The 64,190-nt window shown below is 38.5% G+C and overlaps 2 protein-coding genes across 2 annotated transcripts; one reads left to right on the top strand and one right to left on the bottom strand.

Annotated features, from left to right (window-relative positions):
• The first annotated feature begins 21,659 nt into the window (after positions 1 to 21,659).
• ZNF292 (zinc finger protein 292) lies at positions 21,660 to 47,425 on the top strand. Its single transcript, XM_010000519.1, has 7 exons — positions 21,660 to 21,808; positions 22,336 to 22,414; positions 23,757 to 23,892; positions 33,650 to 33,852; positions 36,588 to 36,724; positions 37,984 to 38,125; positions 39,836 to 47,425. The coding sequence occupies exons 3-7, from the start codon at positions 23,775 to 23,777 to the stop codon at positions 47,006 to 47,008; spliced, it is 7,773 nt and encodes a 2,590-aa protein (XP_009998821.1). The 5' UTR covers positions 21,660 to 21,808; positions 22,336 to 22,414; positions 23,757 to 23,774; the 3' UTR covers positions 47,009 to 47,425.
• A 685-nt stretch (positions 47,426 to 48,110) lies between these two features.
• Positions 48,111 to 54,215, bottom strand: GJB7 (gap junction protein, beta 7, 25kDa). Its single transcript, XM_010000544.1, has 2 exons — positions 53,516 to 54,215; positions 48,111 to 48,259 (listed from the first exon to the last, which is right to left on the bottom strand). The coding sequence occupies exons 1-2, from the start codon at positions 54,213 to 54,215 to the stop codon at positions 48,111 to 48,113; spliced, it is 849 nt and encodes a 282-aa protein (XP_009998846.1).
• Positions 54,216 to 64,190: the final 9,975 nt, after the last annotated feature.

Here is a 64,190-nt window from a genome sequence, read left to right as displayed (position 1 = left end):
GGGCTCCTGAGAGGGCTCCTGACTCCGTGGTGTGTGTGGCTGTTCCCGCGTCCCCAGGGATCGGGCTGGTCCTGGAGCGGGGGTGTTTGCAGGTGTTTCTTCTGGACTGGTGGCCCGACTGCGTATCCCCTTCCTAAGCAAACTTCGTGGGGCTGGCTCTGCAGTTAAACCGCCCCGTTTTAGTCACGTACGTGTCCATACCCAGCCCTGATGTCCCTTCGACGTCCTTGCTCAGCTAGCATTAGGTGTGAGGCAAGGTATAAAAACAAGTTCTTAAACATTTTAGGCCACAGAAATTCGCAGAAGGTGCTACTTCTGCAGCTTTACTATGGGTTTAATGGCCTATCTGATAAAAGCCACGGTGTTTGTTTACACATGTCACCCATTCACAGAACGTAGGCAAATAAGGTGGAACGGATAAGAGTGAATTTACATGATGGCTCTGTGTTGTATTTTATTTGTGATTTTCTATCCGTTTCCTTAAAGAGTTGATTCTTGGTGGTAGCTACTGTAGCATGTTACTTTGCACGTCTGTCACTTCTGGCTTAAACTGGGCTCCACGTTTTGCTAGCCAGGGAGATTGGCTATCAAATATTTAAAGCATATTTCTTTTTCCTATTTTATATCCTGTATCTGTAGGAGTCGTATTTCAGGTTCTTTTTCTCTGGTCAAAATGTGTAGGTTGTGTTTGGGTAGAATGTATGTGTAGATGCACAGAAACAAGACTGGTTTCTGTTGGTTCAGATCACTGTGTTCTCAGCCTGTTTTATCTTTGTATCTGCTTGCTTAAATTCATACACTGGGAGGTGGAAATCTGGCTTTCCTGGCTCCGGCTCGACTTCTAACTTGTGAATGAGCTGTTCATTGAACTGAAGTAGTTGGGTAGGTGGGAATGAAGACACCATCCCTGGTATGTTCAGAGTAGGTCACTGGTGTCTAAAGCAGATTTTTCACTGAAGTTATGGATGTGTGTGCCGAACCAGTGGCATCGTTAGTTGGTTGCTGAATTTAAAGTTTAACAGAGATCAGTAAGGCCCAAGTTTACTAGTTTTCTTATACATACACCTTGTAAAAACAAGTCTCACTGAACAAAACAGTTGTGTAGAAACTGACTTAGATAAAAATCTATGGTGTTTTGAAATGATTTACTGTTCCTTCTGTACCAAGATTTGTAGGAAAGCTGTATCTGTTTTTGCAGGCTGAAGACTGGTGTGGAATACTGAGAGTTGAGACATGTCATTCAATATTGAAAGATCCTACTTCTCAAATTTTAAACTGAGGTCTAAATAGATGCTTAATGTATTAACTACTGTTGATAGGTCAATATTTTTTATTGGTTCAGCAGACATTTTAAAAATGTGTGCACCTGTGCTGTTGGTACCAAAATACCTATTCAGCCTTTAATCCTTTATTTGGCCTAACACAAAATAGTATTAATTATGAAAATAGTAGACTTAGCTACATTGCTTGCCCTGCATGACAGAGACTATAGAAAATTCATGTCACAGCAAAAGCTATCTTTGAAACCTCTTTTAAATAACAGCTTAAAGGTATCTACCATGATTTCTAGAATAAAGTCTTTGAATATACAGGCATGAAATAATAATTTGACTGGGCATATGTACAAAACTCAGAGTCTTTATTTATATCTTAAGTCTGGAAATGTATTGCTGAATAAATATTTTTTACCATTTATCTCTGTGTTATTTGTTAGAATGTTAGAATCTCAGAACTTGGTTAGAATCTCAGAACTCAACTGGAATCTTGGGTGCAGAATCTCAAGGGGTAGGAAGTGACCTCTGGAGATTGAGTCTAAGTCCTCTTCCAGAACAAGATTACTTAGGGTATGTCATATAGAAATGCATTCAGACGTGTCTTGAAAGTCTCCAGAGAAGGAGACTCCACAGCCTCTCTGAGCAGCCTGTTCTGGTGCTCCATCACCCTTACAGTAAAGAAATTTTTCCTCGTGTTGAGGTGGAACTTCCCGTGTTCTGTTTTTTGACTGTTGCCCCTCATCCTATCACAGGGCACCACTGAAAAGAGGCAAAAAAGTAGAAGACATTCCCTCCTTTTCCTAAGACCATGCCTGGTCTCTTGCTCCAGACAACATTCATCAAACTCTTCATTGGGTGTGTAGGTAAACATCCACCCTTGATTTTGTGTGGCTCAACAGCCAATAATGTTTTTACATAATACAGTCACAAATTTTTGATGTGTGGATGTTAGTAAGATAACTATTTTTCAAGCTTTCAGTTTAATGATTTCCTGTGTAACCAGGTCTCTGTCTCTTCTTTTGAGTATGCATGAATCTCACAACTTCCACTTCTTCAAGCAAAAAGTGTTTTGTTTTCTTTTGAGTCCAGTAAGTGATTTCTGCATTGATCTAGCCCTTAAAAGCTGCTGTTCTGAGGTTTCTGTCTTTGCCTCTACCACACTGTTTCTTCCTGCTCCCACAGTTGCTATTATATTTTCTAAATGTTACCACGAGTGTAAAATTTTCATCATATCTTCTACTACTTTTCCATCTCTCTTTTGTACCCGTGACCTCCAGATGATCTGCAATTGAGGGAGAGAAGTACAGCTGCCAGAAATCACAAGGAATTCACTAAACTACAGTACACCATGCAGATTCCCAACTGCATGAAGCGAAACAACTGTCATCCCTGTGTCATCTCATGCAAACTTTGAGCTGCCTCAGGCATTTTTGTGTTCCTTCATTACTGTGAGACCTGCCATGTCAGTCATATTATCTTATTGACCTGGGGGGCAGGGCAGAAATTATGCCACATGACTTCTTAAGTTAGACTCCAGAGAATCAGGGAATTGGTCCTGCCTTCAAATAAATATTGTATGTGTGTATATCTGGATATAGTGCATATATGTTCAGAGGAAAACACTCTGTTTAGGGTAATTCTAACCAATGATAATTGTTCTGGATCATGTTCTCAGTAATGGCATCAAGCCTCAGAATCATGCCAAATAGGAACTGGTCATCATTAGAACTTTTGAGCTCAGTACCGTACATTTTTATTAATGCAAATCTTCCTATATCAAAGCACATGGATGTGAATAAAATAGTATTTTTTTTTCTACTTGTCTCTGGAAATCAGAATCTCACTGATTTGTTTTTCTGATTATACTAGTATCTAAGCTTTCTGCTACGGTGTTAGTCCTATTTTTTTGGTGATAATTTTAGTTAAATATGTTTGAGCATGAAATGTTTTTTGTTTTTTTGTTTTTTTTTTAGAGATAGCTAACATTTTCAGGCAACAAGTTTAATTCAGCATGTGGTTTAGTTCATGTCTTACCAAGTGTAATAATCTTGTAAAATGTGGCTTTCTGTAGTTTATTTGAATTGTTTCTCTATTACTTTCTGGATTACTTGGACAACAAAAACTACTGCAGTTAGTTTTAAATGTGTATTTCTTTATAATCTGCTTATGCAAAAAGCCAAATCTTTACTAACACCTTTTTTAATATTATGGTTGGGCAGATGAGGAAATCATTTTGGTAACAGTGTTGTGTTAAAGATCTGCTGTAACACAGATCAAGTCTTTTTCATTTCTGTAAATTGCCACTAATTGTAAAGGAATATTTATTTATTTATTTTTTTTCCCAATACATTCTACTATATTAGAAATATGCCTTAAATATAGGTAAATGGTTAGGAAAGAGCAGTCATAACAATGTTGTGATTTACTTTTGAAAACTTCCCTTTTGAGCTAGCTGGGTTTGTCAGTGATTTCCCCATATAATACGTGTATCTGGAAGAGATCTTAGCTAGATCATGACTACTGTGATTTATCCTATCCCATGTAGACTTGGAAAGAAGTATATTCCTTTTCTGTTAGAAGCACCTCCTAGGTTTTCAAGGCTATTTTAATTTTTTCTTCAATTTTTGCATTTGAGAACAGAGATTTTGCAGGTGTGTTTGTTTGGTTTGCTTAGTTTGTTTTTTTCTTTGTTACTGTATCTTTGGAATCTCTGTGGGTTTGAATTGCTGGATGGAAGGTAACAATTTAGTAAGAACTTAGTAAGAAAGTGACAATCCATGTAACAGGATATAAATACTTTTCCTGTAAAACAGTGTTTACCCTTCGGAGTACAGCTAGTCTGGAGAAGAGGGATAGTTCTCAAAAGCGTAATGAATTAGGGTCATTAAGATGAAAAAATATAAATGGAGGGATTAAAATTAACAAAACTTCAGGATCTTTACAAAAGCCTACCTTTCTAGGTAAGATGTTGCAAAGGGTGGTAACATCAAGCGTTGAACTTAGTTACTGCGGGAAGGAAAAAAGCTTTGACAAATAGATGCTTAGTTTCATAGTTACATTGATGCACAGTGGTTGCTGCCTTAAAGTTTCTTGATGCTCTTCCTGAGGTTTTTCTGAAAACTTTCACTTCTCTAAGAAATACTTCTAGACGAAAGTTAATAATTAAAGGCTATGAAATGTGATTACAGTTAGTTTCCCTGCATAAGATCCTTGATTCTTACTGCCCTTTTGAAGACCAAGAGGCATTCTGCTTTACCCAGTCCTTCAGCCATTACAACAAAATAAATACTTACTTGTAGACTTGAGTTTCCCCATAGTAGTTGGCTGTAAATGGCAGCTGCACAACTGTGCTAACCTGCCTAAACATAATAGATACTTTCTGTACTGGCATGTGTATTCATTCCTGCCTTGACTGTTTTCTACAAATCCAAACCTTTTTCCTCACTTTTGAATAATGTCTATCAAGTGCCTTAAGTTCTAAAATGACAATTAATGAAGATTCAATGTTTAAAAATATTTGCTATGAAAAGCATCTTCCCTACTGTGCAGGACTATAAATGGAATATATATTAATGTTCAGTAAAGCATTTTATTTTATCAAAATATACAGATTATGTGTCTCAATCTGTTGAGATTGATCTACTTGAATGTCCAGTCCATTTTCTAGATCCCTGTTAATTTTTTTAAAGTTATTAGTTAGAGAGTGAATACCCCAAAGCATAGATCTTGAGGAAAGGCAGCAAAAAAAAATAAATGCATCTCTAGGGAATATTTGCTTCTGTTGTCACTAAGATTCAGGGAATTTGGTCTTTTCCATTTACTCTGCCATTTAAATGTCAATTTAAAATTATTTTTTTTTATTCTAGGCTTTATGCAAATGTACTATATATTGTAGGTGGTTTCTACATGAGACTTCCCTAAACTAGGGATCAGACTGGAACTGTTATGAGATATCAGCATAGTTTCCTCAGTGTGATATATTGCCTAAGCTGCCACAGAAGTCAAGGTAACTATTTCAAATTAATGTAAGTATGGAGCCTATCTTCAAGAAACAGTGCTCCAGGCACTGATTTATATCTATCAAAATATTTCTGTTAGTGTGGTTTTTAAAGGCTTTTGTGTAAATCCTTGAGCAGTTACAGCAAAGTGCGTGTGGTTCTTTAGTTTTCATGAGGGAAACTAGCATGACATTCTTATACCATCAGCTTGTCTAAAATTATGTACAACAGCTTGCAAATCCAAGTTTAAATAACAGGTAAACAATGTGACTTGAAACTGTATTTTAAATAGCATTCCCCATTTTAGTAGGTCTGAGCTTTGGCATGTGAGCGTTTAATGTCTTTTGTTTTAAGAAGTATACAGGTGTGTTTTTAATGTGTGGAGTATTTTTTTTTTTCTACTTATCTTTCTAAATATGCATTAAAGAGAACTCTATGATGTTGTTTCTGGGATCTTTCATCTCTACAGATGAACTGCACAGCTTTCATTTGGGAAGAGTTAATCTAATAACACCTAGTACCTGGCAGAACAGAGACATTCAGAAAGAAGATAAATGTAACATCAAAAAGGCAATGGAGCTTTATAAAATTCTTCTCTGAAAATAAATCTGATCCAATAGGAAATTGGACTAAATTTACAAAAATGTGTGCCTGTAGTTTTTTGTAAGAACAGTTTTATCAAATCTCTTCTGTAACTTTTCAACAGTCTCTGGTATGTAATATTTCTGGCTTCATGATTCCCTGTATAAGGCTGAAGTAAATTAATCTTTCATTAGAGAATCAGGAAGATCTTATGCAAACTAATGTAGTTCTCACAGGATTATTTTGTTAATTATTCTGAGCTGGTCATACAATTATTTATCCTTATAGGGGCTGATGTAACTTGAGCAACTTCTACCAAAGCTCCATCCAGCTTCAGATGCTGACTCCTAGTGCTCAGGCTCTCTCGACTGCTGGACAGATGTGTTTGTTGCTTTGAGAAACTTAACTCCCAGGAATAAAATTCTGAAGCATTTCTTTAGGGTAAAGACCAGTGTTTATTTTGTAACTCTCTGTTGTCTTTTGGGTTGAATGTAGCAGTTACCTTGAGAGGTTTGTTATGAGCTGATGGCAAATAGGGTGTTGCTTTCTTAATCTCCTGTGTATTGTGAAGAACAGAATTTGGTAGTATTCCTTTTATCTTCTCTTATTAAAAATGATGGAGATAAATTCTGGTGACTAGATAAATCCTGTTTGATATTTGTGTGTCTAATACAGCAAATATTGTTTTGATTAATTCAGTGATCAGACATTAAATCAAATTACCAGTAAGGAGTTCCTTCGTCTTGTGATTCCTGCTTTTCTCAGAAGCTTTTTGTAATATACTTTACGTTTATACTTTTATAACAGAATGAACACAAGGATGAGGACAAGAAGAGATTAAATATTCAGAATGGCGACATAATCAGAGCTTCATTTTTGCTTTAATCATGGGAGGGTAGCTCTTATGAAGAGAATATGTGAGATAAAAAGTAACTTCTGATTATGAATCCATAATAGTGAAGATAGTAAAACTTAAGCATCCCTATTCTACAGACCTGAGAACTTGCATAATGTTCTGGTTGAAGCTGGCATGGAAACTGAACCCTGCTTTTGGATACCCAGCCAGACTTAATGAACCACATCAGTGTGATGGCAGGAGCTCCAAGTTCTGCTCAGGTTTGCTAACATATCCAGGAGAAAGTATAATCTTGGCTCTCCTTCCACACCTATGGACACAAGAACAGTACCTTGACCCTGGTAAAAGGACACATTTGGTGTCTGATGAGGTAGGCATTGCCTTGTTCTTTTACAGGAAATGTGGATCAGGTGGAAAGCATCCTTTGGGATGCCTGTTTCTGCTGAATAGACAAGCTTAAAATGGCAATTAAGTAAATTTGTACTGAGGAAGAAGTTTATCAATTAAGTTCTCATGAGAATCAAGTAGCAGTGGGAGAAGTTGCATTCAGCTGATGAAGACAACTAATACAAAAATTTTAATGAGGTGAACTGCAAAAATACTTGTAGTGTCTCATTTCACTTGACTGAGAGGGCAGGTTCAAATCACCTGTATTGCAAGAAATGCACATTTTCAGATTCAGCACAGTTATTTCTGGCTATCTTCCTGTTTTTAATTTGCCCATATGCCAGTCTGATAATTAAAAGAATAGGTAAATTAGATTTCCTGGCAGTGGATAAAAGTTTACAGTAATGAACATCCCACCACATTCCTGAAATGCCTGTTTAATAGCCAACTGCTGAATATTGTTTTTAACTAAACAGACTAAACTATGAAGGTTGGGATGACAACCCAACTTGCTTAAGGATGCAAGAGAGAAATCAGATACTACTGACAAGATCAGAAAGATTTGAGTACAAAATGTTGAAAGATTAAAGACAAGCCTAAAGAAGGATATATGGAAAAAGGTATATGAAAAAGCATGAGGCTTAACTAAGTAATTTCCTGGTATCTTAGGTAATTTATTTGCTTTAAAACGTTTCATGGATGTAAGTAGAGACTGTCCATTCATTTTCTAGGTTTTTCTAGTTTTTCTAAAGCTAGATGGGGTTTAAATCTTAAGCAAAATAGTAACTTAAAGAATGAGAGGCATAGCACTAAGGTAATTTCTCTTTTGTTTTGCCTCTTTCAATTTAGTAATTAGTAATTTGAGCTCCTGTGGTATGTTCAGTTTGCCCAGGTGATAACACACACATTGCTTGTGCCTTGACTGAGAGAGAAACATCTGTCTAACAGTTAACCAGAGGTTCTGTGCTTGGTAATTAACTTTCTAGAGTCAGTCATCTCTCTTCCTTACTGTGTTTTTAGTCAAATTTTCTTGACACAATTTGAGAGTTGTGGCAGAGCCCCACAAGCTGTTCTTCTGCTTCTGTATCTGCAGAGCTGCTTTTATTCAAACCTCCCTCTAACATAGATTCTGCTTTAGAAATGTAAATATACGTACTTAGATCTGTCTTGGTTTTGTATTTGTAAATTGGGGATAGTATTTCCCTGTTATGCAAAGTTGCATGCATTGGAAGACAAACCTGGATTTTTTTTATTATTACATTATCTGCCTACTGAAGTAGACATTGCTGGCTGAGTGGCATGGTTAACTTCTTATGCTAAAGACTTAGGGGACTGTAGTCCTTACAAATGAAATTGTAACAGTTCAAGAAGTTAATCTTAAGAGTGAGTTTCTTTATGTTGTCCATCATAATTACATGGATTCTTCCTGCAGTTAGTCTTAACTCTCTTTACCAGAGGTGTGCAACCATGAAAGTGTGAGTTACAGTGATGTAAAGAACCATGAAGGTCATTATCATCTTAGGTGGTGTAAATAAATAAATGAAAGGAGAAGGGGAGTTAAAATAATCAATGCACATTTGCATTTTCAAAAGCACTGAGATCTGTTTAGTTAGTACATATTCATGGTAACTACAGCTGTAGTGAGATTTAGTAAATAAATAAATGAATAAATAAATGAAATTCCCATGAAAGAAACCTAAGTATATTAGTTATTTGTGGAGAATCTTTTTAGCCAAGAGTCAGAAGGTAGCTAACAATTCTTACTAACTTTCATCAACTCTTTTGTTTTGTAATTTTCATGCAATTATATTCAAGAAACTTACTTTGCATAATAAACTACTTTGTATAGTGTATATAGACTATATAAACAATTATATAGATGTATGAATGTGCAGGGTTCGAACAAACTAAGAAAATTAATAATTCATTGCAGGGTAGTTGATCACCTTGACTCTATTTCAAATGTATTCTATTTTTTTCTCTTAAATAAGGATTAATTAGAAGTATCTAGAAGTTTTTTAATAATTACCTTTTTGATGTGTGTACATTTCTCTGAACTTTTTTACTTTGTAAGGATGGTTTACCTTCAGTATTGGTATATGCATAAGTTGCTGCTGCAAGATGAAAGTCTGGTACTTGATTTTGTGCAGTTTCTCTGCATCTCCTTTTTCCTTGCTGGTGAGCCTTGAGCATAAAACTTAGATCTGTATGTTTATATTTTTGCAGTAATGTTGCAGTTACAATTCAGTTGATTCTTTGTATTCTGCATTTTAGAGTTACATGGTGGTTCAGAAAACTCAGACTAAATTAAAAAAATAAAAATAAAAGAAATTAAGATGATGGTGAGAGGAGAATGTTTAATTTTAAAATAGGAGGTTTGTATATGGGTAGAATTTTGCAACACTGTTTTGCAGATTACTTTTAAAACTAGCTCTTGAAACTGTTTGAGCAAGCATTTTTTTGGTTTAGATAACACCTAAACACATTAGTTCCTAACAAGTGATAGTTATCTATCACTTGTGTGCCTATGTATCTGGGTACTGAAGATACCAGTGATAAACATCAGTGCCATTGTGTAGGTGGTACTTCAGTCTGAGTACAGAATAGTGTGGGGTTTTGGTTTTTTTTCTCTTGGAAGGAGAAACATTGTAATGAAGACAGGAGTATAAAAGCATAAATGCTCGTACACTACTGTGTTGGTAGCTCTGAACACATCTTTTGAGTAGATGAACTAGAAAGTGAGTGGTTGAAATAAACTTTCATATAATATAATGTATCTATACAAGATGTGTGTGAACCAAAATAGTGGGTGTCTTTACATTAACACTCCAGGTCAGTTAGGAAGTTCACTTTGAAAATGATCTTCTGATTATTCTGCTTACCACACTGTTTTACATTGTGGAGTGCCTTTCCAGTATGGGAACTCAATGTATTTTTGGGTGAAACTAAACCACAAACTGTGCTTCAGAAACGATTGCCGGCAGGCTGCTCCAGACACTAATAGGCATCCAGTTAACAGAGCCAGCTGAAAGCTAGTCTGAAATAAGATCTGTGGTGGATACGCTGGGGACTTGGGTTCTCAGCACCAGCTTTTCTGCTGTATGGATCTGCTCCTTATGCAGTGTGTTACACTGAAGTGCTATAGTCATTATGAAGTTTTTGTGGACCAATACTTAATTGTAAATTCTAGTCTTGGTTTAGAACTTTCTCTGAATGAGTCTGTCCTGACTTTGTGAGTATTTCTTGGATTCGCTAATTGAATACTCCCTAATCTTGATTTGACTTTCCTTTGCTTTCAACTGCTGGATAGAGAAGATGCATGTGTTAGGATGGGGGTGTAAAGTGTAAAAAGCAGCTGTAGTTTTCTGTTTGAAGGAAAAGGAAAAACAGTGAAGAAGGTTGGAGCTGCAGCCTATCAGTGGAGGAGTAGTAAAGGAAAAAAAATAGATAGCTCTGCACCATGCCTGCAGAAATTGAGAATGAAAGCAATTGCTTAAATACAATTTCGTAGTAACTGCTGGAATTCAGAATCTGGCTTCAGTCCTCTATTCTGGGCACAAGTCAACGTCTCTACTAGAATTAAAGCAACATCAGCTGACTCTTCAGCCAAAGGCATCTTGGCTTTCTACAGCTATACTTTGCTTAACAACTTTATTGTGAAACAATTCAGAAGGCACATTTAAAGTAAGAATAGCAAATGAACAACTTAAAATGTTGAAAGGTTTTAAAAAGTAAAATTGAGTAAAAATTTTGATTGATATTCTTTGACCATAACCATAATTTAAACAGTATTTGTACACTAGAAAATATAATACTTTGTTCTGTCATCCTTAGTTTTGTAAATGCAATCTCATGTTCTGTGCTGGCTGGAGTTTTGCTATTAGATCTTGGATTGTGTTGTATTACAATAAGAAACATGTAAAAGCTAATACTCTTGGCAGCATTTGTCAGTCTACAAAATCAAGGTAATGGTGCTAAGTCTTGGTAAACAAATACTGAATCAGTTAACTAGCACAGTTTTAATTTGCCTAATTGAACTGCTTTGGAAATTAATTAGAAGTACAATGCTGTGTTGACATGTAGTAAAATGACCTCTCCGTGCATAGTTTTAAATAAATAGAAACAGATTTTGTTGACTTACATCGGTGTGACCTGGTTCTTTATTTTAGCATATCAGTAAGGACGGCAGTATTTCAGATGGTGCTGTTCTGTCTGATGCTTGCAGTGCACAGGTTTGAAACATCCTTGTTTTTCTATATAATTCTTGTTCTTGTTCAGAATCAGTTTGCCTGTAGAGCATTCCAACTAAATAACACAAATAGAAGCCAGTTCTTTGGAGGCAAAGGTGAAAGGGAAAGATGGATTATTATTAGGGTGATAGGGAGAAATGCCTTGATCAAAGGGTTGTGATACCACAGAGAAAGGAGTAGATACTCCTTTTTAAAATTATTTTTTTGCTCTGTGCTTTTTAAAATGGGCAGGCGGTGTGATGAAGGTCATAGTTTATGTAAACATTTAGCTTACACTTTTTAAAATGCTTTAAAATCATCTATCTGTCAGAGTGTTTGTTTCTAATGCCTTAGATAGTGAAGTCTCATGGCAAATCCGAGGCAGACTTGGTTTAAATTGGACATTGTATTAATAAGTTTTTTTAAACAGAACTAGTTCAAGAACTGTTTGAGTTTTTACCTGAATATTCTATTTGATAACTTAGTTGGTTAGTCTGTCCGTGTACAATGTGAACATAAATGCTGGTTCCATTTCAGCTATTCTTTAGCTGCTTCTAGCCTTCTTCAACTAAAGCACCTTTCATGGATACCTTAACAACATTTTAAAAAAATATTTCAGCAGGTATCAGGAATCCTGCTTTCTATGTGACATTGATGAAAGGCTTGTTCTCCATATTCTGGTAAAATGCAACAAGGAGGAGAGAAAGCAGATCACAGACACAATAAAAAAGGTGATCTAGGAGCTGTAGATCATCAAGGCTGAGAACAGTAGTATTTCAACACCTATACACTTTTTGTGTGTGTGTTTCTTTAGGAAGTAATTTTGTTGGGAGACTTCACAAAGAGCTAATCCACTACTGGTGCATTAGTACCAGTGCCTGTTGACTCCAGAAATATCTGGACTGGGATATAATGTATTTTTAGTATCCCAACTACTTAATTAAAAAGAAAACATGATATAAATCTATTCTCAACCAATCAGTCCATTTTCTTCATGGAAGAAAGGCATCACAGGCAGTGCTGCTTGCTGTGTTCAGTTAATCAAGTTGTGATGGTCTGGAAATGCTTCTTGAACAAACTCAATTTTAGATGCTATGGGGTTTTGAGGACAGGACTGCCCAGTGTGTCATCTTTTGCTCATCTGTTGTGCCTGATCTGAGGAATTGGTTTATGTATAAGAGCTTTATTTTCATATTGCAGTTAGAAATAGTTTAACCCACTGATCTGTGAAATACTTTTTGTTTATATTTATCTTCTGTAGGGGTTTCGCCAGTGAATCTGTCAGTATGGAAGCTGATGTAGTGATTTTTTTAGAGAAATGTGTTTGTCTCAGATACCTTTAAGCAACCATAAACCTGAATATTTGTGAATCTGTTTTTGAAGCTTCTATATTGGGTGGCCTACCTGCCAAAATTATACTGAGATTTAAAAATACTTTGTTGTCCCTAATATCAAGATATGTCCACACTCTTAGTGTGAATGGATATGTCCACACCCCGTAAGACCTGTGCTTGTCCACAGTTGTCTTGCAAGCTTCTGTATTGGAGTGCTGTACATCTGGGGTGCCTCAACATCTCTCCTTTAAGATGCTGGTCCTGAACACAGGAATTTTCAAGGAGCATATTTACTGTTTAGATGTAACTTTTACTGGTGTAACTTTTCAAGTTTGGGCATAGAGTTGTGTCTGTGTGCATGTACTGATGAACAATACCTCTTGCAGAACCATGGATATTGTAAGAAATTTGCTGGTTTAACATATATTTCTGAGTGTTCTTAACTCCTCTGAGAAAGGAAAATTAATGACAGTTTCAAATGTTCCTTTTTCTTTTCACTAATAGTTAAACAAACAATTACTTGCATCTTATGACTGCCGTGTCTAAAAGGTCAACAGTGTGAAGCATATGCACAGAAAATACTTTTTCAGGGAGAAGCAGATAGGTTTTAGTTTTAGAAGTGAAAACTGACTGAAAATTACAGACCCTTGGAGTTAGTGTTGGGGAGGTTCTTTAATCTTCCTAAATTGGGCTATTTTTGTAACTCTAGAGTAGACAGCTCCTTTGAAGAAGGAATACAGCAAAGGGAAATTAGCCTTAAATCCTTATGTTCAGTTAATGATTATCTGCAAGGTATGGAGATAAGTGAAAAAAGGAACAAAATGAAATACAGATTAATGAAAATATTTTTTTACAAGAGATACGTTAAATCTCACTTGTCGGAGCTTCAGTAAAATGACTTTTGAAGTATAATGATGGCAGTTCAAGAATGAAGAAATGTGTAGGGCATTGGATATTGGGATACAGTGGGCAACATTCCCATTTTAACTTGCATTGAAGTTTTGGTAAGAGACTTAAAACTTTCAGGACTATATTTCAGTTTTGTAATACAAAAGATTATTGTATTGGTAATACAAAGTTGGGAGACATTATCTGCTCTGTTTTCTTCGCAGGTTGGTATGGCTGCATTGTCAGTGTTTTCACATTCAACAGCAGCCAGTTAGCATAGGAGGACTCTGAACAGGAACAATAAGCATTTTCATATCCTTACAGCTGCAGTGTCTGGCTTTGCCTTACTCACCTGGCTCATAGTTGCCTGCTTTAGTACCTTGGACACTGCCAAGCAGGAAGTATCTGAGATGGTTATTGTGCATTATATTCTTAAAATAGAGTTGTGTATATTTGAAAGGTAGTTCTTGCTTGTCTGAGGTATTACACAAAATTTGAGGAAGTGAGGATTGAAATAATTACAAGCAGAGAGTATCATGGAGCTTTTAAAAGACAGACTGTTAAAGTTACCAGTCTCATTTTGTGCTGTTCATTAGCTGACCACAGACAACGTTTCCTAACCTCAAGGAAGTAAACACACATACCCTTGTATTTTCCCAGTTTGAATGGAGGAAACAGAATATGGTACTACAAATTCTACTCCCTTTTACTTTTCTTGTATGTTTTTAAAAGGCAATGCCTTCCTGTTCTTTTTTATTTCTGGTTCCTAGATTATCATCTTGGAGGAAAAAAATTGCCACAGATCAATTTTATGTCTTATCTCACTGCATCGAGAATAACGAGAATTTGTAAGAACTGTTTGAAGATAATAGTATTCATAACAGATTGATTTGAAAATTGAGAAATAAAGCAGGTACAGGCTGTACAAAACCAGAGAAGGGACCTGCCTAGGACAAAAAGAGTAACTCTTCGGGTCTTGTATCTAGTCTTCTTGCTTTGCAAATGATGCCCAAGTGAGCTGCCCTGAATAGGGTGCAGTTTCTGTAAGGGAGTAAGGAACTGGAACTTGTCTTCAGCTGAGCTGGTCAGTAACATACTGAGGTTGCCAAACAACTCTGAATTACAAAATTAACTCTGGAGACACTTGAAAAACCTAAGAGGACAATTTTAGCTTTATGACCTGTGAAATTCATGGTAGTTGGATTACTAGTCATATTCAATTAATAAATCATTAATTGAATATATGGGAAACATCTATAGCCAGTTCTTAATTTTCATATTGTTTTAGTGGAAATTCTGATTGCTTATTTTAAAAAGTGCATTAAACACAGTGGATCTGAGTTGAAAGCTTCAAAGGTATTAGCATATAGGAGATAAAATTGGGGAAAATAAAAGCAGTACATATCCTGCAAGGCAGCTATAATGAAATAATTTCATGCGGTAGTTTGAGTCTTAAGAAAACATTTTCCTGAAAATAAATAATTCTGCTTTTTTTGCTTCACAAGCACTTGAGTCTACACATGGAGTATATGTCAGGAGCCAATAGAAATTAAAAGTTGCTTCTTGCTGCTGGAGGATTACCTCTGGTCATGGATTTTCTCAAGAACCTAATAGCTCTTACTCCATAAATGTTTGTTAAAAGACAATGAAGAACAAACACTAGAAACATGGCCGTGAAGACTACAAGTGAAGCTGCTAGTAAGCACAGAATCAAAACTTCTTTAAACTGTAAGTAGTGTCAGTAATGCTGAAAAAAAGGAAAGAAAACATTGTGCTTTTTATGTGAGTTTGCTCTTTTATTGCTTAAGGTGTAATTCAGTCTTTTGGACTACTGCAACCCGTGGGAGTTGTCATTTTCTTTATTGGAAGCACTGGATAAAATCATTTTAACTTTAAGTCTTCACACTTTAAAGCAAATTTAAAACTTGCACTGCAGAGAGAAACTGAAAGAGCTGTTCCTTCTAAGTTTGTGTAGATCTGTGTAAAACTGTTCTTTCCACCATGGAGTTGCATAAAGAACAATAAAAGAATGAAGATGTTTCCATACTCTTAAATTGGAGGAGACAGAAAGACTAGGGTAGTGAGTTGCCTTACACTTCGAATAAAGTTTGCCCTGTTTTCTCTGGTTGGACCATGATTGTGCATGTCAAAGCAGCTGCTCTTTTGGGTCAGTCAGTTATTGACACGTACTGGAGGAGTGAGTACTGGGGTTGTGCCAACTGAAGGGGAGCCCTGCCTGTGTGAGAGTGTGCTCCAGGTAGATGTGAAGTGGCAGAGTGATAGCACTGAGAAGGGCTGGTGCTCCTGAGCCTGGCTCTGTGTGGAGCTCAGTCACCACTTAGTTACCTCTGCTGCTGCAGAAGCTGAGTTCTTGGAGGGAGTTCTTGCAGCCGGTCCTTGTGTGCAGCTTCTAAAGGCTCATCTCCAGATAGCTTGATTGTATCAAGCTTGTTGATTGGATGCTTCTGGGTTCATGTGCTTCAGGAAAGTCACTGAAATAGAGGTTTTGCTTGTTACTTGGGCAGTTTGAGAGGTGCAGCTTACCCGTGTGACCACTGTGTCTGTCACTTTCCCTGCCTGTTCGTCACTTGGGCTTAGCAGAGAACAGAAATGGCAGTCTCAGGCACGTTCTTATATATTTAAGTGAGCTTGCCCTTATCCTGATACATTCAGGAGTAAGAATCTGACCTTAAGAAATGAAGAAACATGTGGACTGTACATGTAAAACTCTGGTTAATAGTAAACAATGCTTTCTTTTAGTATGAAATGTATTTAGGGCTATTTTTAGCAAAGAAGGTTGCTCAGTATATCTTTTGAAAGTAGAAAAGCATCCTCTGGTGAGTGCATTCTACTGCAATATTCATGTAAGGTTCTGATAAAGATTGAAGAGATTAATGTATTGCATGAATAAATACCCAATGCTAAATATTTCCCAGTTTAAATCACGGATGTAATGCTTTTTATTGTACAATTTGAGATAATTATTTTTTTTTTGAGCATTCTTAACTTTGTAAGCTGCTGCTGAAATAGAATGCAGTTTCAGTCTCACAGAGGAACAAAACTTTGCTGCTCTGGTCTGAATACAGTACTTGGCTTGATTAACAAGCATGTCCTGACTAGGGAGATAAATAACTTAATGAGGCCCAAGGCTGGGGGTAAAATTCTTTCTTTTTATGGTTGCAAGCAGAGCGCAACAATGATTCATTAAGCAAAGCAGAATGAATTTGATTTTCTCTGTACAGTGGTAGTGCTGTATAGTCTAGGGAGATCCAGACAAGGAAATCTGTCATACTTATAAATACTTTTTAAGGGTGTGGTGGGTGTAAGTGCTTAATATAGTTAATGTAATGTCTTGAAAGTGGCTGATCTATATATATGAGATAAAAATAGCACTATTTAATGCTATGTGTCACTGCACAGTGCCACTGTGTTATATTGCAAACTTATCTGCTTGGTTTTTAATGTGTTTGCATCTGTACACAACACTTTGAAGGATGGTATTGGTACTAACAGTTCACCAACCTACCAAATGTTTTTTGTTAGGTGGTGGATTCTGAGAATTTACTGATGTGTTGATTATAGCTACTTTTGCTTAGGTTAACTACTACTAAACCTCATATCTTCAAAACTAAATTTTATTTGATTCAGGTTATTCTTACTAATCTAAATGTGGATTGGAGTAGTTTTGGTGGGACTTTCATAGGTTTTGCACGTGTTTTTGTAGTTCTTTCCCAATCCAATTTTCTGGTATTAATGACTATATAATATTCCTATAAAGTTTCTAATTATCCAGGAAAACTCCAGCTGGGTTCCATCATAATGAACTTGCAGTCTGCAATATCCTCCCTTGTGCAGACTGGATGCCGATGCTGCCTAGCTGGAGGTTTTTCAGCATGCTGACTGCTACTACTACTTGTAAGGTCTCTTTCCTGCCCCATGAAATTTGAAATCTTGTGATCTGGTTGTTAGATTTCTCCATGGTCACTTGCCATGACTTGCTTTATAGATCAGTCTCTCTCTATTAAGACCATTAGTGTCTTCTTTAGATTCTAGGTGTGGCTGTGTTTGCAACAGCTGGTGAGAATCCCCTTGATAATTCTTTAGCTGCACTTCTCAGATGACCAATTGCTTAGTTACCTCTCTCCTCTTCCTTCTCCTTCCTCACCCTCTTCTTCTGCCTGATTCTGCTCAACTTAACACTTTGAGACTTCCAAGATATGTTGTCCTGGCTTGGTAGCTTACTTTCAAATGTCATTCACTTGCCAAAACTTCCATTAATCTTCTTTAATATAAATTTATCTTACTGGCAGAAGCTACTTGGCAGATTTAGGATGGCCAGGCCAGCTCTAGCAAGTTTGGACAATCAGGTGGATAAAACTGAATGGCAGTTTGTGCAACCTCTTACTCCATTGGGTCTGATACGGAAGGTACCACTTGTTTGGTGTTTTTTTAAATTTGTTTGTTTGGGGTTTTTTGAGGGTTTGTTTTGTATTTTTTTAATATATAGTCTAAAATGAGAAATACATTGTTTCAAATTAATTGAAGAAGGGAAGTAATTAATGATGACAACTACTTCAAATTACTCTTCTCTGATTATGAAGCTGAATCCCTCTGACCTAAGTAGCATTTCAAGCTAATGCTAAGAATTTTCCCAGCATATTCAAGAATCCATATGAACAGCAAGCTTTCCTGAATGTTCGTCTCTCTTCTACTCAAGTTACCACCAGCAACTTGTTTTCACATTTCCCCTTTATGGGGGTAATTGTTTCTTTTCAGAAAGTGTAAAATTGGTTAAGCTAATATTCATTTAACAAAAAACAGTTGTATGTTGTTTTCTCCAGAGCAAAAATACAAGTCATACCTGAGCACTTAAAAGAAGGAAAAGCTTATTCCATAAGGAAAAAGGATGGTACAAGTATTCTTTTTATTTTAAATTTTCTATAGTACTACACTGTGAAAGGTTCTGCATTGATTACTGTGCTCTATTCTTATCAAGAAACAACATGAAGTTGAGGAGAAAGGGTTCCAGTGTGGATAATTCTATCAGCAGGATGAGGGGAAGGATGTTTCCATCCAAAACATTGTTTCAAGACCAAAAGGGTGAAGGATGTAAAGTGTACTTTCATAGGCTGTTTTTTCTTCAGCTTTGCTGTCTTAACACTAGCATCCTTAAACATGTAATCTATGACAAATCAGTAACTGAAATCGTAGTACATCTGATTGTTGGAGTATTTGAGCAGCAGGAGACTTTTTACTGGAGTTACTTTCAAGATTCTTTGAGGCTGACTCCTCTGCTCTGATGTGATTATTCTAGTGCATTGATCAAAACTGCCAAATGGTACTGAAATAGGTGTTTGCTAACATTGTTAGCAGCTTGTTTGTCCAGTCCTCCTTTGTTGCTTCTTTCATGCTTCTCCTGTATTTTAATGTTCCTTGATTTCTCTGCTGTGATTTTTGCTGCTGTTAGGAGAACATCATATTGGGTGTTACACTGAAATGGAGAGTATTCCAGTTGGGTTCAAGGTTCCCATAGGGAGCACTAGATGCTGCAGAAGCATCTTTTGCTGCAGCAGGAAGATACAGTATGTAACTTTGTAAAAGGTGAGTATACATTAAGAACTCTCTTTAAATCGAAACAGCTTTTAATGCAGCAATTGGCCAAAACCTGCATATTTCTTACCTGTTATGTCCTTTATTGGGATATCCTTGGTTGGTGTTTTGTCTGTGCTATAACCTGGCTGCAGTATCGTGACTCCAAATAACCACATTGAACAGGTTTCTGATTCAGTTTAATATAGCTGATATTTTTTTACTGAAAGAGTTTATTTTGGACTGTGGCAAACATGAGAATTTTAAGTCTATTCTCTGTAGTACCACTAGCTAACCCAGTACAGATACCTAACACAGGGCAATGCTGAAATTAACTTACAAAACTTAGTAGAGTTAAAGACAGGAAAAAACCTAGTTTTGTTTTATCTTGCCTTTTGATGTGAATGACTTGCTTTTCCTGAAGAATTAACGTTTGTTTTTCTTAGTTTCTAGTACATAAAGCCAGAGACAACTTGTTCAAAGTTCAATTTTATCATTTGAGTTGCAGACATAACAAGTTCATTAAGATTGTTACATTTGCATATTAAAAATTCAACAAGATTTTAGTATTTGCATATTAAAATGAGTTGAGAACTACTTTGTGCTGTTTTTTGTTCAAGTATGTGTGAGATTTTGTAACAGAAGAGCTTTATTATCCAGAGGGCTCTGATTTTTCTTATTGGAACAAACCTTGTCAGAATCAAACCAATATTGTCAAAATTGTTTTAATTACAGCTGATGTTAACGAAAAGGGGAACTGTGACTTGTGCTAAATGGCCTTGACAGTATGAGCTATGTCAACTGTTTTCACACTGAGAAATCTGGTTTTCTTCTATGATGAGATAGCAGGTTCTGCAGATGGGGGCAAAGCAGCAGTTTTTCTGCCTGGTGACAGTGAGGCCTTGGACTTCCATCTCCCATAGTATCCTTATAAACAAATCCATGAAACGGTCTGCTTATCCAGGCAATATAACAAGGTGGCCAAACTGTGGGTCTTGAAGACTTGTGCTTAGTAGTACAAAGTCCAGATGGTTGCTGGTGACATCCTGTCAAGGCTTGAGACTGGGGCAAATACTCTTAACTTCTGTGTTAGGGAACTGAATGAGCATCTGCAGCATGTTTGCAGATGATACTGAATAGGCAGGAGCAGTCAATAAATGGGAGGTCAGGGAGACTATTGAGAAGGGATCTCAACAGCTGGGGGAATGGGCTGGTATGTGGATCAGCTCAGGTGAGCTCAAAGCCCTGCCAGTGGGAGAGAGTAGCCCTGTGCACCAGTAAGAAGCCAGGGGCTAGTGGCTGGGGAGCAGCTGTGTGGACACCAACCCAGCTGTCCTGCTCAACAGCCTGGAGTGTGCCCCTGTGGCAGAGCACCAGCTACACCCTCAGCTTGAGAGAGATTAATCCCTTTATTGAGAAGATGTGGGACTGCATCTAGGTACTGGTGGGGAAAATAAATAAATAAAATTTAAAAAAGGGTAGTCAGACTGAGAAACAGATTGTCCACAAAGGCTGTGGAGTGTTTATCCCTCAGGATACTCACAGCTCCACTGGACATTACTCCAAACAACTTTGTCTAATGGTCCTGCTTTGAGCGGGCTGTCAGACAACATAAATGCCTGTTACTCTGAGCTTTCTGCCTGTTATGCCCCTCAAGAAGCAAACAGCAAAATGGATCATCCTAATATGATGGGCTGCAACCTCCCATAGTGTAGTAATTACCCTGCAATCCATTAAGCTGCCCCAGGCTTGACAGAAGAGATCTAAGAGGAACATGCTTTGAGTGCTGACAACTCTACCTTAATGTGTCTGAGTTCCCCATCACTGGCTGAAATGAACAGGAGCCTTTTGTGCTTTGGGTGGTGTTGTCAATTCCATCACTTTCATGGGTTTTGTTTCTAAATCACTGTTTGTAGGTATTCATGTGGCAAAGCAGGAAAACAACCTTTGACTAAAGAGTTTTGGGTGTATATATGCTGTCTTTAAAATGCATAGTTCATATTCCTTTCGAGATCATGTAAAAAGCAATATCCTGAAAATACCTGTATTGGCAAGGTGGCAAGAGAAAGGAAAGGTAAAACTGTTCCTGAATGAGACAAGTTAATATGAAAGCATCAGACTTTATCTTAACTTGCTGTAGAAACTGAACTGTAGAGCTAAATGTCTAAAAAATGAGTTTTCAGTCCCTGAAGTATGTTATGTTCCCAGATATGCTCTTCAGGCTTTTGTATTTGGAAAATATTAATGTAAACTGAATTTTATGGAGATAACATATGGGGGAAGCATCTGTCAGAACATTTTTATATGATAAGAGAAGTAATGTTGTGTGAAGTTTTACATTCCAGTTGTTCGTAAAACAATAAATTTTAAGGAACAAAGGCATGTTTTGAGAATGTGGAATTCATGTTACGGGAGGTAGAGATAATCAGTAAGAAGGGTAGTGTACTACCCTTAGTATAAAACTAAAAACTTAAATTTGGTCTTGAATTTTGGGCTTATCTGTTCCTCTTAAACAGACTTTGCTGGAATACGCAGAGAAGTGGAAAACATCAGAAGACCCTCTGCCTCTGTTGGAGGTGTATACGGTGGCTATCCGAAGTTATGTTAAAGCACGACCTTATCTTACCTCTGAGTGTGAAAATGTAGCCTTTGTGCTTGAACGTTTAGCACTGTGAGTATGTTTTTCAGTTACTAAAACCAACCTGTGTGGTATTAGCTTTTCACTGCCTAAATGCTTTCCCAATCCAGTTCACAATCTATAGAAATTCTAAATAAGTTGGGAAGCACTTTATTTTCTCATGATAAATGCAGTATTCCTGTTAGTTGGAAATGGAGCAGTCCTGAGAAGGACTGTTCTGATGAAGGACAAGCCAACATCCCTGGCTCGAAACACTTTACTACTATTGATCTGCAGGCATTCTGAAAGTGCATCAATTTACACACAGTGTTACAGAACTGAACTTCAATGACAAATCCTTTATTATTTAGTAGTAGGAGTAGTGGGTTTTAGAGAGTTTGCTTTTACAGGCTCTGCAAGAGTATCCATGACACCTTTCCTTTAGATGTTTAGACAAACCAGATTTTTATGGCTTTGGCATTTCAAACAAATAACTGTTTGAATACTAGAATTAAGCCTTGTAGATTACACATTTAAAAAGAAAAAAATGGTGTCAAATAATATTCCTATTTGCTTTCCAGAAGCTGTATTGAACTTCTACTGTGTCTGCCTCATGACTTACCTGAAAATAAATGGAAAGAATTTCAGGCTTTTATACAGGTGAGTTTGCTTCATAACATGAAGACTTAATATCTTTGAAGAATGGTTTGGAAATGTAGGAATATTAAGTATATAGCATGTATGTAGACTTGTTTCCTGGTGGATGATAAAGATCAAGCCCTTCAGCTGGAAGTTCTGTGTACTCTGCAGTAATTGCTGTCAGCCGTATCACTTATACTATCATAGTTCATGTAGCAGCTTTGGAGAAAAAAAAAAGTTTATATACTTGAAAGGAAGCTCATGTTTTAAAAGGTATTTGTCAATTAACAGTGTTAGAAATGAAATAATATCATGTAAATAACTCTTAACAATTTATGGTTGTACGTTTGAGATTTATTATGAGTGAAAGATCTATGACTACTGCAGGATTATTAGATCTCCCACAGGGCACTAGCAGATTAAGTATTAGAGCTCTGCTTTAAAGGAGGGTGTTGAAACAAGTTCTGCTCCTCAGTATTTATCAGAAATATGTAGTGGGATGTCCTGCCTACAGTTTAGGGTGGGAAGTGGAAGTTAGGGAGGAGGAAGGAACACAGTTATCCCAGGATTCTTAGCCTAAATAACACAGGAAGATGCAAAGTTGATTTTTAGAGTGAATTTTGATTAGCAACTGCCTGATGTAAATCAGTTCTGAAGAAGTCTGTTTTGTGCAAGGAGTTTTCAGAAGCATTCAGAGCAGGTGGAGGAATAAAGGAAAAGTAACAAGAAGAGAGATGAGCCCTTCTTTTGTTTTGTAGAATGAGTCTTAGTTGGACATTGCTATTCAGGTCACAGATTTTTCAAGGTATTTAATTTGCTCCCAAGCATACCTCTGTTTTCATAATCTATCCTAACATCTGTAAGCGGTAGAAACCATTTTAATGGATTTAAAACTCCAGCCTGCCTTCATCATATTTCTACAGAACTGTGCAGTGAGGTGTTACAGCTTAAAGCTTTTACCTTTACAAAAATACTTTTCAGTGTCTCCAGTACATAAAAATTGAGCTGCTGAAGAGTCAGAAATGAGTTCAGGCAGCTGGTTCCAGGCTAATATGTGGACTAGAGAATTTGCTCATCTCTTTGTAGAAGGGAAGCCTATTTCAAAATCTAGTTTCAGAAATTTAAGAAATAACCCTATTCTATCTCAAGGAAATTTTGGAACACTCAAATCTTTTCCATTTCTCTGCCTAAATCTGAGGTGACAGGCAGAAGTAAATCCCATGCAGGCTGAATATTAAGATTGTTTTGTTATACATTTAACACTGTATCTGGTAAAGTTTGGGGTTTTTTGACATAAGTTATAAAGTAGTAAAAAGGACACATTTTCTTAGCAATACTTTGTTTTGTAAAATACATCCTTCAGGTGGCTCATAAAAACTTGATGGAAAATGGCAGCCAGGAACTGCATATTTTAACTACGCTTACACAAGAGAAGGGAGTGTGGAAGAATCCAGTGTTGTGTGGTATTCTTTCCCAGGAACAGTTGGATCCAGATAAAGGTACAATTTAAAACAATGACTGGGATAAAATATGCCTCATTTTTATAATATATTGAAATATTACTAAGATATATGGGAGTGTTTTATTGAATATAGTTTGTAATAATTCATAAGCTCTATAAATAAATACTCTTGTAACATTATCTGAATTATGAAGACACTATGTTCCTAGGAGTATACAAATAATTTAATGTTGGTATTTTGCATGAAATGTGATCATAGCTGCAGATCTTGTGCTGTTTTCTTTATAAGCCATGTGAAGGAAGATTACATACATTACAATGTAGTAGTTTCAGTACTGGTAGGCAAAAATTACTTGGCATAAAACAAAAAATTAAAAATGTATTTTTTTCAAATGAGTATGGCATTTACTCAGTTATGAAATGCAAAGAGGGCCATTACTGAAGATTCATTTAGACCAGAGCTCTGAGAATGGCGAGCAGCAGTTGCATAGGGAAGAGCATTTGATCAGCAAAGGCATACAATGATATTTTCCTGATGTATTATTTCCAGCTAATGGTTTGCAGTTCAGAAATGGTATCCTTGTGTTAAGAAGTTCTAGGTGATTTTTTTTGAGTCTTTGCCTAATTGGTTTTAGCATCTGTATAAACCATCAGAAATAAGCATCTGCAGCAGAGTTACACAGTTCTCACATCAAGTAAAGTGGTTCCTCTTACTGTCTGCCTCCTTTTAGTCTGATGCCTGTTTGTTTCATGTGGTATTTTCTGTTTATTGAAAAAGTGAACTACTCTTGCATCTTCTAATGAATGTATCATTTCAGCTAGATACAATTTGTTACTCTGCTGTCATACCCCCTCTTCTCTCTTTTGTAGTCTTTATTCTGTAGCATCTTCTAGCTTTACTGTCCCATTCCTCATATGGAAGACCAAAGGTTTATTCAGCAGTCAACTTGTAGATGCACTGATTCTCCAGTTCATTCTGCATTTCTTTAGTAATATTTGCTAGTATTAGTCTTGTTTCTTGTCTGAGCATTGAATCAATGTGGTTTTTTTAAACTGTGTGGTTTATTCCTGATTTCTCTCTTGAGAAGTGTACCTGTTTCAGTGTTAGCATTTTCTCCTAATGCACAGCCTTTTTTTGTATGTAGGAGTGCATTTTTGCCCCATGAAAATCACTTTTATATTTTAATCTGTGTTTTGGAGTACAGTCTGCTTCAGCCTTTTATGGTTGGCATGTTTTTACTATCCTGCTTTTATCAGCATGTTTTGTCTCCTTCTCTATCCCCCTTTTCCAAATATTTGTAAAAATGAGGGACAGCCGTGGGTCCTGGTACAGATCCTCAGGGAACCCACTGGGAGCTTGTTTGTGGTTTTTTTTGTTTAACTGATAATTTATCCATGTAAGAATCTTCTTTTTACTACCAAGGTATCCTCTGGGGTTTTGAGAGACTTATTTAGATGCCTTTAGGAAATTAATAGATCACCTTTATTCATATTTAAACTCTCTCAGACAAGTCCAGTAAATGTATAATGTGATTTTTTTTAAAAATTTTTTTTAACAGAAGGTGTGCTTACTCTTCCATGAGATTTGCATTTTGCCAGTTCTTTTCATAGTTTATAGTGCTTCTGATACAGGCATTAGATTGGTGTGCAGTTCTCAGAGTCCTCCAGAGTACTCTCTTGTTAGCTTTGTATCAATCACCAGCTAGTCCTCTTAACAGCAAGGTACTTGAAGAGAGAGGCTTAATTAACAGTTAACTTGCCTTATTTGAACTTTTATAAGAACTCATGAATCTTGCTTTGACTGTTTGCTTTATCAGTGTTTTCTTGTGAAGTTTTTTACAGACATTTCAGGATTGCTTTTACTCCAGAACGTTGTTTACTCAAGCCTCCGACTGACTCACTTGACTCCTATTACAGTTATTACCTGTCTTGATGGCAGAAAATGCAAATTAACAAAGTAGCGCAAGATTACATGTAACCATGAAACATCATCAAAAGTAGGAGCTACTCCTTTTGCAAAGTGGGGAAGGCAAGCACCAGTGCAGATGATACTAAGGAGTAGGGGAATTCTCAAGCCACCCATCAGCTTCTTGACCGCTGGTCATTGATACGAGTCAGTTCTGTTCATGTCCATTAGGATCAAGGTGTTTGGTACTTACAAGTTTGGTTTACTTTTTTATATTCAGAAGCTTTGTTTGCCTCCCCCTCCAGGTAGCAATGGCAATGTGCAAACCATTTTTTATATCTGCAGTACCAGTGATTTTTGTGATTTTGAGACTCAGTGATCCCAGATACAAGATTAACTCACTTTCAAGGAATTGCTTTCTTGTGAATGTCACTGGGATGGGTGCTAACCCTAAGCTGTAGTTGTCCAGGGCACTTGTGTGGAAGACAAGCAGATGCTGGGCTGCTGAAGAATTTTCTTCGTCTCAAGAAGTATTAAATCTTGCTGGCTTACTTTTCCAAGAGGGCCACACCTTCATCTTTTTAAGTGAAGATGAGCAATCTTTTGAACAAAAGAAGAGTTGTTAGTGGTTTCAAGGTATTTTCTTATTGCAGCCTCATTCTGTTCAGCTGCAGGCTCCAGGCTGGTAGATTAGGTGATGTTTCCAGCCTGGAGATTGTCAGTCAGCCTTTCATAATTTTCAATTTTATATCATCATCTCATCCATTCAGCCAACACAAACTATTTGGTTGGGGGTGGGTTGCCATCCCGTGGATATGTTTGGAGTTTTTTCCCCCTTATATCAGTGGCAAGACTGTCATACCCATATTTTTTTTTACTCAGCTGACAAGCTGTTCTCTCGCTACTGGCAGCTTCTGTAGTACTGCATTGTTTTGTGTAATCTTCGTGATAATTTGAAGGACATTTTAGTAATACCAAAACTCCATTGCCCAGAGAACTGTCTTTCTTGTCTGTAATTCAGCACTCCCACTGGCTACCACTTACCTTTTTTTAGTGGACAGCTGTCTCAGCATTCTTCAATCTTAACTGCAGTATAACAGTCTTAGGAATATTTGTACGCTTTGATTACAGGATTCTGGTTTGTTCTTAATGTTGCCTTTACCATTTGCTATTTCAGAAGTATTTTAAGTAGTCAGCTTGTTACACTGGAGTGTTAATCATTTGGCAGATTTGATCAATTGGGTCTTTGACTAATGTTTAGTATAAACATTTTATCTGTTGGAGATGAAACAACTTGTTGAGACGAGGTGGTTTTTTGTAATAGCATCCTCTTAAGCTTTTGTTGCCTTTATTTTTTAATTTTTTTTCATTGTTTGTTTAATTTTATTTCAGTATTGGTAGTCTCAACTATGACGCATTCAGAATAATTATAACCTATTCAGAATCTTTGACATAATGGGATATCTGCAGAACTTTAGGTCACTGATTATCTATTCCTGAAGGTCAGTTTGTCTCTTTGCGTCTCCTGTAGGAAGCACAACTAGGTTTGTTTCATCTCAGAGACACATCATTTTCAATTGCTCAGTTTTCAGATTGTACAAACTCGGGACACAGTGTAAGGGACAAGTTCATTTTTTCTAACCACACAGTGCAGCTGGTTTGCTCTGATTACAGTCAAGCAAATGCAGGCTTGTCTGTACCAGACTCTATTCTCTTACTCCCCTAGTTTTGAGAATGGATTGTTGCATGGGTTCCACCTAAGCATGATCAGGAAGTACTTACTTCCTGGGATATTAGAGAGACTGTTCTCTAAGTGCCATATCATTAAGTAACTGCCTCACTCCTGACTGCGTTGGCCACAGCTCAGTTTTCTGGTGAATGTGTGTCTGGAAGGATCATGGACTTAGGAGCTCAAAAAAGTAGAGGATGGATACCCAATTGTTTGAAGCACTGATGAGAACAGACTGTCTGTCACTAGTTTCTTTGATGCCGATGTGTATTATTGCATTACTACAAGATGTTCATACAGTACTGTGATTTAAAATAGTAAGATCTGTCTTGAGCTGTGCTGCAGGAAGTGCACATATTCAGTAGATACAGGTTTGTGTGTGTGTGTGCATATGTGAATTTTTTTTCACCTGCTTGAGTGACAAACATTGGCATTGCCCTGGATTTTTAGCCCATCTCTGACCATGAATGTTGGGAAGCCTGGCTTGAGGTGACCAGATTCTGTGCAACAGATGCCACGGAATAAAAGAGACTCTCTTCTTGGGAACTGCAGTAACACTGATAACCTGCAAGTGGAACATAAGCATTATCATTTGGAGCTGTGCATGTTCCCACAATGCTAATCTGCTTTGTATGGGGAACCAACTTGGAAATGGGAATTTGGATTCCTGATGAGCTGAAGGATATATATATATTTTATTTTTTTTTTCTTATTCTTGACTGATGACTCCAAAGATAGTTTATTTGCTGAAACTAAATTATCAGCAAGGTCTTTTGGATGTCATTCATTCATGGGCCTCCTAAGTGGACATCTGGAGTTGATAGCACTACTCTTGGATGCCATCTGAGAGACCTCCTGAGATAAAATCCTTTTGAGTTTCCTGAATCTGTTTGGTATTGTGTCATGAATCAATCTACACTCATTTGAAGAATGCTCAGGCGATCTTCAACTCCCTCTGAGCAGTTCAGTGCTGGAAAGAGAGATCCTTCCTGCAGTTCTGCATATCTTGTTGTTTCTTGCTTCTGTCCCTTGGCTGTGTCTTTACCCAACAGGACACACAATAATTATGCAACTAGGCCAGCAACTTCTTAATTCAAATTCTGTTTCCTCAGTAGTGTTATCTCTTAAAAGTGTACTCAGGAGCTGTAAGCCACTTTTTTGTTAATGTGATTTTCCTTTCTTTTTCCACTTAAACCAGTCTCTTGTATCTTTAAAGAATGTCTGTCGAACTTTGAATTTTGTGCATGTAGCATCAGGGACATTTTAGACTTAAGAAATCACCCAGAATTTATGTGATCGCATTGGGCCATGAGGATAGCAAAGTACCCATCTTCTCAAATAATACTTCAGATATCCCTTATGAGCACATTGGTAGCATTCTTAGCCATGGAGCACAACTCAGGCAGTTTCCATTGATCTCAAACAGTGAAAACAGTCTCAGTACCAAAGTAGAAAAATCTGGAAAGATATCCTAGATGTGGAAAAAACAATTTTAAAATTCTCATCCTTTATGTGGATTAAAGTCAAGATGGCAGTGTCAGCTGTGATCACTGACTAGTTTGAAAGTAAATGGTTCACCTGCTTTAGCACTTGACCACTGTTTTCATATTGCTGTTTAGACCTGCAGCTACTTCAGGTTTCAGCTGCATGGCTAGTTTATTTTCTTGAGATTCCATATGATGAGCAAGAAGCACTTCTATTCGGAGAGAGGAATTTTCCCTGTTTCTCTGCTTCATTGATTCATTAGGGTAGGAGACCTTAGTTCAGATAGTCTTAATTCTTCAAATTTTAGTGGGTCTTTTGTTTTACTGGCTTTCTCCTGAACTACCAGACAGCTGAATTTGAGATCAGGACTGATTTTAGGATTGAAGCTGATCGGGATTCATGACAACCAGAATTTGTTTCTTGAAATTGTGTAGCTAATCTGGTCAGCCTTATTTTTTTGTGTGCCAAAGACTGAAAGTGGAAGTGTGCCTAAGAGGTTTGGTTTATGTGATAGCCTATGCAATGGTAGAACACTCTAGCACTGCACTTTGACCATCGGTTTCTGTCATTGTGACTTGTGCTCTCATGAACATATTTTTCCATCCTTAAGGTTGTCATTTTCTTGTAGTGCTGATGAAGTCCTTCAAAGCTGTCATTGGTGTCTCCTACACTGGCACTGAGGGTGAGTGGAGGAACTGTCTTGAGGAAAAGGATCTGAGATAACTCTACAAAAAGCCAGGCAGCTGCTGCTGCTTTTTTGTCTGGTTCTGATTATCCTTAGAGATTCAAACCTGCATGTCAGTAATTAAGTTACTGAATTTTTCTTAAGTTCAACTGTACCAGACAACTTCTGAAGTATTTCCCACTGAAGAGAGGTTCAAGGATACAGCCATCACTGTTCAGAGATTATCAAGGCAGGTAACAGGCAGGTTAGAATGTAGCCAGCATGGAACTGTTTCCAGTAATCAGGGCATCTGCTGCCAGAAATCGCATGATACCAGCAGCCTCACTTTAAAAAAAAGTGCTTGCATCCTTGCATTCAAAGCAGCCACTTGGAACTTCTTTTACCCTTTCACCAGACAATATACCACCGTAGAAGCATCCAGGATTGGTACTGCATTCAGCAGAATTGTGCTAAGATGTTGTTTGCATGAAGGATTCTGAGACCCAGCTCCAGGTAACTATGAAAGTATCGAGTACAGTTCAGATTTGCCTACAGTGTGAACGGACATGTGGACTAACACTTGAAGATGACTAAAGAGGTTACTGACTGGTAACTGAAGTTCTTTGAGATGGATAGTCCACATGTACATTCACCTTGTGCTTTCCTGCTTCTTGGCCAGAGCCAGGTTGAGAAGAAATAAAAGTCTGTGGCAGATTAATCTGTACCTCCCCAAGAATTGGCGAAGAGTAGAGTTAGTAGGATTATGAGTGCTTTCAGTAAGGCAAAAATTCTTTGCTTTGTGCTGTCCAAGTCCTCCAGCCAGCCAAAACGTGACATACATGTGGACTGTCCACCATAGAGAACTTACTACTGCAGAACTATGCTTGCAGCTTATTAATGCTCTTGTGTGCTACTAATCTACAGATTATCTTTTTTCTTTTTAAATGTATGTATGATATAAGCATTACCTCTAATAAAAGTTCATAGTAGTTCTTGTGGACTTGGCATGCAATCGTGTAGTATGACCTGAGACTCTGGATTTAAGGGAATAACAGGGAAGCTGTGTCTAAAAGGTTAGATTTCAGCATCTCCAAGTATGTTTGCCAAAGTTAGTATATTGTAGTACCATCTGTCATATGTCATCTGCTCATCTTTTTGCTCTCATGTTAGTTCTGTAGTTCTATATGAATTCTGCACATGCCTTGCACAAACCTAAGTTGTTGAATTTTAAGGAATGGTGGAGCATTGCACAAGAAAACCTTTCAGTAGTTCTTAGAATAATCATGCTATTGATACAGTGTATTATTCTTGTTAAGTACTTCGGGTTTTGTTCTTGTAGAGTTTAACTGACTTGTACTGAAAAAGCAATGTGCCTCAGAGCATTTTTATGACGTTATATTTGTTATGGTAAACTAACAATTTGTCTACAATAACTTTTGAAATAGACATTGCACTATGAAATATATTTGTAAAACATTAAACCACCATAGACTTGCTCATGCAACCTCAGCGCCATTTTTGTCTTAAAATGTCCTACGTAGTCCAGTTATGAAATAAATATAATTAAAACTGTGTTTTGAGTGAGCTTTTGAATGTTAACTGTAATGATTATAATCACTCAGGTTAGAATAAAGGCTTAAGAGCTAATATGTAACTGTAACCCTGAGATTTTCTAGTGGCTCATTGAGAAGATAACAGAAAAGGTTCTGTTGCTTATACAAGGTAGGCTGGCTGAACAGTAAACACTAAAGGAGTGGGATTATTGAGGACTAGCAAATGGAACACAGTCTCTAGAATATTAAATGCAGTAATTATAATAATAAATCAGAGTGAAACATCTTGGGTTACCAATATAGCTGAAAGTCTAAGGTCTTACCGTATCTTATTACAGAAATAAGGCAAAATGTTCCAGTGTTGTTCCAGGCAGACAATCTGGGAGTAAAAGTAGTGGGTGAAAGGATTAGTGGTACCAGGTAGGAGGAAGAGCAAGGCTAAAACTATTGAATGTAATTAATTGCTGGGTCATTTGTGGGTTGACAAGAGTATGAGCTTTTTGTATAAGGCATTGGTAATGACATTAAAGAAACATTATTGTGCTGCTTAAAAGGTAAATGTCCTCTAATAATCACAAAAATTGTTTCCATCTACCAATCATCTATTAGTGTGTTCTAGTTTTCATTTTTTCCTACATGAACAAAAATCTGGTCATATCTTCATCCACATGGAGAGAGGAAGAAAGAGCTCTTACTTGACTGAATATTCTTACACATCAGTGAGCTGTGGCCGACCATTTGTAATAGTGCATAAGGATCCTGAACAAATACCTAATAAGTTGGCTGAAATGATAATTCAACCATAAATCTGAAAATGCATGAAGGATAATGATGGGGTCTAACAGGCCTGATTTCTGCAAAAGGCAGTATTTTCTGCCTTAACATTCTGTGCACTAAAATGAGAAAAAAGGAAAAAGTTGACCTCATTTTGTTAGCAAGATGGGCTTTTAGTAATATCCTGTATAAGCAACTAGAGGAAAGAGAACTCATGAGATAAAGCGCAAGACAGTCGTGAATCAAAAACTAGCTGGGATGGGAGGAAGAAAAGAGTAAAAGGAGTGATGCTTTTTTTCTTCAGTAAACTTCATGTTTGCTGTACTAATACTCCAAATACTAGACAGATGATAATTGATTTTACAGATGCTGAAATTTCTTATTTCATAAAGAACAGGACTTTGAAAGTCAAGAAAATATAAATTAGGTCAATGTGTAACATGATTCCAGTAAAAGTCAAGGCAAGTGAGGAATATAATGAATGCTTCTACCAAGATGTGTCAGAAACTGAGCACTGCAAATGCCCAGAAGGTTTCAGGAAGGGGTGATGAAAATAGCCAAATCCTAGAAAAAATCTCATTTAGAGGGGATCAAGATTCTGCCCTAACACTGACTACTGTGAATCTGCTGTTTTTCATGAAAAAATAAAAACAAAAGGGAAAAAAACCAACAACAACAAACAAAACAAAAAAAAAGCACCAGAAAATTCAGTTGATTTAAAAGATGAGGAAATGTGTCATGAAATTAGGATGTCAGTACTTGAAAACCAAAAGATTTTTCATACAGTTTGTAACTACCATGTGGAAACAGTTGTTGCAGGGATGGGTTGATGTCAAAATGATTAATCAGTTGTGTCTCTGTCTATCTGGTCTTAGTAACTGCATTTAAGTATTTTGGAGGTACTGCTAAAACCTGTGCTTCAAAGCTGAAGTAATTTTGATCTTGAAGATCTGGGTGAGACCTGAGATGTGTATGTATAAGAGTAGGAACATTAACCTGTGCTCCCCTTTTTTGTAACATTCTTACACCTTTGACTGCGGCATCTGGGGTTGGGTTGTTAGCAGTCAGTAGAACTGTGGCAGCAGCCAAATGAAATGCAGCCAGTCCTGTGTCTTTGGTTTCTAAACTATAGACAGTCAAATGTATACAAGACAAGCCTCTTTTGTAGGAAACTTCTGTGGCTGAAAAACTTTTAAAGGTGTTTGACTGCCTTGTAGAGAGGGATAATACAAAATATACAGCACCAGCACAAAGAATTGCAGATGTTCTACACTTGTCACACTTACCCTTCTGTAGCAAAGTCTTTAAAAGGCAACTGTTGGCAAAGATGCAGCACAAACACACAAAGAAGGATGTGATAATAGCAGCTTCGTGTTATTTGTCTTACTGTAGAGTTAAATGGTATCTAAATATTTTAATACTTACATACTTTCTAAATGTTTTGTGTGCAGCTGTTTTGCCAAAAATTACAATGAATCAAAACCTGCAAGCAGATAAAAGGTCTGTAGCAGAGGATCCTTACAATAAACAAGCACAGAAACTCGGACACTTTTTATAATTTATGCTTTGTACCTTTTTTGATTTGTATAAATTTTAGGGGTTAGCCATGAGTAAGTAAATGCTCTCTTGATAATTCCTGCTTTGAAATGTGTATGTAATATTTTGGCTTGTTTTTCTTTGAAGTGAATGAATTTCTAGTGTTTGAAGGCCCCATCCTGCTGGATATGCGCATTAAGCACCTCATGAAAACAAAGCAATTAACACAAGCTACTGCCCTGGCAAAACTGTGCTCTGACCATCCAGAAATCAGTGCAAAAGGCAATTTCAAGCAAACCTACCTGGTCTGCCTTTGTTCAGGATCACCAAATGAAAAGCTAATGGAAGAAGTAAGTAAAAAAAATACTAACTTTAATAATAATAAAACCCTCTAATCATAGGCTGTTTTTTCTGTAGAAGAGGGACTTTTTAAAAAATGCAATCTCAATTTTTTTTATTTAATTTTTTCTTTTAAGGTCTTTTCACACTAACTAGTAATGACTCAATTAAAACCCTTGTGGAAGTGTAATATTAGGTCATTAGTAGGCATTTTCTGGCTCTGCCACAACTTCATGTTTAATTTTGCTTGGAGTATTTTAAATCTGTGCCTCGGATCCTGTTAATAAGGTGAAGATAATGGTTTTATCACTCTTAATATTTTAACTATAGCTTTTTGTGTATTAGATAGTACAGAGATGTAACTGTCAGTGCAGAGGTTAAATGTAACCTTGTTCTGACCCAAATGCCTCAGTGATATTGAAGATAAAACCAGCTATTTGATTCAGTTTGCCTATAAAATCCTTCTTATTTAAATGCAAAAGTCAAAAAGAAGACAGCTTTGCATTTCTGTATTCTTTCAGGTGACATCTTAATTTTTTTCCACACCCTAAAGTTGTATCTGAGCCTTTTTCCTTCTTTGAGGAAAACTACCTGCTGTTTTCTTATCTGTCTGCAGCTTTCTGCTGTCTCTGTCATCTCTTTATGTTAATAAGTATCGAGCACATTTAAATTTATCTTAAAGGCATTAAAACAATGCAGTAATTAGAGTTGGAAAAGTTTCCTGCTCCAGATGGAGACTAAGTTCTAAGATGACAGCTCCTTACTGGACTTCTGATGCCGAGTAGGATTGGATCAGTCCTACCCTCCCAGTTCTGGCTGCTGTAGGCCCTGCCAAAGCAGGCTCAGGAGGAGCTGTGACAGGGCTGTGCAATCTCATGCTTGTTTGCTGAAGACTCTCAACAGAACTTGGAATTTGGGACCTTGCAAACATACTTCCTTCATTACTCAGCCCCACCACCCTCCCAAAGCAAAACGGGCTTGGTCAGTGAATTAACAGGGAGTTCTGTGGACAAAAGGAACGGGATAGCCTTGTTTCTTAGGGTGTTGTAACATACCAATACGTTCTGACTGGGTTATCACAGAGAGCCTAATTCTAGTATTTCCAAACCTTGAGTTGCCTAGCTTTGCAGCTTCAGCTGCAGCACAGTTTGCAGTATGACTAGCCATTCTGGAAAGTTCCTGTATTACTGAGAGAGGGCAGATATGCTATTAACATGTAAAGGTGGATTCCTGAACTGAGGAGGATAGTCACTTTGTAGTGTGAGAACAGTAAGAAAGTGGAGGGGGGGAAAAAAGGTAAATGGTGAGGAAGTGCAGCTTACATTTTTGTGGTATGGAAAATTGGGTATCCATTCAGAAGAGGCAGAAAAGTATAATTTGAGTTCAATTTCAGCTTGGATTAATCTAATATTTTGCTTTAAAATCATAAAAAATTCAGATCTGCAGTAAGTGAAATGCTAGACTGGCAAAGTTGATGGCTGGACCTGTACAGACCTTTGCTGAAAGGTGGGCCCCTTAGGAGCTCTGAGAGTCTGGAAAAACACTTCAGTTTCCCATTTTCTTCCCTAAGCTTTTAACTGATGGCCCCCATCTGAGATGGGGCACTGAGCAAAGAAGACCTTCAGTCAAAATTGGTGGTACAGTTTTGTTAACCCATCCTCTCTGAGGTCTTCACAAATGTATTTTTCTTTTCAAGATGACTTTAAGGCTATTAAACCACAAATGATGTTGCATTGAAGGGTTGTTATAAGTATATTGATGAAGTGTCAGTTTAGAGGCAAAAATGAGTTTGCTGTGTTTTTTGAAATTGTAGTTTGATTTCTGAACCAAATACCTGGATACCATGGTGCCCAACCAAGCTCTGTTGCCACTTTATCCAAAGTTTGGGCGCTCATTTCTTGCTTTCCTGTGATTTCTCAAGAGAGACTACCAGAGTGCTCTTGCAATGATGAAGCTATTCTTCAGCTGCCAGTGTCAAAGAATAAATACCAGCATGTCCTGCCAGATGCACTAGTAAACGTAATCAAATCTCAGTCTTCTGAGAATCACATTAGGCAGTAGTTACAAGTGCACTGATTCAGCACCGGTACAGCTGCCCAGTACCACTGGGTAACTGTTTTTTCCTTCAGTTTGCTGCAAAGATAAGTGCTTCCATTGTTGCTTGAACAACTAGGCTACATTGCAGAAACTGTCATGTTCTTCTAGAAGATAATTCAATTGGCCTGCTTATTCCTGTACAGCTTCCCTTCTCTTTTTATCTTTGATTTATTTTTTTTTAATACTGGAACATTAATGTTTAAATTCTGATTCATTAATCACTCTGATATTGTATTAAGGCAGAAGTGATATCAGTACCAGGTTTGGGTTTTTTGTGTTAGGCCTCAATTTAAAGTTGTAAATCTGCTTATTACAATTATAATGGAATATCGTATAAAATATTAATATATGTAATATATAGGAATAATGCTGTATGTTAATTTTTTATGTGACTGGTACAGTAGATACAAATAAGTCTAATGTCTGTGCAGCAAGCTTTTATTCACTTTAATAAAACAGTTTTTCTGGTGGCATCTGTTTTGGCACTATCTAGAAATGCACTGATTTGCTCTCAAGCTTATTTCTATCTGACAGAGTTAAATATTCACTAAGTTCTAAATTACTGCCTTTTTCCAAAGGATCAGATTACTGTGTCTGAAAATGAAACCATTTCCTTAGTCTTAACCCTGTGTTCTTTCCTCCTTTCTAGATTGCAGAAGTAGATTGCAAAGATGCTCTAGAAATGATCTGTAACCTAGAATCTGATGGAGATGAAAAAAGTGCTCTAATTTTATGCGCAGCATTTTTATCTCGCCAGTTGCAGCAAGGAGAGATGTACTGTGCCTGGTGAGTTCGAATATTGTTTTCTCTCTAGCTGAACAAAAATCATTTTGGGGAAGATAGAGCTGATACGTGAGCCATAAGTTAACTTTCATTAGCTGATAAAAATCGATGAGCTAAACAGGAAGGAGATAAGGCTCTTGGAAAGCTAAAAAAGAAAAGGGAAAAAAAAATATTACAGGATTAGCTTCCATAATAGGAATTTGAAGGCTGTATGTATGATGAGGCACTTACAGATACCAGTAGCTGGTTAATAATTTTTCTTGACAACAATCTTACACTGTAGAAATAAGGAATTTAATATCTGCAGGCAGCTAGTCAGCATTATGTCAACATTTAGTTGCATAAGTACTGTTCCCATCTTTCTTTATTTTGTATCACAGTATTTCTTTCTCTCACAAACTTCTAGAAAAGAAAGAACTCTTTACTCCTATAACCAAAATAATAAGGTAAATAGAGATACTTACTGTTTAGGGCCTGCTTTCATTAATGTGGGAAGAAACAACTGGTTTTTGTTGGCAGATACTTGAGCTGTTAAGGTCTGAATTTCCAACTGCTAGCAGTTTGGTGGTACTTACAAACCCGTACGATTCCTGAAGGATTTGCTTGCTTTGTGCATCTCCTTTGTATATGCAACAGCAGGACAACATCTGCTAATGCAGGATTTTGCTTTAACAGATTCTGCTAAAGTTTTGGGGGTTACGCCATTCCACAAGGTACTAAACACTCTTGGCTATTTGCACCTAAGGAGGGATGAACTAGTGAGTTAATGTAGATACCGTAACACTTTTTGGCTTTGGGGGCTAATTTCTCACTAAATCACAGCAGGGTTCAGTTCTTAAAGCAAAGCAGCTCAAGAAAAAATTTATCTACCACAGAGAAAAGCCATCCTCCTATAGCTGTTGGTAATTACTCAGAATTCAGAAGTGTAAAATTGCAGTCTGTGAAGTGAAGAGTAAACTACTTTGCAATACTTTTTTGCAAGACCACATCATGAGTCTGTAAATTGTATAGCATAGATTGTGATAATTACGGTTATTTTCTAATCTGTCCTTCTGGAATTGAGTCATTGTAATAATTTTGCAAATTAGATACTAACAATGTGGGTATGTTAATAAAAGCTTTTCTCTGTAAGATAGGGTGTGAAAAAATTCATATTTTTTCATTTCCCAAGGACAAAATAGAAGCTGTTCTCAACTTTGCATTTCTTGTGATCAGATTAGTGGTTGCTTTGCTGGCCCTGAAATATTGTTCTCTTGTTCTAGGGAACTGACTCTTTTCTGGAGTAAACTGCAGCAAAGAGTAGAGCCTTCTATTCAAGTTTATCTAGAGAGATGTCGACAACTTTCTGTGTTAACTAAGACTGTTTATCACATTTTCTTCCTGATTAAAGTAATTAATTCAGAGGTAAGGATACTCCTGAAAGAATATTTTTGGCACTTTTAATGGAACTGTTATCAGGAAAGTTTATGAAAGCTGCTAAGACATCCTGTCTCTTTGTGTAGCATCAGCTTTGGGGCAACCCTAACTGGTTTTAGGAAAGGCTGTAAAAGGCCGTAGCAACTTTTTCTACAGGTAAACCATAAGCTGATTCATTTTGAATCATTAAAACTTCTTTGTTCTTTTGGGGAAAATAACCAACCAAACAATTATGGGGGATAAACAGAAGAGCTGGATGCCACAACTGAGATGAAGGGAAAACAAGAGGTGAAGTTATAGCCTTCTGTTGTCCATGTCTTCTAAATGAGGTATTTTCTGTTAGTAGGTCCTTACATTCCTCTCTGTTGTTTAACATATTTCCAATACTACAGAAAATGGAGAGGAAAAGCTTCTGAGGAGAGGCAATTAAGGCTTCTATATTAAATTACAGAAAGTTTTTAAAATAAAAAACAAAAACCAAAAAACCCTTTTGAATTGTCACTAAGGATGCAGTTAGCTTTGATAAATGAAACACTTGCCTTTTCTGGACTTAGACCCAATGTTGTATTAAAACCTCTGTTTATCTAGCTCGGCTAACCTTGTAATCTCATTTTCCTAGTTTCCTCTCAGTAGTAGTTGCACTATTTAATGTTCATAGCTAAACTGGGCTCTTCCAAAAGCTTTTAGTTGGGGGATTTCTGCAACTCTGTATATTAATTGTAAGAATAAAAATTCCTTTTTTCCATTTGCAGTGTTCTGGTATGGCTAATCATGGGCTTCTAATCTTAAAGACAGGTTTTTTTCCAAAGATCTGAACTGAGTTGGAATTAGAGAGTGGAAGAAAAATAACTTTCACAGAGAGCTGTGATACTAAGATCTGTTTGCTCTGTGCCATACTCATTTTTCTCTGGTGAGCTGTGGATCATTTAATTGATGGCAGAAATTGGAGACCATGTGGGTTGCAGATTTGTGCGTTCATAAATTTGCTGGACTTTATTCTCATGTACACCACAGCCTCTCTGTGCATCCTTGGCAGCATAAAGGGACTCTGAAGTGATCGTAAATGTAACTTATATTGCCTGAGGGTACAAATGAGAAAAGACCACGTGACCTTTGGAACACTTAAATGATGGAGCATTTAAATGCATTCCAACTTTAAGTTGGAATTAAGCCATGTGTTCAGGTTAGTTGATTCTTAAGACGATTTTAAAAATAAACCTTTATACAGTAAGTGACTTCCAAATTTTAGATCCTTTTTGAAGATCACATGCTTCTCTTAGTTTAGCTGTAGCACTCCATACCATTTGAATTCTACCCAGCTTTAACTTACAGCACCATCAAAGCTCATCTCAAATACTGTTACATAACTGGCTGGCTTTATTTCAGGGAAAAGGCTCAATATTATTAACTGAACACCTCTAGCATGCAGTCCTAAAGTCCTCAAACTAGATAGAACATATAATAAATTTGTTTTAATTGTATCTAAACTTCCACATTTTCTTAGTAGCGTGAAGACAAATTATGCAACTTAAGGGATGGCATCTAATGATAAACCACTATATTTCTGAAAGTAAAATATATTATTATAAATCCAGGTGCATTTTTTCTGACACTTCAGGTTGAATGAAGATATTTTATATTTACAAATATAGAGGGTTATAATAAAGCTGTCTTACTAAAATTACTCTTGCTTTCCAGATCGATAGTGCTGGACTTGCAACCTGCATTGAGCTGTGTGTGAAAGCCTTGCGCTTGGAATCCAGTGAAAATACAGATGTCAAGATATCTATTTGCAAGACTATCTCCTGCTTGCTTCCAGATGACTTGGAGGTTAAACGTGCTTGTCAGCTGAGTGAATTTCTTCTCGAACCCACCGTGGATGCATATTATGCTGTTGAAATGCTATATAATCAGCCTGACCAGAAGTATGATGAAGGGAATCTTCCAATACCAAATTCTTTACACTGTGAGCTGTTACTTGTACTGAAAACTCAGTGGCCTTTTGATCCAGAATTCTGGGACTGGAAAACTCTCAAGCGCCAGTGTCTGGCACTGATGGGAGAGGAGGCATCCATCGTGTCATCGATAGACGAACTCAATGACAGTGAAGTTTATGAGAAGGTTGAGGATTGCCAAGAAGAGAATAAAGAAGCTTCTGTGAATGGGCTTGCTGACACTTTTGATGAAGCTACAAGCCTTCTTACAGGTATTGGAGATGAAAAGCAGAAAAAGAGAGAAATTAAAAAACTCAGAGAGAGGGGCTTCATATCGGCAAGATTTAGGAACTGGCAAGCTTACATGCAGTATTGTGTTTTATGTGACAAAGAGTTCCTAGGTCACAGAATAGTTAGGCATGCACAAAAACATTATAAAGATGGCATTTACAGTTGCCCTATTTGTGCCCAAAATTTTAATTCTAAAGAAAACTTTGTTCCTCATGTAACTTTTCATGTTAAAAAATCCAGCAAAGAGAGGCTGGCGGCTATGAAGCCACTGAGAAGACTAGGGAGACCTCCTAAAATAGCAACTGCCAACGAGAACCAGAAGGCTGATTCCGTATCCAAACAGGAGCAGCGACCCATTAAGAAGAACAGTCTCTATTCAACAGACTTCATTGTCTTTAATGATAACGATGGCTCAGATGATGAAAACGATGACAAAGACAAACCTTACGTACCAGAGATAGTGCCAGTCCAAAAGCCCATACCTGTGAATGAATTCACCTGCCCTGTCACGTTTTGTAAAAAAGGCTTTAAATATTTTAAAAACCTAATAGCACATGCAAAGGGGCATAAAGACAATGAAGAAGCAAAACGTTTTCTTGAAATGCAAAGCAAAAAAGTGATTTGCCAGTACTGTAGGCGACATTTTGTAAGTGTTACTCACCTGAATGATCATTTACAAATGCACTGTGGCAGCAAGCCCTACATCTGCATCCAGATGGAGTGTAAGGCTGGTTTTAACAGTTATGCTGAGCTGCTGACACACAGGAAAGAGCATCAAGTCTTCAGGGCAAAGTGTATGTTTCCTAAGTGTGGCAGAGTGTTTTCTGAAGCCTATTTACTCTATGATCACGAAGCACAACACTATAACACCTACACCTGCAAAGTCACAGGCTGCGGAAAGGTGTACCGTTCTCAGAACGAGCTGGAAAAGCATGTTGATGATCACAACCAACAGCCTGAAAAAGTGGAGCAGCCTGAAAGCCAGACTAACCAGGCTGATCTCAGTCAACCTTCTAAAGCCAGTGAAAGTACCGATGGAGTTGCTGTTAAAGAAGAATTGACATCTCCTCTGGCTGACAGCCAGAGTCGTTTCACTGAAGGAGAAAATGTTATCTGGAATGAAATCAAAGCAGAACCAGTAGGGAATGAAAGTGTAAATGCATCAGTGAGCATACTGCAGCCAAGTGATTCCTTGCCTAATGCTGATTCAGAGCAGTCTCCTACGGATTCAGTGAAGGCAGAAGTGGCAATTTCAGCAGGCAGCGTTAAGGTGCCTGCTGTTAACCAGAAGATCCAAGATAACATTTTACAAAGAGCTACATCTGCTGCTACTGCCAGTAAAGTAGATACCACTAAACCTGGAGCCCAGCAGTTGTGCTCATCAGTTGACTCTTGTCTTCCAGTTTTCCAAGAGAGAAAGGAAGCAGACTGTCTCAGTCAGACTCAGAATACTCAAAATATTTCTGTGACCTCAGACACACTAAAACCAGAAGCACTGGAATCAAAAAGCTTAGAAAGACAAGTGAGCATTGTAAATCCATTCAGCATGCAGAATCAGGCAGGGTACCAGAACAGTGTACCCATTTCCAAACTTGAAATTGAAGACAGCATTAAGGCTGCAGCTAATCTATATAACCTGCCTTTAAAAACTTTAGAAAGTATTACATTTATTCCTTCGCAGCCTACTATAAACAGCTCTTTAGTTCCAGCTGTCTCACCAGCAGCCCCTATTCAGAAATTTAATTGTCAGGTTGAGGGGTGTACTCGAACGTACAACTCATCGCAGAGCATTGGCAAACATATGAAGGCAGCTCACCCTGACCAATATGCTGCTTTTAAAATGCAGCGTAAAAACAAGAAACCACGGAAATCCAGCAGCCTGCAACCCCTGCCAGGCGATGGGAAGGTTGTCTATCTCATGCCCTCACAAGTGGGCAGTCCCAGTGGTGCTGCTTTTACTGCACAGAACAAACCTAATTTGAATCCCACCTGTTCCAGTCAAGGGCAACATGTCTCAAGTACACTTTTTCCAACTCACCTAGAAAATTTGGCCAACCCTATGTTGCCTATAGTGGAAAGTGTCATGACTCCAAGTTTGCCTGCTCGTATTAAAAGTGAGCCTGAGAGTGCTTTATGTTCACAAACGGAAAGTCTGCCTGGTGCAACCTTACCTTCCCAGCTGGATGATCTGGCAAAAACAGTTATGCCTCTGAATATTGATGGTGGTTCAGATCCTTTTCTTCCTTTGCCTGCAGAAAATGGTCCACTGTCTCTCTTCCCATCATCAGCAGAGAATCCTCCAAATTCAGTCTTTTCACAACTGGAAAATAACACAAATAACTTTTCATCGCAACTAGAAGGAAACACTAGTTCCTCTTTCCCAAAAGAAGAAACTGTTGATCAAATATTTCCCTCACAACTGAGCAGTGAAAATAACTTCAATGAAACCAGTTCTCAACATCCAGCTTCAGAAAAGGTGAAAAAAGATCGTGTGCGGGGCCCAAATGGGAAAGAAAGGAAGCCAAAACATAACAAACGGGCCAAGTGGCCAGCAATAATTAGGGATGGCAAATTTATCTGTAGCAGGTGCTTCCGAGTTTTCACTAATCCTAGGTCACTTGGTGGTCACTTATCTAAGAGGTCTTACTGTAAGCCTCTGGAAGGGTCAGAAATTTCTCCAGAAGCTCTGCAGGCTAATGGACAGTCTTTGCTTGCCAGTATGATTCTTTCCTCAAATTCACTAAATTTGCAGCAACCCCAGGAGACTGCCTTCAATCCGGAGACGTGTTTTAAAGATCCAGCATTCCTCCAGTTACTTGCAGCTGAAAATCGTTCCACAGCACTACTACAGACTGTGTTTCCACGGGCCAGTGTGACTAACTTTAATACCGGTGGGAATGAGGAAGGAAATCAAATTATGAAACAAGCCCTGGAAAATGCAGGCATCCCAAGTACCTTCGATAGCACACAAGTACTTCCACGTGCAGTTACAACAAGTTGTGTCACTGGTACGACTCAGTTAACTGCAGCTGTTCTCCCCAACTCAACTGTGTCCCCTCTGCTTCAGACAGTGTGTAACCCCAGTACCCTGCTAACAGACCAAAACAGGACCCTCAATGCCAAAATCCCTCCAATAAACGAATGCAAGAGTTTGCCTGTTTTTGCAACTGAGGACTTAATGCTAAAGACTATTGAAAATGGCTTATGTCCTACCTCGTTTTCTAGTACTGTTGCAGCAGCGCACAACTTTCCAGGGAACGGTTCACGAGTTTCAGTTATAAGTAGTCCCAATAATTCAGGATCAAACAACTTGAACAAGAAGGGAACCAGTGCTTCCAAGAGGAAGAGAAAAACAACTACGCCCTTGCTTGACCCCAGTACACCACAGAAAGTAGCAGTAAATAATACAACAAATATGGGACTTGTAACCAAAAGCACTGAAGGAAACTTGCAAATACAGGGAAAAGATTTTCAGTCCAACTTGCTGGCAAGTCGTGACTCTCAAGCAGTGGTGGAGAATCTCACACAGAAACTCAGTAATGTTGACAATCAGTTACTCATGGCCAGTATCAAAGAGAACTTCAAGGCAGATCTTGAGACTCATACAGCGTTACCCCCCTTAACAGTAAAAACTGAAAACGGGGATTCCCAAATGATGGCTGTAAATTCCTGTGTGCAAGCAGATTTGGAGGAACAGATTTCAGAAGATAATGTTATGCAGAACTTTGAAAAAACCCTGGAAATAATTAAAACTGCTATGAATTCCCAGATACTTGAGGTGAAAGCTGAAATTCAGGATACTGTCACTGCTTTAGGACAGAACTCACAAGTAAATAACACACAGGGTTCTTTGGGAAATTCTGCACATGGTGTAAAATTGCTCACTCCCCCACAGTTTGCTGTGCACATGGGGAATGCCCCTGCTGCAAAGTGTAGCTCTGCTCCATCTGAGCCATCTCAAAAGGATGATATTCAAATGTTGGAAATTTTGGAGCGCTTGCAAAAACTGAAACTAGAAGATGATTCACCCGTTCAGGTCTCTGAGACTGTTGCCCAGTGTCCTCCAGCAGTTGTGTTAGCACCAGCAGTTCCTGTTGTACCAACAGAAAATAAACCGCTCATCCAAATGCCTTCAGAGGCCAGTAACATTCAGTTTAGTGATAAAGTTAATAAGCCTTTCGTGTGTCAGAATCCAGGCTGCAATTATAGTGCTATGACAAAAGACGCACTATTTAAACACTATGGCAAGGTTCATCAGTACACTGCAGAAATGATCCTAGAAATTAAGAAGCATCAGCTGAAGTTTGCCCCGTTCAAATGTGTTGTACCTACCTGTCCAAAAACATTCACAAGAAACTCAAATCTTCGAGCACACTGTCAGCTTGTGCATCATTTTACAACAGAGGAGATGGTAAAATTGAAAATTAAAAGGCCTTATGGCAGACGATCTCAAAATGAAACTGTAAACACAGCCCCACAACCTGTTGAAATAAAAACTTCACATACAGTAATAATAGAAAACAAACCTGCAGGTCCATTGGTCAGAGCAGTTCAGATAGATGAAGTTATAGAGCCTATCTTGGAGAAACTTCGGCCAGAAAATGTGTTTCGTGAAAGCCTGGAAAAGCCTCCCCAAGTAGTTTCTGTTCCGCTGGAGCAGCATGATGCAGCCTCTTTTGACAGTACAGAGGCAGAAGCCAAAGCACACAAGGTTAGGAAGGACAGGAAGGAAAAAGAGGAGAGAAAACGTAGGAAGTCTGTAACGAAATCTCTGGAGTTTCCCACTAGATACAGCCCTTACAGACCATACCGTTGTGTCCATCAGGGCTGCTTCGCAGCTTTTACGATACAACAAAACCTAATCCTTCATTACCAAGCTGTGCACAAATCAGACCTCCCTGCCGAAGTGGAGGAGGAGAATGAGCCAGGCAAAGAGCAACATGATGAGGTAGAAACCAAACCTGCTGTCAGAGAGTTCAGGTGTGAGGTGAGTGACTGCTCTCACATCTTCCAGGAAGTTACCAGCTTGATACAACATTATATGAAGCTCCATGACATGACCACAGAACAAATTGGAAACATGAAATCAGCTCCAGAGGTGGGAAGGTTTTCTTGTGATCAGTCTCAGTGTAAGTCTTCATTTACAGCTTATCTTAACTACATAGTACATCTTGAGGCAGATCATGGTGTTAAAATAAGACCAAACAAAATAGAAGATGACGGTGTCTTCAAGTGTGACTGTGAAGGCTGTGACCGTATTTATGCTACTAGGTCTAACCTCTTGAGGCATATTTTTAACAAACATAATGACAAGCATAAAGATCATCTAATACGACCCAGGAGACTGACACCAGGTCAGGAAAACATTTCAAGCAAAGCAAATCAGGAGAAACCATTGAAGTCCAAACAGAGAGGATTAAAAAACAGATCGGGAAAAGAAAGTAACAGGCTGTCAGTGAAAACAAAACAAAAGAAAAACTTGAACTTGGAAAACAAAAACTCAAAAGGAATTGAAGTTCAAGAAAATAAGGCTTATTTGCTGAAACGTGGCAAGCACATGTATTCGATAAAGGCCAGAAATGATGCCTTATCAGAATGTACAAGCAGGTTCCTAACTCAGTATCCATGTATGATAAAGGGATGTTCGTCCGTCGTTACCAGTGAAAGCAACATCATAAGGCATTATAAATGTCACAAGCTGTCCAAAGCATTTACTTCCCAACACAGAAACCTTCTTATTGTGTCTAAAAAGTTCTCTGTCACACAAGTAAAGGAAAGCTCTTGTGAGCAAGAGGAGGCTGAGAAAAAAAGTGATGTGAAAGAGCCCGAGCCAAGTTTGATAGTGAGCAATAATGATTCAAGCACATCTACATTACCACAAAAGGAAAGTGAAAAAGGTGAGAAGGATGAGGTGGATGAACTGACAGAACTATTTATTACTAAACTGATTAACGAGGATTGTTCAAGTGCTGAAAATCAAGCAAAAAACTCTTCCAGTGTAAATAGTGACTTGCAGGAGACCAACTCCTGCCCCTCAGAAAAGCAAAAATCAAACAACTTAAAAAGAGTAAGCAAAGAAAAAAATGTATTGCAGAGTAAGAGGAAGAAAGCCGAAAAGCCTGAGGAGGTACTGCCAGTTGATGGGAGCAGCGTACACAGGGAGGAAGAGACTGCTGTTGCCATTCAGACAGCCAAAGAGCAACCTGCAGCTTTTGACTGGAGCTCGTTTAAGCCAATGGGTTTTGAAGTGTCATTCCTCAAGTTCCTTGAAGAATCTGCTGTGAAGCAAAAGAAAAAGACTGAAAGAGACCACCATAGCAGCGGAACCAAAAAAGGATCCCATGCGAACGCACGAAAATCCAACGAGAAGACCTCTGTAGCAAGTAATAATGTCACTTGGTCATGTTCTGAAACTGAAATCCTTGTACCGTTTGACAACCCATCACGCCTTCCATGTTGTGATAATATAAAGATTGTTTTGGACAAGTCACTGAAAGACTGCAGTGAGCATGTGTTGAAACAACTCCAGAAAATGAAACCTGTCCTCGTTTTGAGAAAGTTCGAAGGACGTTGGGAGGATAATCCAGAGGTTAAAGCTGCAAAAGTAACTGTTGTGGGTACCAACCTAGGGGAGTCAAAATACTGAAAAGCTAGTGTGTTTATCCAGAAACTGTAATAGCATTTATTTTGAATAGGAAGCCATCAAGCATGCTAGTAACTGTGGAGCTCTTTTATTTTGAAGTGATTTAATCTAGCAAAAACATGACATAAGTCATGTAAATTTCTTATTTGTTTTTATCCCTATGGGACTTGAAGAACAGAGTAATTGCTTCAGTTTTGTAAATACTTGATCAAAACCTCAACTTTCTATCAGATTGTCCTTTCCATGAGCTAAATCTTTGTGAGTTGTCTGTGATTGGTATCTTTCACCAGGTCACCGCTCATGTCTAACAGTGCTCTTTATTTGTAGATACATCTTTTTTGTATATATTTATTATTGTAAATCATTTGCTGCCACCAGCAGTCTGTAAGTCTAAACTATTAAATGACACATTTATATTCGGAATTTTAATTTGTAACTAAGTGAACAAGTTTTTAAACCTGTCCTTTAGTCATTTTAAATTAAGAACTTTTGAACTAAAACTAACTAAGTCTGCCATATCCAGTTTCTTTTGTGTAAAGCACTTATTTACTCAAGAGGAGCTGGATAAGATCACATTTCATAGGTTAAATGTACTGACACACTTTCATTTTTTTTAAAGTTTAACATCCAGTATCTATGGATGATACTCGTATGTAGTTAACTCATAAATATAATGAGCTTTCTTATAGCTACATTTTTCATTGCTTTTAATTGGATACAAAGCATTTATGATTCCATAATAACAAAGGAAATGTGAATAAAAATAGTTTGCTACATTGGAGATTTAAAACAATATTTGGTATTAAAGAATCTGTTGTGAATGTGATAGAAAATTAGTAGTGTGGAGCAGTGCATATATTTGAGGTGGTGATTTGTGAAGTAGCCCAGTATTGCCTTAAATAAAATCACATTTCATTTCTTGTTTTATACATGTGATCTTATAAAGGTTATTTTTGTTTCTGTAACTTAGATTGGTGTATAGTTTAATTTTTGTTAAAAAAAAACAACAAACAAAACAAAAAAAACTTCAGAAACCGGTTTTGTAAATAGTGGGTTTATAAAACAGATGGTTTATTTTGATAATACCAGTTTGGTATCTATCTATCTATAAAATACGTGAGTCCTTTTGCCATACCATAAAAACTGAATAAACAAGGCACTTTCTGAAAGGGAAGTGAGATTGTGATCTTGCAGATAAACTCGGTGGTTGTGCTGTATTGATGGCAAAGGCTCTCTGTGCTCTTCTGCCTCTTGCTGACTGTACTGGGCAGTGCTCCGGCCTCCTTGCTCTTTCCCACCCTGGAACGCACCTCGGAAGCGCTGCTTGTGGTGCCCAGGATTCAAGCGATTTCTCTGAATGCTGCTAACTGAAATGAGAGGTATCCAGTTTGTTGAGTAACCAAAAGCACGAGTGTGTTGCTGGGAGGAGCTGTCAGTGGCCAGGAATCTACCGTGTTGGTTTTCATGCGTGGTTGTGCTGAGATGGGGTGGCACAAGCCAGCTGGATTGTGTAGTACCAAACATTTTTCCTGGATTATTCTCACGATGGGATGTGACCTACCTTCAGTGACATAAACAGTCTTTATCTTTGGAGAGATTAGGTTGATTTGGTTTTTTTTTCTATAAACTTGTCTTGGCCATCTAAAGCTTTGCATTAAATGCTACACTTGATTGCTCTTCACCTATTCACCTGGAATCTTTGACAGTTTACTTGGATGTGAACGCAGAGGACGCATTCCTAGGACCAAGTGTGTGAGAGTGAGGATTGTGCATGAAAAAGCAGAAAGGCAACAGCATTTCAACGTAGGTGTAGCCCTTGGTTTGCTGTCTGGTGCTAAACTGCATAGTGTCTCAGAAAGCCTGTGCTTCCATTTGAACAGAGCCTGTTCCCTCCTCCTGCTTTCCATCCTTTCTGAGTGACTAAACTGATAATTCTGCCAAGTTAGTAAATCAAAGGTGCAGTCTGAGAATAATAAAACCAAAACAAATCCTGGCATTTTAGCTCTGGAAGAGATCATTGTAGTTGCTGTGAGGGCAAGTCTTGTTCTCAGATGTGCCTAACTCACTGTCAACAGACCTCACAACTGTTCATTTTTAGAAGAATTTTGTGTTGTGGAAGTTAAATAGTTTCAACAGTGACATTCCCAGTGGTAGCTACTGTATCAATTTCAGTTTTTAGCCTGAGAATAGCATACCAGTATTTAGTTACACGGTGCTATACTAGAATGCTATTTTTAAACAAAGGGAAAAAACCCAACAGTATCATAAATATCCAGGAATTAATTTCTGGTTCAGATCTGAATGTAGTCTCTGAACTGCTGAGACTGAAACTTTTAATATTAAACCTTGTTCTTACCCCAGTTAATTCAACTGATTGGGTGCTGTACCAATAGTCAGTGTCCTCCATGGCACACTCCCTTTTAGGTGGATACTGACAGCCTACCCACCAGCTGAGCTAGTACAGTATTTGTTTTCCTTTTTTTGTTAAAAAAAAGAAGTATTTTTAATGGAAAGCAGGGAACCAAAGGCAGGATCTGATTTAAAATGTCATGGACTGCAGAGGGCACTGTGGTTTGGGAAAGCCACCTACAAAAGTTTGTGAGGAAATAAATGTGTTTGCATTTAGAAACTTTACCTTGAGTGATGCATAAAGCCTCCAGCTGTAGGTGTGGCAGCATGTCTGAAGGGACAGCCCTGCCCCTGGGGCTGCAGGGCAGGATGGGTGGCCAAGCCCAATTCCACCACCGCCACCTCAGTCCTTGGCTGCTGCAACATGGTGGGTGCTGCCGGGCCCTGCCCCACTGCCTGGTCCCTCTCTTGTCTTCTGCCTATCTCTTTCTCTTTCCTCCTCTGTGTCTCTGTCTTCCAGGCATGTCACCTATGAATTGTGCATTTGAGCAAAGACACTTTCTTCAAAACCTCTTGGCACCATCAGGAATGTGCTCACTAAACCAGTGGTTTTTGCTGATGGGGAAGCAACCACAGCAAGACGTCTTGAGTACAGACTGTTTTGTGACTGAAAGAAATCTTTAAACTGGCAGTTAACCTCTCTTTTGGTTAACTGTGTGTCTAAAGAAATCTTGTCTGAGTCCTGATTCAGTGTCAGTAGGAGCAGTGGGTTTGTCCTCACGTGTTTTGGAGCGGTTATTCTCTGGTTGTCCTAGTGTTCTGGCATGTCCTGTCTGCTGCTGTTGGATAGCCAGAGAGTGATGCTTTTACAGCTCACACTGAAAATGGACGTTGGCTTAGGTGAGGGGAAGCAGTTGGCTGTATTCTTGCAATTAGTTTCTGTGCCAAAGAATTAGTGTGGCCGGGGCTCCCAGCTGCACAGGCAGGCTACCCTGAGGCTTAGGCCACCAGGGCTAGAGGAGCTCCCTGAAGCAGGAGTTGGGGCAGCAGCTCCTGCTTCTGCCCTGCTTCTTTCTGTGACGTTTTTTACAAACCTCATCTGTCACAAGGCAAGGACATTACTTGGGTTTCAGAGAAAATGAGGATCTATCTAAGGGTTGGATCTATTAATGTTTGCAGAGATGTTTTGAAATATGAATGAGGTAAATATTTTTGTATAAAAGTGCACAGAGTGGTCATGGGTTTTTTCCACTACAGTATGGGCTCAGGCCAGCTTCCTACTAATTGCAATGCGATTGAGGAGACTGTACTTTTACACTTTAAAAAAGAAAAAGAAGCAACAAACATAGCACTTGAATTTTTTCATTATCATTTTGTCTGTCTGTGTGAATTGGAAGTTGAATATACAAAAAAAAAAGCCCTTAAACCTTTTGTTGAAGAACCTGACCTGTTTAGGGACTGAGCTTACCAACTCATTTGAACCAAAAATGTAAGAGCAAATTACTTCAGGGGTAGATGGATGAGTGAAATTTAAACTGAAGCACAAAGGAGTATAAGGTGGGAAAAGAGCTGTGGAAGGGGAGAAGCCAGTAAAAGACCAAATGCTGACCAAGAGCAGGGGAACAGAAAGCAAGTTTGTTCTCTCAGGTTAAGTAAAATCTGACAGAGCTGCCTTGTGTGATGCTCATTTCCCTTTCAATTTGTGACTCTGTGCAACACTTATCTTGCAGACAACGGTGTAAAAGCCTCCTGGCTGTTTGCCGTGAATGAGTTGGGGGTTACACAGAGTTGGTCCATAATAATTTTTCAGAATAATTCTTACATAAGGTACTGGATTTGTCAAAACCGAATTAGCCTCTGACAGTTGAAACCTGTTCATTTTGAAATGTATTTATTATTCTATGGCTGTTGAATATGGGTATTTGAAATGAAACCTAGAGTATACATTCCAAAGAAGTAAAGTTCTTGTTTCACTGGAAATTTTTTGGTTTAAGTGGGAAGCTCTGACCAGCCACACAGCTTTAGGGGATGTTTTAAAAACCTTTGATCCCCAACTTAACATAATTTTTCTATTAGAGACCAGCTAATGCACAAATTTCATCAGAAACCTGTGTTGGATAAACTGTGTTTGCTTCTCCTTGTTTTCTCTCAAATAAACCTTGCTTTTAAAAGAAATGAATAAACACTTTTTCATTAATGTGCTGTCTTAAAATCTGTCTTTAATTTTGGAAGCGTTTTTTTTAAATTTTGATAATGTTGCCATTGCCTCAAGAAATTATGTGTACAAAAGGTAATTAAGGGGTGGGGCTTTTCTAAGTTACTCAAAATATGGCAGTCCCAGCTACACAGGGCTGATGGGCAACGGTTTTGCTTCAAGCACTGCTTGGTGGGTTTTCTCCAGTAGCTGCAAAAGAGTTTCTAACTGCATTTCTGTCCTGAGCCACATCCTGTGTCTGTAGAGATTGAACAGAAATGTTCTGAATTGGGTGGAGCCTGTTACCTCATATACACACTGGCTCAGCATCACTCGAGGTGTAAAACTGTCACTGGCCACAAGTTGGGATCTGAGAGGCTGCTGTTGCTGCGAAGTTCAACGGCAGCAAATGTATTTTCACCTTTTATAAAAGCAGGTTTATTTTAGGAAAAAAAAAAAAAAAAAAAGGCTTGAAAATCACAGTCAAAAGCACGTAATTTATTAATTAGTTCTTACAGTTAATTCTGTAACTGCTGTCCCAGTACTTACAGAAGTAAGGCTTTGTACCCAAAGCTGGATTTTTTTGGAGCGAGAAAAAACCTAACATGCTTTTGCTACTGTTTTCTCCTCATTATCTTGGCACAGATAATAAAATTGGTTCAACATTCAGGCAGCAATAACAGTTAACAGGCTTTTGCTGTTGTTTCCGCTTATGTCCCAGCATGAACAATAAAACCAGTTCAGCATTCAGGCAGCTCCTTTTATTGCAGGTGGGGCTTTCTCTGAAGGGTGTGTTTTGATCAAGCTCAGTCCTGATGTATGTCTGAAGGTCTTTCATCCCAGCCTTGGAAAGAGAACACTGTCCTGAAGGAAGTCTTTTTGGGCACTAATTTCTGTCATTTCAAAAGTCCAGGTTCAAGAGAAAGCACATTTTACCTGATTTCTGTCCCTGTCCTGTTAGCCCAAGTGACACGTAATAAAGAGCAGAGGTGTTTTAAGAATGACCCTGACATGTGGGGGATAGGAATAATTATTTTTTTGCTTTGCTTCTACTGGAGTCTTTTTGTATCTCTAGATTTCACCTGTTTTTCTATGGCTGGGAAATCTGGAGGAGTAACACTATTTTCAGCCTTAGTAAAGGAACCTGATTTCAGGCTGCTGTATACTAGCACTACTGGCTGCTGTTCTGCCATGTTGTATGGTCTTCATTTCCCTGCTCATAGCCTAAGGAGTTGGGAATGTTCTTTTCCCTTAATGCCACAGAGCAGAAGGTAAGTCTAATGACTCAGGAGCTGCTTGGTGGAGGTGACCAGAAGTTGTCTGTATTCTCATATCTGCTGCCTGTGCCAGTTTGAGCAAGCACCTTCTCTTAACAGGATGCATTCTGATGGTAAACACCCTAAAACCAGGTCAATTCAAGACGCCAGCAGCCACTGCATGCCCATGCTTTCTGATGGCTATTTCAACAGGTAGCAGATCCACTCACCTGACAAATGCTGTACCACCACCCCTTGCTGTTTGGCGTCTTAATTGATCCCAGGTTCTTCCAACTTTCCATACAAAAGCCTCTTTTTGCTTCTACCAAAGCAAGTGTATGTAATACTCAAAACACAACTGGTTGAGCAATTGTTTCAGCATGATTTTTCATAAGCATCTGTGGTTTTATATTGAAACTTCATGGAATTTTCAGATTCTATGCCTCTTGTTTCAACATGAAGAGATCTGAATGATTCTATGTATGACCTATATAAGTTGACTGAATTTATCCACTCAAGTAAGGGGGAACTAATGGAGAAAAAGTATTCCCGACACAACTATCATTTCAGTTCTGTAACACACTGATTGGAAAAGTAATTTGTCAAATACAGCTTGTGAAATGGGAAAGTGGCCTCCAGCTGTCTTTCAAGTCAACAGGGAACTTTTCTCACGTTTGCCTTGTGTGTTGAGAGGCAAGGAAGGGGAGCTGCTGTGACCAGTGATTCCTGATTTCTGGCAATCACTTTTTGAACCTTCATGTTTCTGGGTGTACCTCTTCAGATAACATTTTATGGAGTATTTGAAAATGAGGTAACTCAGTTCACTTAGATTTAGTACAATGCACAAGCATGAAGTCGCCACCAAAAAATAGAGGAAAATCATCTTCTCGGTGGGTTTGGAAATATAGCAGTCTACAGTATTGGGACATGGTCTTATGTCACATTTCACAAGATGTGGCACTTTGAATCCATTGTACAATTTATAAAAAAGAACAAGAAAAACTACTTCAAATCCTGTTTTTAAAATAAGGCTGATAAGGTAAGTACACAGCAACCCACCATCTATCTGCCCTGGGCTTTTATAAAGTTTCTGGTTGTGGCGTTTCTCTCTATTCTCTCGGTAAGCAACATGAAAAACAACCAGGAGTGAAGGGGTGGAGACCATGATTAACTGCAAAGCCCAAAGTCTGATGTGGGAGATAGGGAAAAAATGGTCAAAGCAAACATTTTCACAACCAGGCTGCCTGATATTGCATTCAAATTCATCGTGCTCGTACTTCCAGATGTTTTCTGCTGCCACAATGTAAACCAGTAAGCGGAATAAGAACACAACTGCTACCCAAATTCTTCCAACTCCTGTTGAGTATTTATTCACTCCACTCAGCAGATCACGTAGAAATGCCCAGCTCATTTTTCTCCACAAGGAAGGAACTGCTGTATCAAAGAAACAAGATCAGAGAGATGCTTTTTCTTGGGTGAAGAGAAATAAGCTCGTTCGAGGTGAAATATAATGAGTAGCTGAAGCAAATTAAAATCATTGAACATTGAAAAAGGAAAATGGCAACAAACTACTCTTAGTTCTGATAACTTGTACCTTATGAGGCTACTAGACAAAATTTACTTGCTGTTAAAGTTGGTTTTGTCAAACAGGCTGAAACCTAATTGCCCTGCTAAACTGACCTCTGCAAATAAATGTTCCTGTTTTTCCCAAGGATCTCCTGAGCAACAGGTAGACCTTTCATCCCACAAGGTCGGGCTACCACTCTACCACTGAGGTGCACTCAACTTAGCACTGTCAGTTATGCAAATACTAAGTATAGTCAAATCAAATTTCACTTGCAAATTTATATAAAGGAGCAGTGTGTCCCGTAATAAGTTGACTACAAAAATGCAAGTTGTTTTCTTTTTGTCTGCTGTCTTAACTTCTCAGTGAACTTGTATAATATTTCAAATCCTGTCCTCCACTGGATGTTGTTTGTTGTGTTACTTACTGTTTAAGAAATGCACTAAACTTTACAACAAAGATGTTTTTATTACACAGTTTATTTTCTGTACAAGTCTTCCCCTGTCCTATCTCTGAAACACTTCTTTTGGAAGAGCTGTCTAAGGAGATATTGGAACCAGACTCTTCTCAAAGTCAAAAGAAGACCTGAGATCACCACCAAGAGCATCCAGTCACCTTCCCACCTGGCCCCACTGCTGAGTGCTGCATGGATCTTTGAGAATCTCAAGCTCTTTTGTAAGAGCAAAAAGTAAATGTATTCCCAGAAGACAGAATGTCCAGGAGACGTGAGGAGGGAAATCTGAGAAGTTTCCAAACCTGTGTGTTCTGTCTTTTAACGTCCTCGTGCCACCTACTGCTCCTTCAAGCTTTGCCTAGCAGGAGAGAAAATGCAGTCCTCTGTGGCTGCAGTGGCACATGCAAATCCTGCTGCCACTGCCATAGCTGTAGTCAGCACTTATGTTCATCCAACAAATTTATCGATGGCAAGTTTGAGTACATGAAGTAATCAGGCCACAGCTCCACAAAGGTCAGCACAGGCAGAAAGCTCTGCACTTGTTTTGCTGTCCCTTGATTCTGCAGCCCATCGTGACCTCTGCCTTTGGCCAGGTTTCTGCTGGAGAACAAGGTTATTTGCCTGTTTGTGTATTCCTGCATTGCTACCATTAGAGCTGGTGACTTACCTGAGGAGTTGAGCAACAGCTGTGGAAATTAATACATTGCTGGTTTATACTGAGAAGGATGTTGAGAAGAGATGTTCTCAGGAAGAGTCGTTACCAAGGTACTCCTTTATCCTGCAGGCAAAAAAGAAAAACAGAGGAATATCAGTTGACTTATATCCTAAACATCCACATGCTTTTAGATATGTTTGGCAGGGCGCTGACTTTGTAATTGGAGAGCTATTTCTGTCCTTCAAATCTGAAATTAGAGCTCAAGGAGAAGTTTGAATCAAGCTCTTCAAGACACGAGCACTAGGGCTTTAATGCTTTCTAGATAAATAATACAAAGTCAATGCATCGGTCTCAAAGGAGCTGAATAGCAAAGCATGAAGATGCTACTATAATAAAGCACAGGCAAGGAAATAAAACATTCCTGTGAGTGTGAATATTACCATGTATGAGCACATGTTGTGGATGAGCTGTCCTCTGGAGGAGATTTGAAGGAAAACATCAAAAGGCCTTTCCTAGGATTTTAAGATGTGGACAAACACTATAGAAGGGAAGATTGAAATTTGCTATTCCATGAAAAAGGAGTATGGCTGTGAGTGGGCTTTTGCTAATGGCCATAAGAACTGCACCATCCCTTTCTAATGTAAAAAGCCTGATGTCAGCTACCGTGACTGGAGTTACACCAGTCCTGAGCCTCCAGCTGAACAAGTCAAGACAGAAATTAAACATATGCTGGTTCTCCAGCAAGGCAAAAAATCAGTGGGAACCAACACTGGTAGAAATCAAGCCATGGAGATACCCATATACAAATTGAGAAATTTACCTGGAGGTTTCTTTTTCCAGAGGTGAGCTGCTAGTTTCTTAAATGAGCAGCAAGAGGGATTAGAAAAGAACAACTTTATACCTTATTTTGCCAATCTATGAGAAGGATGTTAAGGGGAAAAGGAAGTCCCATCCCAGGAAAATGGGCATCAAGGATTTTACAAAACAGCACATCCTGAGCTACGGGCAAATTCTATCCAGCCAGAAGGTCAGGTGGAAGAAATCCCCACAAAGCTATTTTGGAAGACAGCAACACGCTCTAGTGCCTAGAAGTCTGGCAGTGAGGCAGCAGGGATTGCACAGAACTACAGATGGCTCCTGGTGTATGTGCTCTGTTGGTGAGAAACTGACATTGAAGATCTGCAGGGAAGGTCTTGTGGCCAGTGGTGCTTCTCCAGAGTTTTTGTTATATTTTTTCCACTTGCAGCCTTCACTTGATGTTGAGGAGCTATTGTATAGGACAAGCTTCAGCCACAAAGGGTCAACAGAGCCTGTTCTGTGGTATTGTTTGGGTGGTAACTGGCACAGTTCCTCTGCTCAGAGGAGCTGCAAATGTGCCTTTAGAAGGCTGTACTTGCTCTAAGCACAACTGTTGCTGTGGGAGATTGTGGGTGTTAACCGATCCTTTTATATCCTTAGAAAATACAGTGAATTCACTGAAGCATTGCAAAGAACATATGGAACAGAAAAAATAAAATGGACTTCAAAGATAAAGAATTACTCAACAGGTGAACAAGAGAAAATTGATTTCATGGGACAGCCCAGGCACAGACTGATGAGAGGTTAAGTTAGGTTAGAGAAGCCAAAGACATGATATGGGCTGTATGAAATTCAGAGCAAGGTGAGGACTGAGACAACAACAGAAAGATAAATCTTGAATTAAGCACAATTGAGCAGTAGGAAAAAGGTGACAGTGGTATCGAGTTTTTTTTACACTTCTAGAAGCAGCAGTATATGTGGAAGCAGATGCCAAGAGTAGTGTCAGGCACAACACTTTAGCAAAATTATATTGTGACTAATGTAAAGACAAGAGAGGAAAAAGTGTGATCCAAATCCTTGCAGCCAAAAAGATTCCAACCTTAGCATTCAGAGGAGGCTCATTTTGTGCAGAATGATACAAAGGGAGTCAAGAAGGGAAGGTGGCTGAAGAATTAGGTAGTTTGTAGAAAATGTAGCTGACGTCAATTTGTATGAATGTCATGTCCAGTGTTGAGGCTGGCAATCAGATTACTGACAGGCTTAAAAAAGCAACAAAAGGGTCAGAGGGCAATCTGTTTGGCACTGTGGAAATAAAAACCACAAAAAATCTTAGAATCTATTGGAAATTACAAAGGAGGCACTAGAGAGTCTTAAACAGGAAAGGAAAGGGAAGGTTATTTGCTCCAAGTGCTCAAGAAAAAGTTGAATGGAGCAAGAAGTGAAGAGCAGGGATTTCAGGTTAGATTTACTTCAACCCTCTGCTCCATACCCATACATACATGCACACCCTAACTTGGACAAAAGCTGAAGATTAGAGTTATGCTGATTTGTTGTACTCATTGCTGAAGTACTAGGGATGAACATAAAAACAAGTGCCTGGGATGCTTCTACTACCAGCCAAGATATGGAGCAGGTAATCTCTCTTCCTCAATACGCAATTTATTCCCTAGATGTGGCTTAAGCACCCATTCCCAACAACACACACACTTTGTCCTGCTTCCTAGAGACATAAATGGCCAGAAGAGCTTCCACACACCTGTCACGTTATCAGTGACTTCATTTTACCTCTTAAGGCTGCATATGTGCTCTGCTGAGCAAACAGAGTAACCTGGATGCACCATTAACTTCTGAGTGTGCTGAATGTAATTTATTGAGCTAAGGGTTTGAATAATGCCATTGTTGTTGAATACATTCATCAAATAATAATTTCTGTCGTTCAGTGAGGCCTACAGAAGGTTGGCTAATGTGCATTGAGTAATGCATCCATTGAAAACCATAGTGCTCAGAGAACTGGTTCACCTAGATTTCAATCAGCTCTGCTAATTTAATTACTTTAAAAGCAAAAAAGGTACCTTTTTGTAGAGGCATATGGGGAAAAAAAAGTAAGGAAATGGAAGAACAAAGTGACTAAATAGAGAGAAAGTGGAGAAAGCATCCAAAGTGTTAAGGCACAGAGGGCAGGCAGCTCGGAGAGCAGGCAAGTTGCAGGAAGAAGGTGCATTATTGTGGGAAAAAGATGGAATGGTGAGAAAGAATAGAAAGAACACAAGCCTGGGAACACGGGGTCTCAGAATTCAGTACAAGCAAGCTGAATTATCCTCACAGGCTGAGAGATGGCAAAACACTCTTTTTTTTGTTTAAATAAGGGGATTTTTTTGCTCCCCCTGCCACTTATTTATTTATTTACTTACTTTGACAGGAAGAAAGAGAACCATAAATAGCAGCAAAAATATAAAGCAGAGAGCAGAAGCAGAAAATCATGGGAGGATATAGGATAATAAAAAAGCAGAGCTGATAACAACCTTGAGTTCATCCTCTCATCTTCTTTTTTACAATTTAATCAAAAAAACATTGCAGCACATTTTTTTTAAACACTGAGCTTCATCTCCGTGTGATGAGATAAAGAAAAAAAAAGCATTGGCACAGTGGTTTCCTTTACTAACCAAATGAATAAGGAATCTTAACTTCAGGCATTCATTTAGTAACAGTTTTCCCTTTATTTTTTTCACTGACACAAGGAAGTGTGCATCTGTTTTGGGGCTGCTGAGTCTCAGTGCTTGTTTCATGGGCTTCCCACTCCTCCTTTACAGACTACCAGAGCTTTAAGGTCTACAAACTGAGAAACACTGACTTTCTTCATTCTCTGGCCTGAAGAAGTGCATATAGTGTTCCTGACAGTTCAGACTGCTTTCAAACTGTTGCATATCTGCAACAGAAGCTGAAAAACTATTGCTGTAAGTCCCTAAACTTGAAATGCTTTTGCTTTTTGTTCAGTGGTGAGAGTGCCAATGTGAGGTGATTTCCAGGTACTTACAAAAGAGCCAACAAGAGAAAACAGAAAGGTCATAAAAATTAAACTTGCCTTGTTGAGAAACTCATCCCTTATTGTAAAATAAGTAAAGCTGTAACATAAACATAGTATTGATACTCATTGCTTTTTCAGGCCCTTCAACAGCCAGGTTGGCTTGACAACCCATGAGCAAACACAGACCTCCTGGCCTCCATGCTGGCTAAGCTGTTCATGGTCCCTCATAGCCCCATCCCTTGCTTTCATCTCCCTTAGCTTACTGATTTGAGCCTCTCACTGCTTCATGTCTGCTGTTAACTTTTAGCTCCTTGGAGCAAAAAATAAGCCCTTTGGTACATTGGGAGATAAACCTATAGGTACTGTGAATACTGTAATTAGTGCTTAAAGTATACATGTGGTGTGCAAAAACATCAACCTAGGAATTTATTTGCCAACCAACTACAGGAAAGAAAAGAAAATACTAGATGGGAGAGGCTCAGCTGGTCATTAGGACTAAACCAGAGCTGGCTGGTTTGGCTTTTACACCTGACTTTCACACAGGTTTCTGCAGGGGCATAGGACAAATCTTTCTGGGATTCAGGATCTCAGCTGCCAAACATTCACTTCTCTGAAAATGCCACTACTAAACTACATCTTCAGTAGGCTTCATAACCTTAAGCACACTTGGCATTCTTTTTTATAGCCAGTGGTGGCAAAATCCTGCCTTGTTTTGCATTTAGGGAAACCACAAACACCACTTAATAACCCAGCAGCTGCTGAGTGTGAAGCTTTGCCAAGTGCTTATTGCTGTGGTGTCTTCTCCACAGCAGTGAATGGGTTTGGAGAGAGGGCAGACTCAGTTCACTGTTTTCTTTGTTACTATCTAATTAAAAAAAATTAAATTCAGAAGTAGCCAAAAGGACAATGTCTATATTTCACCTACACAACTACTACTGCATTTCTCATCACCTTCATGCTGGATAACTCATCTCTGCCATGCTCTCCTAACATAACTCCCTCTGCAGTAAGTGATCTTCAACATTAATAGATATTACAGCTGCATTCAGACTGCTGTTGTAATGCTTTATTCAAATAGTTAAAAAAACCCCTAATTGGTGAAGTCAAAAGATCTCCACTCTAACAGGTTATCATCAGTGGCCACATTACAGTTTGTAACTTCTTAGTAGTAATAAAGTGCTGCAATAGTGGAATGAAGAGAGGATTATACCTGTGCTTAATGCTGGCTGATGGGACACTTTCCCAAGACTGTTATCAAGCCTGTTTGACGTTAGAAAAACAACTTCTCATTCAGCAAACCTGTATTTTATAACAAGAAACTCTAACTTACCTGCACCTCAGTGAATGATGACAGCTGGATCCCAGCTTTCTAGTGGCATTAACGATCAACAGTTCATTTCTGAGAAAGGGAGTTAGAGCTTTCAGCCTTGAGAATTGAAACTGTTCCTCTCCTAGGTAATACAAACTAAAGGAGTGAAACCTGATCACCTCTCCTGGCACACTGCTCAAACCAGAACTAGAATGTGCTGTGTGTCATCAGAAAGATAAGAGGAAACTACAGCATTTCTTTAAAGTCATGAGCTTTATCTGCATCTTTTGAGTGCTCACCAGCATCAGCTGTGATGCTGCACACTTTGTGCTATCCCTTAGCCACAGCACAGTCTGAGGACACACATGGGGCATCCAAAGCAGCAGGCAATGATCACTGACTCTCCAGGAGACACATGCACCCTGTGCACTTGAAAGCCAAGAGGTCACTTGACCATGCCAGTCCTGCATGAACATGTGTAGAAGACTGCCTTTCATATGGCATTCCCACAGGAATGACCTGGAGGACTCAGCCAGCTCCCCATTTCAGATGTTCCTTTATTACTAACTTGCACCCAACTTGTACTCTCTACCTGATACTAACAAGGCAAGAAAGGCCTTTATGAAATACTTCTTGACTCAGCATCCCTTCATAGCATGGCTTCTCTATTTTTTTTGCAGAAAAACTTGAAACTGCTGTATGGAATCAGGGTAACCTTCTGAAATCCTGTAACTGGCCTAAGACCCTTAACTCCCACCCTATTTTCTCTGATTTTACATTAGTTTTGTATTTTGGGTTCTCTTGCGCAAGTAAATTGTCCACTAAAACAAATACTCTTTTAGGCACACATTAGTCCTAACAATTCATTACATACATGTTCAGACAGATTTTTCTATTAAAATGTTCAATTACAGAGGTTTTGCAAAGTAACTGAAGTAATTTTTTTGTTATTAAAATGCATTTTGGTTACTGTCCATGCTAATCAATTCCCACACTGGACTAGGCATCTGAGCCACTCCCCATCAGAAAGCCCACAACTTTGTTTTTAGTAACAAAGAAGTGGAATAAGTATTTATGTCCTACCTTATGCATCTTATCAAGCACCAGTGCTTTGGGATGTGGCTATACCACTGAGCAACATGACAAAAATAAGCAGAAAGACTAAACTCCTTGCCTCTTAAATTATTTTTCATGGTATCGCTTATTCACAGTATAATTTATTTAGTTTAAACTTATTGTGGCTTTTACTTGTAAATTATATGTAAATGTTCAGTATTTTTATGGACATATCACTTTGCCTAATGCATGTACCTGAATCAGCAGTGTGGTATTGTCCCCAGAGAAGCTGATGCCTCCAGAGGGTGACTGAAGATGCCTGGGGCTGGACTTCAGGTAAGGCAGAGCCTCCCAGGTGCCTGCTGGAGGGAGCTGCCTGCCAGGTGAGCACCTTGCTCCCACTACTGCTGCTGAATGCCTGATAAAACCACAGGTGGCTGAATAAGGTTCGGTTGACATCAGTAATTCAAAGGCCAAAATCACTGGGATTACCTGTAGTACTGAGGAAGACAAAATTTAACTTTAAACCTTAACTTTCTTATGGCATTAAAGGCATCTGAGCAATCATAACTGTTTGATAGAGAAGGAAAAGAAAAAAAAGGCCCAACAGCCCTTTTTTATTAGCTGGAACTGCATGGTTATGGTCCCATCACTTAAATGTGAAAGCTGTTTAAGCATCTTTATGACACTCACAGTTATAGCTCCATCTAGTATATAAACAGTAGATACTGCTGCTCTCTCCTGTATGTCATTACATGGTGGTATTTATATATTAAGGACAATATTTATATATTAAAAGACAACTGTGAGGTACAGAAAATGTGAAAAGCTCCAGATTACAAGTGTCAGAGTCCCTTACTACAAAGTTCACTTTGTTAAACTTGTGAAATTTCTACCCTCTGGAGCCTTTCTAGGAGCTGTGTTCCCTACCTGAGATGTGAAGGGTGCCTAGATAAAAGAGCACTGGCTGAAGGATTTTAACTTCTCACAGCTTAAGCTGACTGGGAGCCCTGGTGTTGCAGACAGAAAGTTAGTCCTGGTCTGTGCCTCTACTTTCAATTGCTTTCCCAGCTGCAGTGCCCTGCTTATACCAGACAGTCTCACCTATCCTACTGAAAAATAAACTTAGTTCTTTTTTTTTTTTTTTTCTGCTGGCAATGTTACTCTTCAGCTGGACCAGGGAGCAAAACTGGCATACTCAAAGGTTGACGAATTCTGAGTCCTCATGCAAAGAAGGTCTCAACAACTGCAAGTGAAAACAGATCTCCCCTTGCCCCCTCCTTTTTGGGAGGTACAGCCTTGAATTAGCTCAGGTTTGTCTTTAAAGTCAAAGGTATCTGGCTGTGTATTGTTGCAGTGAGCAAATTGAGTGCCACACGCTGCTTCCCTTTTCTTCTTTTTTCATAGAAATTAGATTTTTTCTTCCCAGTGGGGATGCTTTGGGTTTTATTCTGTTATTCTGTTCCCAGTTGGAAACAATTTGCCCAGTCATTAATGAAAGCAGAACCAAACAAAGTGCCTTTTGCCTTCCATATTAAATGCAGTTTAAAAGATTTATAAGCTTGATCAGTGTTTGAAGAATAACAATTGGTTTAATCTTTGCTGGAAAGCACGGCTGGGTGATTTGTTTGTCTCTCAGAGACACAGTTGGCTAACAAGTGTTATGGAAGAAATACACACAATTCACTCTAACAGATTTTTGTTTTTAAAATGCAGATTGCCTTAAAACTGTTTTGTATTGTCAGTGGTAGGGTCCCAAGCACTGCATGCTGCTGTCTGAAAACTCAGCTTTTTTTTCAATGGGAATGATACAAATGAGCAAGAGCAGCTGAAAAGCAGCATAAGGGCTCTTGAGATGGACGTGAGCTGAGCAATATCACACAGAAGTTCTCAATGCCACCTCTGCCTGGCTGGGAATCTGGGGTTTTTTTCTGCATTTATGTCCTTAATATGGCAATACTGTTCCACGTGCCTCAGTGCAATAATGGCTCCCCTAACTATTAGCTGAGAGTAAGGTGGAGGAAGTACTTGGAACTCCTAATTTTCACTTTCTCTTCTCACCCAGACTTCTTCAAAACAACAACAACAACAAAAAAAGTCACAACTGTGAACTGTAATTAAAATATCACAAAAATCACAGTGTATAAAAGATTGTAAAAATCAGGCAAAAGAGGAATGCAAACACAAACCAGACATTCATGTCTGAAAACCCCAGCAAACATCTGATGGAAGTTGCCCCTCTGACTTCAAGTCCTACCAGTGCTGAAGTCCCAATGTCGATGCAAAAAGAACTTGTTGTGTCCCTGACTGTGTGTCTCTAAAGCAGGGATAAGCTTATTGGGAGCTTGAGGCATCCTGTCTTTTTGTTGAAGACAATGTGAAGCTCTGTTCTTGTGCAGTCCTTAGGCTAAGCAGGAGCTGCAAGGTGAATCAGCAGAGACACAGGGCAGGTGCTGCTCCTCAGGCTGCATTTGGCCAGCTCTGGCTGAGGACTTCTGCAGGACACAGCATCCAACTTGCTCTGT

This window comes from Chaetura pelagica, unplaced genomic scaffold (assembly GCF_000747805.2).
Source record: "Chaetura pelagica isolate M959 unplaced genomic scaffold, ChaPel_1.0 scaffold174, whole genome shotgun sequence".
NCBI lineage: Eukaryota > Metazoa > Chordata > Aves > Apodiformes > Apodidae > Chaetura > Chaetura pelagica.
The sequence above is the reverse complement of the archived record's forward strand: the minus strand, read 5'-3'. Positions and strand labels throughout refer to the sequence as shown.

Coding starts and splice junctions, on each gene's coding strand:
- ZNF292 (XM_010000519.1), top strand. CDS start 23,775: ATGGAAAATGGCAGCCAGGAACTGCATATTTTAACTACGCTTACACAA. Junction 33,853..36,587: donor ATGAAAAGCTAATGGAAGAA/GTAAGTAAAAAA, acceptor CCTCCTTTCTAG/ATTGCAGAAGTAGATTGCAA. Junction 38,126..39,835: donor TTAAAGTAATTAATTCAGAG/GTAAGGATACTC, acceptor CTTGCTTTCCAG/ATCGATAGTGCTGGACTTGC.
- GJB7 (XM_010000544.1), bottom strand. CDS start 54,215: ATGAGCTGGGCATTTCTACGTGATCTGCTGAGTGGAGTGAATAAATAC. Junction 48,260..53,515: donor ATCAGGAATCACTGGTCACA/GCAGCTCCCCTT, acceptor CAGTACAGTCAG/CAAGAGGCAGAAGAGCACAG.